Raw genomic sequence first — 72,089 nt, 5'->3', positions numbered from 1 at the left:
GGTATCTATGTAATATATACATATTAGAGTGGAGCACACTGAAAAGCTATCTGATGCTCTACAAGAATAGTTAGGGTTTTTTAACTGGGTTACAATGTGTAGGGTGATTTGCCTTGACTGATTCATAGGGAATTCTCCATGTCAGTGTTCCCTGCCCCCCGCCCCCTGCTAGCTCATTGTGCTGATCAAATTCCCCAGAAAGAGTCTTCTCCCTAGAGGATTTAAGCCTGGCTGCCAGGTGTAGTGGAGAAACAGGGTGTGAGTTTCATCATTCAGTTTCATCATTCACATAATGTCCTTCTTTTATATATAGAACCCCTGATCTTATCTGTATCTATTGTCCCCTAGTCATACTTTCTCCAGACTATAAACCTTCCATTATCTGCTCTAGTGGGGGAGAGATAGGTTTCTTGGTACTTGAAGGAAAGAGACTTAAGTGCGTCTTTAGTGCTTTATTAATTGATGTTCCACCAATTCTGTTTTCACTTTTTTCCCCCAACAGAAAATTTTGAGGGCTCCTGAGCCTTTGAGGACTTATTTGGTGCATATCGGGTTGCTTCTTAGCTTTCTTTTCCACTGTCAATGTAGGATTCAACCTTTCATGGCAGAAATTAACACCTATCCACCTGCTTCCTGCTTATAAAGTTTTATGGCTATTGCCTCCGACCCTATTATCTTCATTCTTATCAGTTTTTGCATCTTTGGAACGTTTCTTTTCTGTTATTTTAGCAGGATTTCTGGAAGGAGTGGGAGTAAATACCTATGTCCAAACTGTCACCTTAAACTAGAAATCAAAATAACCTGTTAACCTGTCTTCACACACATAGTCTTGCCACCCTCTAATCCATTCTCCATATAACAGCTGGAGTAATCTTTTGAAATGCAAGTATGTCACCTGTCTGCTTAAAATAGTTCACTGTTTTTCCAGTGGAGAGCTCAAAGTCTTTAACATGAACTGTAACCCCCAGCAGGATTTGCCTTCTTCCTACAGCCTCTCACTGTCCTGTGTGGTATTGTGCATTCCACCCACACTGGTCTTTCAGTTCTCTGAATGCTTCTAAGCCTGTGCACTTCTCTGCCTGCTCCCCACCCACTTCCTAGCAGTTTTCCTTTACGTTGTAAACTGTTTTCCTTTTAGCTCATATCACTTATTTAGGAAACTCCTCCTGCTTTTTGTAACCAGTCCAGGCCCTCCTGGAAATACATGAAATACTCTCACAGCACCACGTATGTCCCTTTTATAGATCTTATCCCTGCTATAAATTTACATTTAGTTGAATCGTTCTTTCATTAGTTTTATTTTCTCTCCTGGACCTCAAGCTTCATCAGGTCAAGGACCATACAATTTTTGTTCAGAATTGTCGCCTTAGCACCTGGAATTGTGTATAATACATTGTAAGCATTTAATACACATTTGTTGCAATGGAAAAGAATAAATCAAACTTGCTTCATTTCCTCATTCTCTAATTTATTGTCAACTTCCAAACTCTAAACTGCTGAGGGTGTTATGGCGCAAACGATTCTAAGACCCACGGAGCCAATTGAGAATAATTATAAGCCTTTATTAGCCGGCCGGCGACTGACTCTCTACCACGCAGTGTTAGAGGAGATCAGCCCTAAGATTCCAGAAGAGGCAGCTTATAAAGCCTCCAACTACATCCTTGAATAAGCAGATTACAAGAAGCAGAAGTTAGCCTTTAATGTTTTGTACAAAGATAAATGTATCCAGGGGAGTCTCAGATCAAACAGGGCCTAGTAGACAGTTTTATCATCTGCACCTTGGAATGTTGTGCTTCTCCTGGGGCTGGCGCCTGGGAATATCACCTCCCTGAAACTGGAGAATTTCTACTTTTACATTCCCCACTGGTTTTCGAAGAGAAATCAAATCATTGATTTTCTGACTTGGAGTGGTTGATAGTTTGTTATGAAGACCATGAATTTTACTGCCTGGACCCACTTTCTGACATAGGCAGTTATCCAATTAATTAGACAGGGGCCAAATAGCAACCCCAGAAATACCAGCATTAGGGGTCCTGTGATGGAGTAAGCAGTGTAGTTAACCAAGGGGATCCATTGAACAGGTTCTCATACCAAGACCCTGTCCGCTGACGTTGTTCTTCTCTGTCACGGAGTCTCTGTCTGACCAGGGCTAAACTATCTCTAATAATACCTGAATGATTAGCGCAGAAACAGCAGATTTCATCCAGAGCCACACAGAGACCTCTCTGTTTCAGGAAGAGGAGATCCAGTCCTCTCCTGTCCTGTAAGACTACCTCTGCTAGGGAGTTTACGGAAGTCTCTAGGTGAGAAACCGATGTCTCTAAGTCTTGTAAGTCCTTGTCCACTTGTTGATTCAGGGTCAGGTAGTTAGAATCCCCCGTTACTAAGGCTGCCGCTCCAACAGCGGTTGATCCTGCCACACGTAGGCCTACTAGTGCAGGTACTAGGATAGGCGCCCTCTTCGCAATGTGATGGTCTATGTACTGGAAATGTTCGCGGCCCCCTTCCCTGGAGTAGAAATACACTTGAGGGATAACGTGAACTAGTACATAGAAGCCATATGTCCCCTGGGACCAGTAGTTGGAGCTGATACAGGGGGTTAGACCGGTATTACACGCAAACCAGGTGCCTTGTGGGGCAACTAAGTAAAACGGAGGAGTGGTGTCCGTGGGAGTGATGCTGTCACAATTCTGGGCATAGGGTGAGGTGCTTAAGGGATAGCTAGTAGAGTGGATACAAGTGCCCTGGCCTTGTAAGTCTCCCAGAGTGAGCTTGGGGGCCCTACCACAAGGGCACGAAGTGCTGCTATTGCTTACTGAAATATTCCTAATCTGGTGAGTAGAATTTCCAAAAGCAGCAGTAGCTCCGAGCCCTACATAGTATGGTGGGGCCGGGTTCAAGCAAAACCAGCAATCACTGGTGATATTAGGGTTAGTCTGATTAACGAAACCAAAAACTGCATCTAGCATACTTAACACCGGATTGGGGAGTTGTGGTGGCCTCGGGATGGTCTGAATAGTGGGGGTGGTGGGGGCAGCACTTTCCAAGGAGTTAAGGGGCAGAGGTAGTCCCTTTGGAGGCGTGGGTTGAGGTAGAGATGGCAGGGGCAAAGGGATCAAGGGGTTTAGTAGGTGATTGGGTCCTATCAGTAGAGGTGAGAAGGCGGTTTACCTGCTGCTGTACAGTGATGAGTATACCAGGATCAACTCCCGATACATATAAGTGAAGGCCCCATGTTTTCCCTGTAGTCCAGGCCTGTGCATTCCATTGTTTTACAGTGAGAGTTGCAGGGTACAGCTTCCTAGGTTAGTACATACAGACTGAATAGGGCGGCTGAGAGATATGTAATGATCTCTCCCACCCAGTTCACTCTCCCACGGTGCGATTGTTTCGCAGCCCCAAGAGGCACAATAATATTCATTTGGCTTAGCACATGTGGGGCTTCCTTCCTGAGGACACGTATAAAGCTGTGTTCCTTGAAGGCCTTTTTCCATAGCGAGGTTTCTGCACCATATGGCGATGACCAGAGTTGGCCCCTTGCCTTATAGTGAGCTTTGCCAGGCTGCCTGAGGATGGCACATAGATCTACATTGAAAATAGGTTGGCTAGAGGTCTTCGCTATGGAAATAGGAACGCCCGTCTCGGTTCTAGTTAACTCCCGTCTATACACTTGGGGCCCGTAAGGATTGCGGGAGTGACAGTGAGTGACATGTAGGAAGATAGAGACAATTAAGGTGGTCCAGTCCAAACCTTTGAAAGTCTTATCTTTAGTGGGTCCTCTGACCGATGCAGGGTCCATTGTTCTGATGTCTGTGGTGGATGCTCAGCCTTGATCCTAGTATGGTGAATCCAATGACAGCGCCCAGCTACCTTGACTGCGGTGGGTATTGTGAAGATGACAGGGAAAGGTCCGTCCCAGCGGGGCTCAAGAGAAGCAAGCTGTACCTTCTTTACCCAGATCCAATTGCCTGGAGTGTGGTTGTGTGGCTGGACTGGATGCTGAGCGGTTGTTCTGGTGGCAGAGACCAGTTGGTGGGTTTCCTGCTGTGCGAGATAGAGGGCCTGCAAAGACTTAAGCAGTGAAAAATTATGAACTTCTGTTAGCTTTTCTTCCCCTAACTTGGGAAGGAGAGGTGGGTGTCTTCCAAACATTATTTCATAAGGCGTGATTCCCTTATAATAGAGTGTGCACCGTGCCCTTAACAGGACAAAGGGGAGGAGACTCACCCAGTTTTCGCCAGTTTCCAGCTCGAACTTAGTTAAGGTTTCTTTCAAGGTTCTGTTCATTCTTTTTACTTGTCCTGAACTCTGAGGCCTATAAATGCAATGCAATTTCCAATTGATTTCTAGCACCTTTGCTAGAGATTGGCTGGTCTGGGCGATGAATGCCGGGCCGTTGTCGGACCCCCGTGTTATGGGCAGGCCAAATCGAGGCACTATTTCTGAGACTAATTTCTTTGCTACTACTTGAGCTGTCTCCTGCTTGATGGGGAAGGCTTCAGTCCATCCTGAGAAAGTGTCAATGAATACAAGAAATACTTGAATCCGAAGGTTCCTGGGCTGACCTCAGTGAAATCCAACTCCCAATGTTCCCCCAGTGCCTGACCACGAAGTCTCGTCCCTTGTTGTATTTCCTTGGAGGGCCCTGGATTCACTTGTGCGCAGATGTGGCACCGGGCTGATACCTGCTTGGCTATTGTTGCAGCCCCAGAATGTAATAGTCTCTTTTCGTCGGTTCAACTAACTTGGTCCCTCTCAAGTGAGTGCTCTGGTGAACCTGGGTTATAAGGTCTCGGCCCAAGGCCTCAGGTACTACAATGCGGCCGTCTGGGAGCCTAACCTACCCAGTAGATTCCTCTTTGCCTCCCAGCTTGTTGCATAGTTCAACTTCCCCTGGAGTGTAGGTAGGGGTGTCCATTAGCACCCTGGCCGGTAGGGCCGGCAGAATGTCAATTGGCCCCACTGGTTTTGGGGTAGCCTCCTTTGCTGTTTGATTAGCGAAGGAGTTGCCTTGTGCTACCTCAGAGCCCGAGTTCTGCTGCCCTGGGCAGTGGATGATTGCCACTTTCTTTGGCAGCCAAATTGCCTCAAGCAGGGCTAGTATTTCTTCCTCATTCTTAATTTCTTTTCCTCCCGAGGTCAGTAGCCCCCTTTCCTTATATAACACCCCATGTACATGTGCCGTGGCAAAGGCATACCTGCTGTCCGTGTAGATGTTAACAGTCTTGTTTTCCCCCCACTGCAGAGCTTGTTCAGCCCGCTGAGATGAAGTTCCATGGCTTAGGGCTTGTGCCCAGATGACAGTTTCAGTGGTAACCACTGCAGCCCCAGCATACCTGAGTCCTTCTGAGACGAAGCTACTCCCATCCGTAAATAGAGTAGCGTCCGGATTCGGCCAACGGCTGTCTGTCAGGTCTGGTCTGGTGCAGGTGACGTTCTCTAGGACCTCAAGGCAGTCATGCAGGGGTTGGTGAGGGTCATTGTCAGGCAGTAGGGTGGCTGGGTTGAGTGCGGCAGTTTTCAGGAACCGTATGTGAGGTGAGTTGAGAAGCAGGACCTGATACTGGGTGATTCGAGCATTGGAAATCCACCGGTCCGGTGGACTGCGAAGCATTGACTCAACTGTGTGTGGGGCGATGATCTGGAGAGTCTGTCCTAGTGTCAATTTTAGGACTTCCTTAATGAGGATTGCAGTGGCAGCGATTGCCCTCAAACAGTTGGGCCATCCTGCTGCCACGTAGTCCAATCTTTTGGAGAGGTATGCAGCTGGTCGCTGCCAGGGTCCTAGGGTCTTTGTCAGGACTCCTTTAGCAATTCCCTGCACCTCGGTAACAAAGAGCTGGAATGGCTTTTCCAGGTTGGGCAGGGCTAATGCAGGGGCTGTGGTTAGGGCTGCCTTCAGGGCTTCAAATGCTTCCCTTTCTTCCTTTCCACAGGCTAGGTCCTCTCCTTTCCCTCCGGTACTGGTGTACAGAGGCTTAGGTGTTTCTGTGAACCCCGGAATCCAAAGCCTGCAGTAACCTATTTCTCCCAGGAGCTCTCGAACCTGTTGCTTGGTGCACGGCTGGGGTATCCTCAGAATAGCCTCGATCCGACTAGAGGACAGGGTCCTTTTTCCTTTCTGTAGATTGTACCCTAGGTACGCTGCTTGGGGAGTGCAAAGTTGAGCCTTCTTAGCAGACACCCGATACCCATTCTTGTCTAACTCCTGGAGTAGGTCCTCAGTAGCCTGTTTACACTCTAATTCTGTTTCAGCCGCTAGCAAAAGATCATCAACATATTGTAGAAGTACTACCTCTGGGTGCCTCTGGTGGAATTCAACTAAGTCCTGACTTAGGGCTTCATCGAATTGGGGAATTCTTGAAGCCCTGAGGCAGTTGAGTCCAAGTCAACTTTCCTAAGTAAAGTCTGTCTGGGTCTTCCCATTCAAAAGCAAAGATGGGCTGGCTAGCTTTGGCCAGCGGCAGAGTAAAGAAGGCATCCTTCAGATCTAGGACAGTAAATACTTGATGACTTGCGGGTAGTTGGCTGAGAAGAGTGTAAGGGTAGGGGACTGTCGGGTGGATGGTCTCAACTTGCTTATTAACCTCCCTGAGATCCTGGACAGGCCGGTAGTCATGGGTGCCGGGCTTCTGTACTGGGAGCAAGGGAGTGTTCCAGGGGGAGTGGTAGGGAACTAAGACTCCTGCCTCCCTCAACCTTCGAATATGGACAGCAATACCCGCTCGGGCCTTCTGACTGACAGGGTATTGACGTACCTGGGCTGGAGTAGCTGAGCTGGACAGAGTCACTATAATAGGAAAATGATGTGCTGCCAAGCCGGGGGGATTTGTTTCTGCCCAGACACCAGGAATCTTTTGTTGGAATTCAGTTAATAGGGGATTTGTAGGTAAGGCTCACGGCTAGTTTATTAGGGGCTCCTCTAGCAATAGGTATTCCCTAAACAATGGGCAGGTGAATAGAATGGTTGGTGGGCCTGACCCAACGGTCAGTTCAGTATGCCCTTTCTTGAAGGAAATTGTGGCCTGTAACTTCTGTAGCAAGTTTCTACCCAGCAGCGGGCATGGGCATTCTGGCATAACTAGAAATGAATGGGTAATTGTTCCTTTTCCCAGATCTGTTATCCTGGCTTGGGTCCAAGGGTAAGATTTCCCTTGTCCAGTGGCCCCTTGTAAAGTGTATTTTCCTTTGAGAGTGGGCCTTGGGCGCTCTGTAGGACAGAGTAGGTAGCTCCTGTGCCTACCAAGAAGTTCACAGGCTCGCCCCCGACTTGTAAAGTTACCCTGGGCTCCCAGGGGCTTATAATGTAAGAGCCCCGACCTCCTCATTCTGCGTCATCGAAGAGGACGAGGGGAGCCTTCTTCTTGGGGGGCTCGTCCTTTTTCAGGGCACTCATTCTTCCAATGTCTCTTTTTCTTGCAGTATGCGCATTGGTCCTTCTTTAGCTCGACTCTCCGAGGTCCACTGTTCACTCTGGGTGCCTGTTCCTGGCCTCTGCCTTTTCCTGTCAGTCCCTTTGGATTGGCTCCTTGCATGGTTGCAAGCAGGACTTTGGTCATCTTCTTCGTCTGTGCTATATTTACCTCATCTCTATTGTTGAATACTCGTTGGGCTCTCTCGACCAGTTCAGACAGGTTCTTTTCTTCAAACCCTTCCATCCTCTGCAGTTTCTTTCTAATATCCAGGACCGACTGACTGACAAAGGCTAAATTCACAGCCCTCCTATTATTAGAGTCCTCTGGGTCAATAGGGGTATATAACCGGTACGACTCTAAAAGTTGTTCCAGGAAAGCCGGTGATTCATCCTTAGTTTGGATGACCTCACTTACCTTAGATAAGTTAATGGGTCGTCGGGCAGCAGACTGGAGGCCCTGGAGCAGAAGCTGACAATACCGTTGGAGAGCCTCCTTACCTTAGTCAGTGTTGGGGTTCCAAGGCGGACGGGTTTTAGGGAAAACATACTGGATGCGGGCTGGATCGGTGGAAGGCTGCCCATTGGGCTCTAATACCATCCTTACACCTCCCTCGGGATTCGTTCCCGCTCCTCTGAGGTAAACAGGACCTGGAGAAGTTGCTGACAATCATCCTAAGTCGGCTGGTGGGTAAAGAAAATAGTCTCTAGGAGAGAGATTAATCTCTGAGGTTTCTCTGAGAATGAGAGGTTCTGGTGTTTCCAATTGTATAAATCGCTGGTGGAGAAAGGGACATAGACCATGAATGGCCTCTGGGTTTCTCCCCCAACCGGGGGTGCCAATTGCTGGAGCGGAGCCAGGATTGCTGCCTGGTTCGAGGAATTAGGAGCAGAGTCAGGGTCTTGTGGGGGCCGATACACATCTCCAGTGCGGGTATGGGGAGGGCTCCAGAGAGATTTTGCCTCCCGGCTGGACGGAGACAAGAATGGGTTACGAGGGGAATAAGGGGGAGGAGTAGTGATCTCCGGGTCCTCAGGGAGTTTCTGTAAGATAGGGTAAAGAGAGTTAGGTGTCTGTCCAGATGGTTTCTCCTTTTGCCCCTTCGGTGCTGAGAGAAGGATAGGTTTGGGAGTCGCCCTTGACTCTTGACCACAGCGGCAGCCCTTCAAGTACTTGGGGGCATCAGAAACAATATCGACCCACAAATCGATATATGGAGCCTGATCAGGGTGGCCAGGATCTCTGTAGATGATATCCCGCACCCGAAAGGCTGCTTGCAGGTCGAGCGACTCTTCTGATGGCCACCCTGTTCCAAATGTGGGCTACTCCAACTGGCAGAACCTTTGGAGGTTGAAGGGAGTGACATTATCTCCATAGGCTTGGGCTTGTCTCTTAGAATCCTTAAATTGGTTAAGGAGTCACTGCAGGGGGGTAGGACGATTTGAGGAGGAAGCCTGACCCATATTAGAGAAAATCCCCACAAAAGCCAAATAAGCCAGGGCTAGGATCAGCCTCTGACCTAACGTCCAGTCGGGCAGGGCCACGGAGGCCAGACCTAAGGAAAGAATCAAACTAAGTAAACTTATGAAGGCTAAAGCAATAAGAGGGTAACAGTACATTCGGCTGGTCCAGACAGACAGACACAATACAGACAGTCAAGACAAACTACAGGTGACACAAAATGCTAGCGCACCAGAAAACTGAATACCTGGAGTCAAGTCTGACATCTCAGACTTTGACCGGACTAGGGAAATATTGCTGCGTCCAGCCTTTCACTAGTTCTCTTTAGGGCCCACCGACAGACAGATCCAAGCGCAGTCTACTTATCTGTGAAGCTGCTCCAGATGGCTCGTGCCCAATTGTTACAGAATTAAACCTTTTTGTCCACCTGCCCTCCTGGGCGAGTCTGCCTGGTGTCCGGTGCTGAGGAACGTCTCTCAGCGGCCGTCCCCTGGACGGGCAGGTCCTCACCCAAGGCGGCCGGAGCCGCGGGTCTTAGGAGAGCTCCCCTCTGGAGAGATCTCGCTGGGGCCTCCAAATGTTATGGTGCAAACAATTCTAAGACCTATGGGGCCAATTGAAATTAATTATGAGCCTTTATTAGCCGGCTGGCGACTGACTCTCTACTACGCAGTGTTAGAGGAGATCAGCCCTGAGCTTCCAGAAGAGGCAGCTTATAACTACATCCTTGAATCAGCAGATTACAAGAAGCAGAAGTTAGCCGTTAACGTTTTGTACAAAGATAAATGTATCCGGGGGACTCTCAGATCAAACGGGGCCTATTTTAGACAATTTTATCAACTGCACCTTGGAATGTTGTGCTTCTCCTGGGGCTGGCACTTGGCGATACCACCTCCCTGAAACTGGAGAATTTCCACTTTTACAAGGGGCCATAGGACCGATGTGGGTTAGACCTGAACCACAAGGCCTCTGGTTGTAGTCCTAAGGAACAGAATTTTTTGTGTCCATACAACAGGTGTCAAGCAGAGTACCATGCACCAGCTGCCAATCCCAGGAGAAGACTCCAAACACTTCTGCTCATTGTAACTTGTTATTGATGCAGGACAGGGCAAATTTCCCTGAGTTGATGCGGAGAGACCAAGCCCTGCACAGAGAGAAAAGGGTCCTTTGGCAGAGAGTGAAGAAATAATTCAACACACACACCAAAGTTAGAGTCAAAAGGAAAGTTTATTGGAAAAGGAGTAACACTCCACAGAGCGTGGTCTCCTCTCAAAGGCAGAGTGAGTGAGACAATGAGAGACAGAGAAAAAGCATTGAGAGGGACCTGAGTGTTCAGGGAATTCAGTTTATATGCCATCATGAAAACCTATTCATTTTAGAGAACAGAGAGAAAACTAAGTTTCTAGAACAGCAAAACAGAAGTCCATACCCTAAACATGGTAACCACACCAAGCCATGGCCAGTCTGTGGCTCTGCCTGGGCAATTAGCCAGCCTCCCCGAGTGTATTACCACGACTAGAGCACTATCTACCTCCGGAATGATTTTGGTATCAGACAGTTTTCAGCTGCACTTCCTAGCTATTCAACATCTACAAGAACAGTTATGTATCACTTGGTCTCAGAGTTCTTCAATCTTATCAATTGCCACAACCTTCATCCCTCTTGCAGACCTTGACTTTTATTTAATTCTATTGAGCATAGACTGTGTGTTAAGCACCTTGTTTAAGGCTCATGAAAGACAAAGGTGAAGAACAGTTCTCTTTCCTCAAGAAGTTCATACCAGCAGAAGAGACAGTACCCATAATACAGGCCTCTTATGAGGACTAAGTAAAATGATGCTTGCAAAGCACTTAGCACAATCCCTAACAAACACACACAAAAAACTCCAGTATATTTTAGAAATCAAGAAATCTGGCTCAGAAATCAGAATACCATAGTTCCAAACCTAACTCTGTCACTTGGAAGTTATGCCTCTTTAGTTTCTAAACCTCTCTATGCCTCGATTTTTTTCACCTGCTGAATGAACATGACAAAAGCAGAGTTGTTGTGTAGCCAAATGATCACACACTACACACACACACACACACACACACACACACACACACACACACACACACATTAAAGGCACATAATGAAGCACCAACAAAGGCATAACATGAAATCTTAAATGTTGCTCTGATGGCCTGTATAATTCTTTCCTATTTTTCCTCTGCAGTGGTCCTCAGAGGCACATCCTGAGGTAAATGGGTGTCTCATCTTCATGGTGGAAAGGTGGAGAAGATTGAGATCCTGAACATTCTATTAATGCTATACCTTAACAAAAGAGGCATGCAGAAAGGGTACTGTATAAAATCTTTGTGTTTTACTGATAAGATGACGCTTTGGCATCCCCAAATCTTAGTGTGGAAACCATTTCTAGTAAAGAGTCAGGACCACACATGAAACAGAATGTCTCCTTCTGCGTAAATTTCTTTTCTCTGGGTTCCATCCAACCTCAGGAATATAAAACAAAAGAAAGAAGCAAGAGGAAGACCTAAAAATTTACAAAGAAATTCTAAAGAGAGAAGAGAACAAACAGAAAAGAGAGAATCCAGAAGACCTTGTTTTGGAAAAGACACTCGGGGAAGCTGGCTAATTGCCCAGGCAGGGCCACAGACTGGCCATGGCTTGGTGTGGTTACCATGTTTAGGGTATGGACTTCTGTTTTGCTGTTCTAGAAACTTAGTTTTCTCTCTGTTCTCTAAAATGAATAGGTTTTCATGATGACACACTAAAAGCTCAAGAAACTATTCAATAACCAGCATACCATGTAATTAAACCCAATTACCTTGACTGTAATTTTTTTAAAATTGTTATAGTGTGGTCATCTGAGAAGGGCAGAGACAGATTATAAAAGACATGCATGAACTATAGTGTCCTGTTTGGAGAAAATCTGTGTGAATAGAAAGGGATAATTATCCCAGAACACCGAAGGAGGCTGGCAATACCTATTTAAACTTGTCCAAGGAAGGCAGTCTAATCTAAGCACACTTCAGATGTGTCTTAAAGTAAGTGTTCATTAAATGATAGCTGTTATTTTTGTTAAGATGGATGAGAATGCTTCTAGGTACCCGTGACTGAGAAACATCTTTTGGGATTAGGTAACTTGTGTTCTATTTCCATGCTTAGCAAACAGCTCTCTGATTATTCAACTTCGTATAGAGAATGTGTATAGCCAGGAAAGTTCTGGTCAGCCTGAGTCCATCTCAGAATCACTTTACTAGTGTTTCTTCTTGTGAATCCATATTGACATTCTAGACCATTGCTTTTATGTACTTTTTAAAGGGAGTCTGCCTCAGAGGACAGAATCCTCTCCCTGCGAAATAGTGTACAGGCATACCTCATTTTATTGCACTTTGCTTTATTGTGCTTCACATATATTATTTATTTAAGAAATACATTTTATAAGGCTATAGCTGCCATACATAGTGATTCTCCTGATGGATCTGGGCAAAGTAAACTGAAAATCTTCTGGAAAGGATTCACCATTCTAGATGCCATTGAGAATATTCATGATTCATGGGAAGAGATCAAAATATCACATTAACAAGAGTTTGGAGGAAGTTAATTCCAACCTTGTGGATGATTTTGAAGGGTTCAAGACTTCAGTAGAGGAAGTAACCTGTAGACGTGCTGGAAAGAGCAACAGAACTAGAGTTGGAAATGGAGCCTGAAGATGTGACTGAATTGCTACAATTGCATGATAAAACTTCAACGAATGAGGAATTGTTTTTTTATGGGTGAGCAAAGAAAGTGGTTTATTGAGATGAAATATACTCCTTACAAAGATGCTGTGAAGATTGTTGAAATGACAACAAAAGATTTAGAATAGCACATAAACTCAGTTGATAAAGCAGTGGCGGGGTTTGAGAGGATTGACTCCAATTTTGAAAGTAGTTGTGTGCGTATGGGTTGTCAAACAGCATCACATGATACGGACAAACCATTCATGAAAGGAAAAGTCGTTCCACGCAACCAACTTCATTGTTGTCGTATTTTAAGAAATTGTCACAGGCATCTCAACCTTCAACAACCACCACCCTAATCAGTCAGCTGCTAACAACACTGAGGCAAGACCATCCATCAGCAAAAAGATTAGGACTCCCGAATGCTCAGATGATGGGCAGCATTTTTTAGCAATAAAGTATTTTTTAATTAAGGTATGTACTGTTGTTTTTAGACATAATGTTATTGCACACCTAATAGGCAATAGTATAGTATAAACTACACACAACTTTTATATGCACTGGGAAACCAAAAAATTCATGTGACTTGCTTTATTGTGGTATTTGCTTTATTACAGTGGTCTGGAACAGAACCTGCAATGTTTCTGAGATATGCCTGTAGTATCCTCTGGAAACAAATTACTGTTCAGTTCCTGGCTTGTACAATTTATATAACCTTGGGCAAGCTATGTAATCTCTTATGCTTCAATTTCTCTTATTTGTAAAATAGGAAAAATAATAGTACCTACCTCCAAACGTAGTAAGAATGAGACATTGCATAGGGCCTGGCACATAATAAACCCTCAATAAATATTAGCTTTTAAGTTCAGGTTCCTAAACTTCCAAGGCCAGGACCAAACCCTGGACTGCGGGGAATAATCAAGGTAAATGGTACTTAGTCAATGAGCCTAGCTCCACAAGGTGACATCCTCTACTTGATTATGGATTACCTTGACATTTGAAACAAGTCACTAATACTTAAAAAGGCTCAGATACTTACACGTGGAGTCATTCGACATTTCCAGCACCCCTAAGAGGTAGGTATTATCAGCTCCATTTTACAGATGAGGAAGAGGCATAGAGAGGCTAAGTTATTTGCCCAAGTGGGTATACGGCGGCTCTCACTCCAGGAACTACTTATTATCCACTCGTTAAACTGCCTCTTCATTCTCACAACCATATCATTAAATTAAAGAATGGGTATTTTGCAGTGAGAGAGGGATTGGAAATTCATTTTTGTTATCTGTAACTGTTTTAAAGGTGTGGTTTCTTCTTAGTGAGTTTGACTCCACCTATGCGTACGTAGTTATAAACGTGATGGGCGGCTTTGTTATTTGCGAATAATAAAATAAAATTAAACACAGGGTTGATCACCAGCTATTAAAGAGCAGGTATTACAAAACATGCCTGTAATTATGCTTTCCACTTCCCAATTTTCATGCTTGGCCTATCTGGTCTCCTGTTTCAAAACACCAGAAGGTAGGAATAACAAATATATAAAGGCACTTCTGCATGAAGTTATTAATGTCTATGAAATTGAATAAGCATGCATTCATTAACCCCTCTGGGGATTGGCATTTTCTCCGTGGTCTTTTAGAGTTTACAAAGATCCTTTCATAAGATGCTTACACTACATAGTAACTGTAGTGCTGTAAAGACAGAGAAAACGCCAACTTTTCCCTGCTTTTATATCTCTTCTCTCAACTCCTGGAAATGACGAACGTCTGTCCAGTATTCTAAGGCAGTTACTTATTGAAGCTTCTCAATACAGCAACCAGCATAAGCCAAATTTTGTGCAAGAATCTCTCCTTTAACAGGGGAGGCGATCAGGTTGGCGAACCTGAGCATGCGCAGAAGCTGAGCAAAGCCGGGGCGGGCTGGCGCCTCCCTTCCCCGCCGACTACGGGAAGCGGGTGAGCGTCAAGGCGCGTGCGCAAACGTGGCCGGGGCGCCTGTGGGGGTGGGTTACGCTTGGAGAGCGCATGGGCAAACTGTACGTCCGTTTGTCCGGAGCGGAGGGGAGAGTGGGCGCCATCTTCTTCTAGGCTCACTGAGGGTTCTCTCTATTTGTTCTGGGGAGGCTGCTGCGACGAGGAGTGCCCCCTGCCCCCGGTCTTGTGTGTCCGACTCTGCAGCAGTGGTGTGTGTTTATTGCCAAGTGCGAAGCAGTTACCCTTGGGGCGTCGGAGGTGGGAAGGGGGTTGGTGACGGGGACGGAAGAACAGAGAAAGGCGGGGCTGGCGGTCGCGCCGGGAGCTAGCATAGCTTCTGCCGTTAGGGCACCCTCTTTCCTTGCTAAACACCGACACTCCCGTCATCCTCCATGTGCTGTTGTGTGCGCGCTTCCCAGTTTTCTTGAGAGAAGATCTCGAAGGATTTCATAGGTATTTTCTTTTCCTTTGCTATGTCATCGTAGTCAGTGGTGGCAGGAAAGCGCTGAAGGCCCGGCTTTTTAGGCGTGAGAGGGGCCATAGTGTTTCAGTTAGATTTGGGAACAGTTCAGCCTGTAGCGAGGTAGGGTGGAATGTTTGCCCTTGGGACGGCGTAACGGAAAGGCACGGATGTTGGGCGGTCCAGGTTAATTTGAAAGCTCATTTTGGCTGAAGGTCTGGCGACAGCATCGGATCGCACGTAGCAACTTTGGCTTGGCGTGAAAAAAGGAAGCTCTGACCCCTGGGAGTCTGGACAAAGGCTTTGGGGTATTGAAGCGAAGCCTTCGGATGATCCCCGTTTGAGAATGATGGATGTTATGGGAAATCCTGTGCCGTGTGGAATCGTCTTCATTTACAGTTCCTCTTGGGGACTATGGCTCTGTGTCGTCATGCCTTTGGTTTTCATTTTGACCATCTACATTATAAGGATAAAACGCAGGCCGTCATAAAGAATAATTGTGGACTGGGGTAGATTATTTTCTGCAGGGGAAACTCACACATTTAGAATTTGAATGTGCTTCATCATAACTGAGTTTTCAGAAATAGTCGCAGTTTTCGCTCTCTCACCTTGTCTGGAAATGACTTGTTATTCGCTAGTTAAAATCAGATGGATCTGAAATAATATGTATTTAAATTTAGCCTCCTCCCAGTTTCCCTCTCAGGCTTGATTAGAATATGGACCTTTCAATATTGATTGGTGATAGTGGTGATCAAGTGGTATGAACTGGTTAAAACTTTAGCAAAATTATTTAAAACGTTTATTTCAATGACTTGCCCTTAAGTGTGCTTTTAAGGACCTAATTTCATAGGTCAGAGGTTATAACATCACTGTCTTTAAGCCGAGTCACATAATAAATTCATAAGTAGAAAATTTTAAAGTGCAGAGTACTTTAAGAGTATTTTGTGTGTTTAGCTTTTTGTATAATGTTCTAAGAATAGAATTTCTGGGGAATTTGCTTAAGGAAATAACATGGCAACCACAAGAAAGTGCTCATTTTTGAGAGCTGGGCTTTTATAGGTGGTCTCCTAAGTGTGTTATTGTATGGAGTTAAATGGTACATTACCCTACTATCTCAAGAGCAAAAAAGTTTATTAGTTATATTTAACTGTGGCAAATTAGAACAAAATTTTAATTTAGTCTGAATTGGCATTCATGAGATTTGTACTCATGGAACTTAATTACAATGTTTTTAACTTAGGATAAATTACTATAATTTGACATAAAATTATTCCTTGAAACATCCCTAACTTTTCTCGTAGATACATTCATGTTCTCAGGGTAAATTTCTTTTAAATTAAAAAAAAATTAGAAGGGAAAAATGAAGTATATCTTAAACGCTGCTTTCTAAAAAATTTTAAAAGTAAAAAAAGGAGCTAAGTCAATTTGCATAGGAAGGAGTCTTGGAACTTTAATGTGGAGTCTTGGAACTTTAATGCATTCCCGAAGGCAGTTATAGTTTTTGTTAAAGTGTTGGTGTGACTATTAGTTTGTTGAAGGAACTAGGTGTGTACTTGATTTTTTTGGTACTGTGCAGATTTTTTTTTAATAGACTATTTTTTAGAGCAGTTTTTTAGGTTCACAGCATATATTGAGCAGATGATAGAGATTTCTCATATCCCCCCTGCCCTTACATATACTGTGCAAATATTTTAAGAGTAAACCTCATTAATATTTTTAATATTAATTTGGCATTGATAATTCAGTATAGAATGTGCCAAGTAATTTCTTGATATCTTTGTTAGTTTAGCTTGTAGTTTAAAAAGTTTAATCTATGGACCACTTTTCAAAGGAAAATAAACATTGCAGACCTCAAAGAATATGTCTTCAGACCCCACCTTGTGGAAGAGTGGTACCTAAGTGTAAGTACTGAATTAAAGCAACATTTACAAATTAAAAACATAATTTTTTATTAATTTGGCAGGTCTTAATTTAGTAAGACTATTAAATATTATTGTTAGTTCAGGTATCTTTGAAAGTGTTCAATGTGAATTTCCTTAAAGAGATTTTTCAGTAGTTAATACTGATAGCCCTTGAACTTCTAAATTAATATATTTCTATTATATTTTTAAGTTTTCTACATTGTCATTGGGTTTCCTCAGTAGAACCCAGAACAGTTGTTTGAAGTGGAATAAACTTATTAGCATAAGAAGAGCCTCTTTTTAGCTGAACAGTTTTGTTTGGCTTGAGATGAATTTTAATAGTAATTGTCTTTTAATAAAGGGTTTACTGAGTAGTAGTTGAGTTTACGATAAGGAGTGATAGTTGAGATTAGGGATATATTAGTATTTGCCTGCCTTATATTGGAGTCAGGAGATTTGGTTCCATGTTTGGAAGTACGAACTGTATATTTAGAACTTAAAATTGCTTCCAAATGGTAGCCATTGTTTGGATTTTGCTTTAGAAAATGGTTTTTGAATTTGAAACATTAGTGTTCATTTGTTTTGTCATTTGAATGGTTGCCTTTATAATTTAATTTGGTCTTATATTTTGAAAGAGAGGAGACTTGTAAGAGTTGAACATGAGTTAGGTGCTTGGTCTTTCATAGGTGGAAGTTACAGAAAGTTTTTGGGAATTATTTGGTGTTTTTAAATGTCATTTTACTTGTAGAACAGTTGTCTTTTTAAGTGGATGTTAAATTTATATGCATTTAAATGCACGGATCTTAAATATAGAATTCATTTAGCCTTGAAAAATTTATACATCCATGTAACCAACACTGTAATCAAAATATATCAATCACATTTCTATCACCCCTTTCTTTGTACCATTTCCAGTCAAGTTTAGTTTATAGAAAGTTGTTTTGTTTTTAAATAATTTGCAGATGTCTGCTTGGAAGGATGATTCATTTCCCCTAGGAACAAAGAAGACCATTTTGTAATGCCCACAGTTGTGGTTCCTTATATTGCTTCACTTTTAATAGGTAATTCTGAGGTGAATATCCTAATCTGGCGTCGTTTAAGATCAATTACAGGGTCCGAGGATTAATTATATTTCATTTTCTTTCCACAGTTAAGTTGCTTTTACAGAATTAACAGGTCTCCAAGAAATAATAAAAGGTAAGATATCCAGAGCTTAAGGCTTTTCATAGAGGCTTGACAAAAAAAAAAATGTGAAGTAGAATAGTACATCTTAGGTACACATGGCTTATGTACTTTATGACTGGCCAGTGATGCTTTAGTGGTAAGCAATTTATTATGAGCAAAAATTATAGAGATGGCTTTTATAACTATGTAAAATTCATCGTGGTAAAATCCACAAAGTTCTCTCTCATGTTTCAGTAGAAGATATGTTTCTTAGTGAGTCTGAAAATAGTTTGGTCTTGTTGTGAAGCAGTACTTGGTAGACTTACAAAGAAGATTTGATATTTCTGTTGTCCATACTGTATAGGATAGGTGATATGAAAATGTATCTTCATAGTAGTTGGTTTATTTGTATATTTAGATGGGAGAAAGTTTATTGTTTTTTTTTTGAGAATTAGATACAGTCAGTATTTTTCGAACTTGTATTTTGTTTTCATTTATAAATACTGAAGAAGGTAGGAACCAAGTAATTATTAAGCTTACTTCAAAAATAAGACTTGCTATTATGTGTACCTTTTTGTCTGCAGGTCATTATTGCTGTGGTTTGAGCTCAGCATGGCTGTAGTCATCCGTTTACTGGGGCTTCCTTTTATTGCGGGGCCTGTGGATATTCGTCACTTCTTCACGGGATTGACTATTCCTGATGGAGGAGTGCATATAATTGGAGGGGATGTTGGGGAGGCTTTTATTATTTTTGCAACAGATGAAGATGCAAGACGTGCCATAAGTCGTTCAGGAGGGTTTATCAAGGATTCATCTGTAGAGCTCTTTCTTAGCAGTAAGGCAGAAATGCAGAAGACTATAGAAATGAAAAGAACTGATCGCATAGGAAGAGAGCGACCAGGATCTGGGGCATCTGGGGTTGGCTGCTTATCTAATTTCGTTGAGGGTATTAAAGCAGCAAGTAATTCTGGATATGGCTCTCCGATTAATCAAGATTCTGGGTTTCATACTAATGGTACAGGACATGGTGATTTGAGGCCAAGAAAGACACGGCCACTAAAGGCAGAGAATCCTTACTTGTTTCTACGTGGTTTGCCTTACTTAGTGAATGAAAATGATGTACGTGTCTTTTTCTCTGGTTTGTGTGTGGATGGAGTAATTTTCTTAAAACATCACGATGGCCGAAATAATGGTGATGCCATAGTAAAGTTTGCTTCATGTATTGATGCTTCGGGAGGTCTTAAATGTCATAGAAGTTTTATGGGTTCAAGATTTATAGAAGTAATGCAAGGCTCAGAACAACAGTGGATTGAGTTTGGTGGTAGTGCAATTAAGGAGGGTGATATTCCTTTGAGAACTGAAGAACATTCTCCACTAAGAGGAGTAAATGATAGACATTTTCGGAAACGATCTCATTCAAAATCTCCCAGAAGAACACGTTCTCGTTCCCCTCTTGGATTTTATGTTCACTTAAAAAATCTGTCCCTAAGTATTAACAAGAGAGACTTAAAAAACTTCTTTAAAGATACTGATCTGACTAATGAACAGATTAGGTTTTTATATAAGGATGAAAGAAGAACAAGATATGCCTTTGTGATGTTTAAAACTCTGAAAGACTACAACACTGCTCTGGGTTTACATAAGACTGTTTTACAATATCGTCCAGTTCTTGTTGATCCAGTTTCTAGAAAACAGATGCTGAAGTTCATTGAATGTTATGAAAAGAAAAGACCAGCGTCAATAGAGAAAGAGAGGCTTGGACATGTTTCACAAAAATACTCTCAAGGCTACTCTGGCCAAAAACTGTGCATATATATAAGAAATTTTCCATTTGATGTTACAAAAGTTGAAGTTCAGAAGTTCTTTGCAGACTTTTCTCTTGAGGAGGATGACATTTACTTGCTTTATGATGACAAAGGAGTTGGTTTGGGTGAAGCATTGGTGAAATTCAAATCAGAAGAACAGGCCATGAAGGCAGAACGTTTAAACCGTCGAAGATTCTTGGGGACAGAAGTATTGTTAAGACTTATATCTGAGGCACAAATGCAAGAATTTGGTGTAAACTTACTGCCCACCAAGAGAATGCAAGACCATTCACAGTCGTGTGATAGAGATGACCATTCCCATTCATTTGACTCAAATGATCTACCAGTGTTCACAGTGGGCCTTTCTGAAAACTTTAAACATCAGCAAGAGGACTTGAGGCAACTGGACAACTTCAGGCATACCCAGGGGGATTTCCGACAGCCTGATAGGCGCCCTCCGGAAAACTTTAGACATTCCCCAGAGGACTTCAGGCACCCTTGGGAGGAACATTTCCGGAGGCCTCCTGAAGAGGACTTCAGATGCCCCTGGGAGGAGGACTTCAGGCACCCTAGAGAGGAGGACTGGAGGCGGCCACCTGAGGAGGATTTCAGGCGGCCTCCCAAGGAAGACTTCAGGCGACCCCCTGAAGAAGACTGGCGGTGGCCCCCGGAGAAGGACTGGAGGCGGCCGCCTGAGGAAGATTGGAGACGGCCCCATGAGGATGACTTCAGGCGGCTTCCCCAGGCAGAATGGAGGCGACCACCAAAGGAGGACTTCAGGCGACTTTCAGAGGAAGACTTAAGGAAACCTCCCGAGGACTATAGGCATTCTCCTGAGGATTTCAGGTGCTCTCCTGAGGAGGACTTAAGGCGGCTGCCTCCTGAGCACTTCCGGAGGCCGCCCCACGAGCATTTCCGGCGGCCGCCCCAGGAGCATTTCCGGCGGCCGCCTCAGGACCATTTCAGGCGCCCCCTAGAGGAAGATTTCAGGCACCCACCGGATGAAGATTTCAGAGGTCCTCCAGGTGAAGACTTTAGGCACCCTCCTGATAAGGACTTCAGGAGCCCTCAGGAGGAAGATTTTAGATCGCCTTCTGATGAGGACTTTAGGCGGCTCCCGGAGGAAGACCTCAGAGAACCTCTGGAGGAGGACCCTAGACTTCCTGAAGATTTTAGACCTCCTGGTGAGGAGTTTAGGAGCCCACCTGATTTTAGAAGTCATCGCCCTTTTGTGAATTTTGGTCGCCCAGAAGGTGGCAAGTTTGATTTTGGAAAGCGTAATATGGGAAGTTTTCCTGAGGGGAGATTTATGCCCGATCCAAAATTAAATTGTAGTTCAGGTAGAGTAACACCTATTAAGATAATGAATCTTCCATTTAAAGCTAATGTTAATGAAATTCTAGACTTTTTCCATGGTTATAGAATCATACCTGATTCAGTTTCGATACAGTATAATGAGCAAGGATTACCTACAGGAGAAGCCATTGTTGCCATGATAAACTATAATGAAGCTATGGCTGCTATTAAAGATTTAAATGATAGACCAGTTGGCCCGCGCAAAGTGAAGTTAATTTTGCTTTAGAGGGCTTCTAAATTCAGAGTTACTTACCCACAGTATTGGTGCAGTAAAATGCATTTATGTTTTTATAAAAGTGTTTATTTTTAATTATCTATGAAAAGAAACATTTAAAATTTGACCTGTGAATAGAACAAATGTAAATAGTAGAATGTGAGTCTAGTTTTCTTTTGCTTGCAAATTGCCATTTACTTTTTCTAATTTAAAATTATATGTGCTTTCTTTTTGACCGTGGGGGAGAGGACTAATTCCCTGAGTGCATTAATTTTTGTTGATGTCATGGGTAAACCTCAAGACCTGTATAAAGTAGAGCTGTATTTGGGAAAGATAAATTTTATATTCACTTTTGTTTGCATTCTGTAGTCTACATCTTTTACTCAAAATGTATATGGAAATGGTCAGTAACTGATTGTTCAGGTTTAGCATTTTCATTGCTAATTGCCTGCAGAATTAATGCCCTCTTCCTTGTCTGAGATATTACTGTGTTAAGCCTCTCATTAATAATAGTTCAAAATGAACTGACTGTGAACTTGAAATTTACTTATGTAAAAGGCTTAGGAGATTCTTAGTTTCTATGTTCATAATTTGCTAAGTTTTATAAAAATAAAAAAATTGCAACTGAATAGACCAACTAATTAACTTGTATTTGTATAAAAAAAATAATTAATTACAGCTTTTGTGAAGTTTTTCAATAGCTACGTTAAACAATACTTTTTACATACAGGAGGGACCAAACATTCTATAAGAGTAGAGTGCTATGTATAGTTCAATGGTTTCTCTTCACTATCTCATCAACCAAGATTAACACAAAATACTTAAAAGACCAAAAATAATTTAGGTGCAGAGAGACTTTCATGCTTACGCTGGGAACACCTCATAAATGGATGGATATAGTTTGTGTTTCTAGGAAGAATTTATGGCAATTTTTTATTAGGTTCTCATTTATAATTTCAAAACTTTGTATCAAAAGACTCAGCAACTAAGTACAAAATTTTCGTGAGACTGAATTTGATTTGATATTCAACATTTAGTGTAGACATTTTGCAAATAATTGGATTTGATTTTCTGTATTCATAATGTCTAACAAATATTGGGCTCTTACTATGTGCTATGAAGTATAAGCACTTTACATGCATGATCTCGATATTTTCTAAGAACCATAAAGTATTATTTACCTCTATTTCACAAATGAGATAATGTTTAGAGAGGTTAAATAACTTGCCTAAAGTCATAGCTAGTATATCATGGAGCCAATTTCAACCCCAACTAACCACTGACTTTAGTTCATGCTCTTAACACTTTGCCTACTTTGTTAAATGGTATTTTAATTTTAGTAAGACCAGGCTAAAAATATTTTAAAGAATGAGCTATATTGTCTTCCATTGTTTTAAAAATAGCATTAAAAATAAGATTCATATTTTCAATCATTGTTAAAAGTAACTTAAAAAATTTTTATATCCAAGGTTTGTCTTGGATACTAACATTATATATTGGGTTCTAATTTAAAGTTGTTCATTTTCTCAAACATGATTTGACTTTGGCTTTTTATAGTTGTATAAAACAAAGTCAATTTTTTTCAATTCTGTGATCCAGAGATTTCCCACATTGAGCAAATAACTATAAAATTTGAATTTATATACAGTAGTTGTCAGTTAATAGGATATTGCAGAACTAGAATACTTTGTAAGCCAATTAGTATTTTGGATTAATACTAATAAGTATTTTGGATTAATCTTTAGTGATTTAAAGAAATCTAAGAGAAGCCAAGTTTCTGTGCTTGTTTTTAATAATAGCGAATATCCAGCTTGCTAGTAGAATGAGTAAACTGATAAATTTGGTTCAAAAACTCATCAGTAAGGCTCTTTATAAACTTATAAATAGAATGATAAATATCCAAACTAAGCACAATGAACAAAATAGGAAGAAATGTTTTTAAATGCTCAAAGGTTATATAGATGATTCATTTTGATCAGCGTTCTTGAGGAATGTATGGAAGACAACACTTCTCAAATATAAATAAAAGCTAAGATGAAACGTAAAGAGAAATATTAACGTAGAACTGTGGTGTAGTAGATAAGAGGCTAACAATAGTAAAAACAAACTTTTAATTGTATAATTACTGAATTGATATGAATAGTTAATTTTATTCTGTAATTAGTTTGATATATTTTTAAACAACTTTTTTAAATAAAAAGTTTATTATACAAAGCTGGCTTCTACTGGTTGGGAGCCATTTTTTCATCTCTCTTCCCAACTCTGCCTTGAGTGATATGTTGATAACCGAAATTGGCCACGGTGGAGTATTACACCATGGAAATTGGCAAATACAACAAATCAGGGTGTTTTCTACCCCCGAGAGCCAGCTTATGAGCACACCACCAATTTCAAACACATTAAAGAGAGAAGGGTACTAAATCCTCCTATATCCATTATCCAGCTTCAATAATTATAGTCACTTGTTCCCTTTCTCCTACTCCCAGATGTGTCAGGTACACTAGGGACATACTGGTTCAATTTAATACCCAGTGCCATTTTAATAAAACATTTTTGTCTAGAGGGTATGTGAAAAATGCAGATCATGTCTTAATCTTATAACCAAGAATAGGTAAGGATCATATTAAGAGTGCACTTTTATCACTAAGAAAACTCAAGAGTAGTGGTTCTTGGTCTGTGCATCACCAATAGGTAGTGACCTTGTCACCTGTTTTTGTTTTCAGTGTCAGCTGTTATTTATTGAGCTGTGTTACTATGTATGATCTGTAATTATATATGAGTTAACTATCATTTAATCCCAATAACTAAAATAACTTTAAACCTATTTTAGAGATAAGAAATGGAGGCCTTATAGGCTAAGTAACCAGTCAAGGTTTTTTTGTTTGTTTGTTTTTTAAATAAGCTGTTTTTACATTTTTAAAGGTAGTTACATTTTAAATGGTTATTTAAATACCTATGTAATACCCTTCATTTTGTCTCTGCCCACTTATTGTAAAAATATTTACTGCCTAGCCTTTTAAAAAGTTTGCCAACCTATGTCTGGTCTGAAAAACAATTTTGATGAAAGTATTATCATGTATCGTATTCCTTTTGTCCTCAGAATATTTCTTTGAGGAAGGCAGAGCATACATTTTATATCAGAATTATTTGCTGATTGCTTTACATCAGATATGCTTTGACTGAACAGATAACAGCAACAGATGCTCAAGAGAAGTGAGTTGTTATAAACAGCAAAAGAAATACTATAACTCTTTTTTCTCCCAAATTTAATGTGAAATTTAACTACCGAGAAAATAAGTATGCAATGCTATCCTGTTTCTTAAGAATATCAATTTATTTAGGATTTTAAAATGTTTTGAATATTTTACTTAAAAAGTACTGAAGTAATTGCATCAGTCAGGAAACAGTGTTTTGTTAAGAACAGAACCATGAATAACAAAGTCAAAAAGCTTTCTAGAAAGTTTTTATTTTTCTGTTATGAATGATTGCTTTTTTGTTATTTTCCCAAATGATTTTATAAATTTCCTAATTTTTACATGCCTGACTGGAATCCATGAAATAAAGTACAGTTCCCCATCCAAAGAAAAGCATGAGACATACTGAAAAGCTCTGATTAAATTCTTTTACATTTTTCAGGCATAAGAGTGACTATACATTTATTAGGTGGTAATTTGGTAAAACTTTTACAGATTTTTATATATGGTTTCCATGATGTTTTCTTAGCTATAATTCCACCAAATTATAGCTTTCCAAAAGTTGTACTATGTATAGCTTTAGCATGATAGCAGTTTTGTTTTAAAACCAGAAACAGGCTGAATGTGGCTTTCTTTTTAAAGCTAAAATTTACACTTACAGTTATAAAACACTGATGACCTAGGTTCCCATTACTTTTAATCGAGTGATTATACTCTTGTCGAAAAGTAAATTGAGGTATTAAATGATGAAACTTAAGGTTGTAAAAGTGAAAAAAGGAAAAAAAGACTTGTCTTTTTGATTAAGGCTTATGGAATAGAATTTATATTTAATCAGAATGACTATTCTAGGACCCTTTTCTGGTAACGAAAGCATGGCATCTTAACCTAAAATAAGCAAGTTAAATTATTAAATGTTTTTTTTGTCATCTACTTTTGCAACCTCAACCAGGTATGGTACACTAATTAATATGAAATACTTTTGAAATACATAATTTTTTTTAAAAAAATGGAACCTATACAAACATCACATACTGCTAGACAGGATGTTTAAATGACTGGTGTGTAATATTTCTTAAAGCCTTCATTTTTGTCAACATAAATTTCCTTTAATTATTTCCCATTTCCAATAGGATTTCATTTTGAAGTTTAATATATCAACCAGTATAAAGTTTCACAATTTAGTAATTCTGGATTTCAAATAATTTAAATTAAAAATGGAAATGTGAAGTTTACTTAAGAAAATTAATTTTCTTCTTCTGTTACATCTAAGTCTTCATCCTCTTCATCATCATCTTCTGGTTGTTGATCCTTTCTTAATCGACAAGTGGATACCTGTTAAACACATTTTAAAATATCCTAACTTAAAAATATTTTTACATGTTTGGTATCTTTTTAGTATGCCCTTACAGAGAAGGGCACACAGAACAACTATTCCAGAAAAATGTCCATAAGTATTAATTTTTAGTAGTGAAAATTCCCTATGAATTATTGTATTTTAAGGTAGAAAAGAGTCATAGGTTTTCCACTCATTTATCATGTTATTTTTGAGTAAAAATGTGAAATTAACCATTTGATTCCAGTTGGATACCAGCACTTCTATAACATACTTTCAGAGAAAAGTATAGTCTCAATATATTATAAATGCCAAAATATTTTAGATTAAACAATTCTTGGGTCACAAAAACATGTTTGAATGAGTGATCAAAGGGATGGCAAAAACAAGACTATTTCAACTAGGCTTTGAAAATAGTGTGATTTAAATGGAATGAGTTTAGAATCTGAATTCACCACTGACTTACCAGTGGGTCACCTTGTTTCAAACCTTTCTGAGGGTGATTATACCTCCCAGGGAACATGTGGCAATGTCTGGAGACATTTCTAATTGTCACGATGGGAGTTGGGGGTGTGTGTGTGTTTGTGTGTTTGTGTGACTGGCATCTTGTCAGTAGTGAAGCTGCTCAACATCTTTACAATGCACAAGACAGTATTCTCTTCTCTCCCACCAAATCATCTGGCCCAAAGTCAATAGTGTGAGGTGGAGAAACCCTGGGATAATGTATTCTATACTTCGGTAACATCATTAGCTCTAAATAGTCAAACAAAACTTTGTAGAGATGCATAAAGCAATAAATACATGCTTAGAGGAGAGTCAAAAGAAAATAGTACGTGCTGGGCCAAATTTAACATTATATTTTGAAAATATTTTGCTCTATTTTAAATTTCTGAAGGCAAGTTATGTAAAAGGGCATAAGCTTTTTAGGTGAAGAGTTGGCAAGTTATGGCTCAGTTTGCTTTTTTTTTTAAGTTTTATTATAACACAGCCGTAATGGTTTTTTAATTTATTTATGGCTGCTTTTTTGGGACAGACCATATAGCCTGTAAAATCTGATACTTTTCTCTGTGGTTCCTTAGAGAAAAAGGTTGTTGATCCTTCTCTGTTCTAAGTACCAGGTAACTGAGGCTTTCTAGGTATAGAAGAAATGAGAAAATTGGCTTTTTACCTAAAGATCTGTGCTTTTGGATCTATGATAATGTTCAGGAAAAGCCCTTTTTAGGTATAATTTCCAACAAGTTGTGGCAGTGGGACTTTAAGCAGTTTGACTTCAGAATCTATGCTCTTTATATTATACCAGAGAACAAATCTAGAATAGCATTTGCCTGTCCTTTCCACCTTTGTTCTTAAGTGTTCTGCTATAGAGAGTAATATTATAGAATAAGAAATATATTAACAGCCACACCTAGTGCAGTCTAATATTTTACCTAAGATCATAAGAGAGGGTAAGTTATATGAAGTCATATGACTCAAGGGAAACATTTTTAGTACTAAACAATTCCAAAGGCACCAGCTCAAAATCCTTTAAATTATGGTTTCTAGCTCACCTGTCCTGTTCCAGATACACACTTAGCTGACAGTGATCTCTGGAGAGGCGACTTTGAATTTGCTCTTACAATATCTAAACGAGATGAATAATCTGGTGGATACAGAGAATTTCGGAAAACCTGTTGCAATGACAAAACAACATTATAGATACTAAACAATGGAAATCTAGAAAGCCATATTAAATTCCTTAGTTAAGAGTTTTTAAAGCACTTCCTATCCCCAGACAAAATTTCAATTTTTTATTGTAAATTTAAAACAAAAAAAATACAAAAATATTTAAGTTGTAAAGAGGAAAGCTAAAAAAATTTGAACCATGTAAAACACTGATGGGTCCTGAAACAACCACTTGCGAGTTTGTCCTGGGGAAATGTGAAAGTTCCTACCCTTGAATATGCAGGTTAGCAGGGAGGCTGCAGGTCACATCTTTGATTCTGTTCTGCCTATCCACAGCTTCACTGCAGTACTTTTTATAGTACATCACATAAGAGTAAATAGGAGCCACTATATAGATTCCAATCTCACTAGGATCTGGACTGTCATTACTTTTCAGTTCTTTTTCCTTAAAGCAAGCAGTAGTTCCAGACCTTACCACTTTAAACCTCCCTGGTTTCTCTGTCCATTCTCTTACATAGAGACTAATAGGTAAGGTTATCAGACGTGAATTTCCTCAGCTTCTCCCTTTTTTCCCTCAACTATAAATGCCATCTTTTCTTTTTCTTATTTTTTTTAAAGTTAATATCATTTTGATTCTTTCCAAGGTGCATTTTTCCTTTTTCCAAAACTTCAAACCGACAAAAGCTTGCTTTCTCTACAGGTTCCCTCCCCCAGCAAATAAACTCAGGATACTTATTTTTTATTTCAAGGTATAAATTTACTTAGAAAACTTCTCAAATATCCTACTTCATCTCCATTAATTTGTCAATAAACTACAGTTAGGCTTTCACCTTCCACTGAAATTACTCTTGCCAAAAATCACCAGTCTTTTTGTCTTCATCTTGTCCTGAAACAGTTCCATGCATGCCATCGCTAAACTCTTTTCATGTGCTAGCTGCCCTATTTCTTCGCATCTCCGTTTTTACTGCTTACAGTGTAAATATTTTTAAAAGGTTTCCCTTAGGCCACTTTTCCTTTTTTGACACCTTTCTCTGAAAGATCTTATCTACACAGTTTAATGGCTACCTTTCAATCAATTCTCTATAGACTCTCTTCTAATAGCCGCGTTTATGCTCCCAACTACCTTCTGTTCTAGATCAGCACTGTCTAACAGAACTTTTCTGAGATGACAAAAATCCTTGCTGTTCTGTCCAAAAAGGCCACATGAGGCTTCTGAGCCCTTGAAATGTGGTTTCTGTGACTGAGGAACTAAACTTTGTTTCAGTTTAACCTTAAATACCTACATATGCCTAATGGTTACTATACTGGACAGTTTAGCTCTAGATTTCACCTTTGTAATGAAAGACATTACCATATATTTAGTAGACTGAGCTAGAAGCCTGAGCATTCTCCCTAAATTTCTCACCTTAGGTACTTCTATTTTAATTTTTGACGCTGTACATTTTTCTTTATAGCTTACTTGGAATTATCTTACTAAAGACCAAAATATAATTCCTATACCAAAAAACTTTGTGGTTCCTAATTACCCAGATGCCTTGGGTGACACCTAAGAGGCTTAAGATAACCAAACCTACCCATCACTCTTCACTTCTAGCCTATAGACCTATATGAACATGTTATACTCTAGAGCAAGGTGCCCAGTTTTATCTTTGCAACTTTTCTTAGCTTAAGATAAATCAATGGTAAATGAATGATGTGAACATGAACTTAATCCGTATGTTTTTGGGGAAAAAAGGAGACCTAGACTTAAGGATGCCTCTACACATTTCTTTAAATCTCAGAAAACTATGGGACACAAAGTAATAAAGGGATGAAATTTAACAAGAGGCAAGACTTATGTTTTAGGGCAATTTGGGCATGCTGGTTAGGTTATTTAGCAAGTTACTAAGGACCCAACTATATTTTGGTGCCAGACGAGAAACACTGGCATGCTAGTATGATAAAAACCTGCATGACTTATTAATCAACTGGTATTTGGAAAGGATATGTTTTTGTTAAAACAGCATTCTTTTTTTAACTTTTCTAGCAAAAAAAGTAGGAAGTAGAAGACAACATACAGCCCTTGAGATAAAAGTTTAAACCCGTTAAAATTAGTCTTACCAAAAAAACCAGATTTACAGGAATATTAATGTATTGGCAATAATGCATTTTCCAATATGGTCCAAGATCTCTTCTAGGAGCGAGTCTCAAGACTTGAATATGCTCCAAAGTTACTACTGCACAGAGAAAATGGGCCTGACTATACTGGACAGTATACTGTAATTTTTTTTTTTTTTTTTTGTGAAGAACAAATAAGATGGTTTGTGATATAGCTAGATGCCTACCTGTAGAGAATTAGGTGCTGCCACAATGTCTCGGGAGTTCTCATAAAGCATGGACTACTTAAGAAGAATAGCAAGTTATTTCTTTGTCCCTCTCTGCATACTTTCTTTACTTGTTTCCAAGAAACCTTATATTTAAAGGATTCTTTCTCTTCTTGGTATCTGTTTGATATAATTTTACTTCCCCTGGTCCTACAAATCTCCCCAGATTATTCTCTCTTCTCCACAATTTCTGTATGGCAAAACAGTAATAGTTTATGCCTATAATTCATTATGCCTCAGACCTCTATATATCTATATGCTCTTAACTGAAAGCTGTTGCCAGGTATCCTTCAAGCTTCTAATTAAGAAATCATCCTTTGATTCTTTAGACTCTTTAGAATCTTCCATTCACATTACACTCACAGTACACTGTATTTTTTTCTCTGTGGGACTGGTCACATTATAAAACTTTAACAGTTATACATTTTTTTTAATGTCTGAATTCCCGGTAGACTTCAGTTTCTGCTTTGACAAGTTGGACCATATCCAACTTATAATGCTAAATCCTCAGCACTTAGAATGGTGCCTGGCACATGACAGGTACTCAATAAACAATTGTTGAATGAACATTTTATAAGGTAAGTACTATAAGTATCTCCATGTTAGAGATGAGGATGCTAAAGTATGAGGAAGTTAACTTGCTCAATATTTTCCAGCTAGAAAGTGGGGAAGTTGATACTCAAAAACACGTCTACCATATAGCGCTGAGATCTTTAGTTTTTTTTATGATTCTCCTCCCACAAGCTACCTATCCAGCTGATTAAAAATAGTGGTAAGAAAAGTTGGAAGTGGTGTGACAAAAAAGATATCTAGGACTTCTGGAATAAGAAACAAAATTTTGGGGTTCAAAGTGTTTGCAGGAGCTTTAGTGTCAGTTAAATGGCATGTCAAGGGTATTAGAAAAAAGAATGAAAATACTTGTAAAGGAGACTCTAGTCATATAGGAAAAGTGGGAGATCAGTTTTTAACATGGTAATCAATGCACTTATTGTTTCTGCAGGAAATGGTTTAGGACACTCATCAAGAACCACACTTCTGGCAGTAGAGTGTAGAGAGGATAAAAACAGTGTCTTTAGTAAGTCTTCTGGGTTTGGCTCCCAGCTATGTTACTTACTAGCTATGAGAACCTCTGGGAAGTTTCTTAACTTGTCTGTGCCTGTTTTCTCACCCAAAGAAACAAAATAAGTATTTTTTTTACCAAAGTTGATGGGAGGATTAAAATAATATAATCAAAGTGCATAGATCAGTAGCTGGTCCAAAGTAAATGCTATACAAACATTTGCTATTTTATTTTACAAATGACAGATAATAGCTAAATCTATTTGTTAAACAATAGGACATGAAAAGGAGTGAAAAACAGTTTTATTTGGAAGGGATGAACACTTAGGAAGCTATCTATTGAGAAACAGTAAATAGAAATATGATCATGTAGGCATAACTGATATAAAACTGTGAGACAGATTTTGGCACTGGAAAACATAATAAAACATGTACCTTCATTTTACTCAAGCTGGTTTTACTATATTAATTTTCCCAGAACCAGTTGAGTAGTGGGAAGAGAAGACCTAAGGGATCTCTGTGGATAGTGAAAAACAAACAAACAAACAAAAAAATTGGGGGAGATCTTTGAAATTGCCAAATGGAAGGTGCTCCCAAATTCTCTCACTTGTTAATAGAGAATCATGGTTATATCTTGAGAACACATGGCTTTTTTCACTTTATGAATTATCTCTTGAATTTTTATCTATTTCAGCAAAAATATACTTTTGTTGCCCCCCCTTCCCACCCGCTTTTGAAGTAAGGGGGTAGGATATGTACCCTTCAGATATGTTTACTGGAGCCAGGCTTTGATATTTAATTGCTCTAATGTTAGTTGGCCAATCAGATTTATTTGCATTTAACTACCAGTACAGAGCAAGCCTTTTATATAAAACTTCATTTATTTCATAGTTTATTGATTAAGTCACACAAAACTGGTTAGATTCTAATTCTGCTATTTACTAGCTAAGTGACCATGGGCAAGTTATTTAAAGACTTTAAACCTGTTTCTGTAGTTGTCAAAATTAAAAGAATAACAGCACCTACCTCACAGGATTGTGCGAGGAGTGAGAAATTGCACATAAAGCTTTGGGTATGGTGCATGGCATAAACACTCAAATGTTAGCTCAAATTGATGAATGTTATTTTTAGCACACTTAAGTGACATCATGTCAAAATGATACATTTGGCTTTATTCAGATTGTATTTTACTGGCTATTAATAAATTAACTCTTAGAACTTTACTGTGGTTAATTTGAACAGTTAAAAAATAAATAGAAAATCATGAAGTTCAGCTATTTGGGACTGCACACAATAACAAATAACCATTGTAATGTTCTAATTTAAGATATTTTTAACCAAACAAATGCTATGTTTTAAGTATCTACATATTAATAGAAGAACTGAGTTTAGATAGACAGTCCTACCTCTAAATCTTCTTCTTCATCAATCTTTTGTATATTTTGGTAGGCAGCAGTGTAGACCTCTAAAGCTTTGCCGTGAAATAACATTTCAATAGTGATAAATTCTGAAAATATAGTCTAAAAAACAAATATTGGAATTTAAACAATCATAAAAATTGTCTGGCGAATGTTATAAAGATATTCTTTATTTTAATCTTGCCATTTTATGAAATGCAAAGGTATCTGTTTTTCTGCAAGGCAAATGAAGTTTAGAAGATAATGAATAAAAATAATTGCAAAGACCTTCTGCAGCTAAACCTTCAAATTATACAAAATATTTCCTATCTCACCATTTACTTATTTTTTTAGTCAGTTTTATTTATACCTTACAATTGACATCTGTGATAAAAAAAAAAGATCTGAATAAAATATGTGCCATTATGTACTCTGTTTACCCTGTGCCTATAAGTATTAATAAAACAGTTTAGTTCTGAAGCTGGTATTTTAGCAATTCCAACTGATTTTAAACAATAGAATGTTTTTTAGACAGGAATTATATCCCATCATATTTCTGGCTATATGTTACTTATATTCTCAAACCACAAAGAAATTACTTGATGATAATTATATTCCTATCACTGATAACAGCAGCATACATTCGCATAGAGATTTTTAGCTTATAAATATATGATTTGACTATCGTTGCTCAGCTAGAATGTTCAAGCTTGGATCTGATTCTTCATAAGTTATAGCTCTTGCTCATACTGTGCTGTTCTTGCTGGAAACAATTGTCTTCACAAATAAACTGTGCAGGTAATCTCTAAGCATGATGACAACTTACGACAAGGAAGATCATGAACAAAGAGAATGAATGAAGATGTGCATGTTGATCTAGCAGAAGATAATCAGTAGGTAGGGAAAGGATAAAAACCAGACAAGTTTTTAATTAAATAGGATCTTACCCTTTTGTTATTTTGTCTCTTATCAAATGAAAAGAGCATTAATGTAGAAGTGGGCAAATATGAACAAGGTAGAAAACAATCAAGCATTGTATTTAAGCAAGATAGAAGAGATAGGTTAGGCTAGAAGGCAAGAGTCAAATACATATTTCTGTTCATTCTTGCTCTTCTGTGTTAACCAGCCAGACAGGAGTGATCCTTCATTTTGGAAGAGAGACATACAGATATCTCTCAGTGTCCTGTAATTTTTTTCTCCATCTCCATTCTATCTTAAAGGTTAGAAAAATATTTAAGGGAGTCCTAACAGACTTCTGATCACTACTCAATGGAAACATCTGTAGTTGAAAGTAACCCTCCTGGGGTAAAAGCACATATGTCAGTTTGACTGCAAAGACTGCGTTCTAGGTTAAGAGATTATAACTATATGACTAACAATTACCCTTTCTGTCACTTCATATAGGTCACAGAGGGCTCTGGTATCCTGGTCTAGTAACTTGACAATAAATACCATTATGCCAAGATACAATTTTGGATTTCACACCAAGAATCTCCAGATACCCAGGAATACCTTAGAGGTGAAATGGCTTTTGACTAGGGTTGAGACTGTCTCTTAGTTGTCAGTCTTCTAAGATAGTTGGCTAGCTAGAAAGGGGTCAGTTGGCCTTTAGGAGCATGGAAACTCCTAGAAGAAAACAGAACTGGGAGTCAATGACAAGCTCAAACACTAAGGACCCCTACTTGCTTCTTGGTCTGCTGCTTATTTTAGGTAATAGGAGCAATCAAGCACAGGCTTACATCTTTCCTGTGAATCTTAAATTTAAGATTCTCTACCTTTAATAAACAAACTATATAAATATAATATAGACATAGTTTGATTTTATTTTTATTCAAGGCTGTAACAGAAATTTTTGTTTTTCAATTACTTAGGATTAAAGTAGAGTCTAAGGCCATGCTACCCTGAACAAGCCAGATCCTGTCTGATCTCAGAAGCTAAGGGTGGGGCCTGGTTAGTACTTGGATGGGAGACCACCTAGGAAGACCAGGTACTGTAGGTGTAAAAAATAAGGGATTGTAAACTGACAAGGTCCTTGCAATCTGTGAGGTCAACCAAGGGTTGCCTCACCGAAATAAATAAACAAACAAACAAATAAGAAAGAATTGTAGAATAAGACCTTAGACTTGTTTAAGGTGAGTACCCAGGGAACTGGTGAACATACATTTAGAATGTCAAACAATCAACTCTTTTTTTAATTTTTCTTTCTTAGATAGAGGATTTAGAGACCATCTGTTTACTTATGTGGATTTCTTTACAGGCATACCTCGTGTTATTGCACTTTGCTTTATTGTGCCTCACAGACAGTGCATTTTTTCTTTATATAAATTGAAGGTAAGACCCTCTTCCAGCAAAAAGATTACGACTCACTGAAGGCTCAGATGATGGTTAGCATTTTTTAGCAATAAAGTATTTTTTAATTAAGGTATGTTTTTAGACATAATGTTATTGCACTTATTGGAATACAGCATAGTGTAAACATTAATATGTGCTGAGAAACCAAAAATTCATGTGACTTGCTTTATTGCAATAGTCACTTTATTGCAGTGGCCTGGAAACAAACCCATAACATCTGAGGTATGCCTGTACTTAGGGGAGAGAAAAGAGGTATTTTGTCTTTATAAAATCACCTGAGAAATAAAAAAAGCCTCATATAAGGGATTAAGTTTAAATGAAATAAGTTGAGTATTATCTCCTATTTTTAAATATTTCTACAAATGGAAATTCTAAATCTTTAACAGACCATCACACTATTTAATAACTAGTGAGATCCAAACAGTTACAACTTTATTACACCTAAATTTGTTTGTTTACACTTAATTCAAATCTATTCCACTTTGATAACTTTGTGGAATATGCAAAAATTTCAAAACAAAAATTTTCAAATATTTGAATAGTTATTAAATTCCTGATGGTCAAAATCTCTGATGAATGTGATGTCATCTCTAACAATTTTTTAATACTAGCATCTTGGTGTTATATTCCCCCAAGCTGATAAGCCCTGAAAAATATGTAGATGTGTCTGTCACTAAAGAAATAAACATTGTGTATTTACATTCTCATTTTAAAAGACAGTGACCAACTTTGAGTTTGTTAGCATTTTCCAACCTCAAAATTTAATTTCAGTTTGTGATAAAAAAGCAATTTAAACAGTATCTTTAATCATGAAATGGCTATTATTTACTACTTGCAAGGTGGGGGGATATCAAGTTTTTTGATACTTTGGTTTAGTCCTTTATGGTCTGACCTTTTATTTCTTAACAAAACTTGTATTATACACCTCTATAAGACTGGAATGGCTGTGCTAATTTTTTATACTGTCTATTTTTCTGTGAAGAACAGTGATGGGGAATCTGTGGCACTACTAAGCTAGAATCCTAGATTTGGAATTTTTGACCCAAGAGCCATGAAGCCTTAAGATTATCACAGAGAAGAATTATATCTCTGAGGATTGTCAGGAGGGAAAACTGCCAATTATACTCTTTTATTTCTAACCAGAATTTCATAAAACCAAAAACAGGTATAAAGGAGAATAATTTCAAAGAACAATAATGCTAGGTGACGACTGGTATAAATAAGAGAGAACATGGAAAACATTATGTTTCTGTAATAAAATAATTTCAATGAGTCACTAGAAAGGTGGTAGAACTTTCTAGGGCCCTATCATATTTAGTAATAATTTTCTATAAATATAGCTAACTTTCAATGACCTCATATAATCTGTTTATTTGGAATTGGTCAGTATGGTCAGGGACAGAGGCATTTTGAGTTACTTTTTTCCTTCCCTTTTCATTTTTATTTTGTGTTACTAGAAGACACATACTTTTTATTGGTGGGGGTGGGGCAGGAGCTAATCTGAAATTCTTTACCCATCTGTAAGTATTCTGTAAAGCAGGATGGTTAAGAATATGGGCTCTGGATTAAGATAAACCTTGGTTCAAATTATGACTGAAACATACCAGCTATGTAATATTAAACAGTTTATCTGCTCTTTCCTTCATTTTCCTCATCTATAAAATGAGAGAACAATAGTATCAACCTCATAAGTTTTGCCTTAAGAATTAAATGAGTTAATCTAAGCAAAAGTATTGTATGGTAACTGGCTTAGAGTAAGTGTCCAACACAAGTTAGATATTTTTATTGCTTAAGAAGTAAACCAGCTAAATTTGAAAAAGTTCATTATCCTAATATTAAAGCCTCTATCTGCTTTAATTAGCAAGTGAGATATTTAACAAAAAAGTTCTAAATGGTCTTGTTTAAAGTTTGGCAAACAAAGGGGAAATGACAGCTGTCCAGAGTAGAGGCTATTCAATAAATGATGTCAGAAGAACTTCCTATCCGTAATAAAGTTAGATATCTACCTCATATCATATGCAAAACACAACTGCCAGATAAAATATTTAAATATTTAAAAAGTCATATAAATAGTAGAAGAAAATATAAGCAAATATTTATATAATCTTGAGGATGAAAACCACCTTTCTAAACATGACACCAAGGCAGAAACCAAAAAGACCAATAGATCTAGCAACAAAAATAAAACTTTAAAGTTGACAACGCACAATAAGCAACAAAATGCAAAAATACATTTGCAACATATCTTCTCTTTAATATAAGGGGTTAATTGTCTAAAGAATTTCTACAACTTAATAAGAAAAACGCCAACACTAAAAAATATAGGCTAAGGATAAGTGTGAGTAATTAAGAAAGAAATAAAATGTATCATTAAATATATGAAAAGGCACTCTGCTTCAACATTAGTACCAATGCAAATTTAGACACTGATATTTTTAATCTATCAGATTGGCTATTGAAACTACTACTCATCATTGTTATATTAGGGTGCTCATGCAAGGTTTTGTAGGCATGTAAACTTTGTGGACAGAAGCTTCAAAATAGGTATTAAAATTGAAAGTGTGTTCTTTGAATCAGAAGTACTACTTTTGGTAATTTATCCCCCCAAAATAAATGGACCAGCAAAAACCTGATGTTTAATGATGCAGTGAGATCTATAATTGCAAAAATAATCTAGATGTCCCCCAGTGAGGACTGGTTAAATAAACTAATATGTCCATATAGCAAAATACTATGAGGATACCAAAAAGGATGATATGACCTATGTTTCTTAGCACAAATATGTCCATGATATATTAAATTTTAAAAAGAGATGCTACATGTGGTCTGGTCCTATTTAAATATAACTGCATAGGAATAATAATATTACCTTCCTTAAGGATGTTTTGAGGGATAAATGAGGTTTATCTTCATAAAATGCTTAAAATGTGTGACATAACAATGCCTAAGAAATGTGTGTTGTTATTATTACCAACCATATCTCTTATGTATATGTGTATAGATAAAAAGTCTGAAAGGGTATAAGTCAAAACACTATTTCTGATTAGTGGGATTATTATGTTTTTCTCAATTTTAAAAAATGTATGGTGATTTTATATTTATAAGAAAAATAAAGCTATTAAAAATTAAATTTAGAAGATGTTTCTTGCTCCTGTTAGCTACTTTACCACATACTGAATTTCTACTCTTATCTATTCAAGAGTGACCCCTGGTCAAGATCCTTTTTGTAGGTCTGAGATTCTCTAGATACTCACCATATAGTTGATGACTTTTCTTATTACATGGGAAACAAATGGGACTGTGATTTTTCTTCCATATTTTGTATACTAAGTTCCATACCAACTTTTCTCAGAAAGACAAATTCTTTGTAAGGTTCCTATGAAAAGTCTTGGTCTAAAAACTATGCTACCTCTCTGATTATTGCTGCTACCAAAATTTAGATGGACTTGTTGATTAAACCCCACATCAAACACGGTAATACAGTTATAAACAGTGAAGGACCTACAGAACAGTTTCAGAACCCTAATAGACTCTGATACTGATTTCTGGAACTCATTTCTGGAATTTTGCTAAGAGTTGTGTGGGGTCAGCATTAAAAGCGTACGTTGCAGATGACATGATCTGGTATGTAGAAAATCCTAAAGAATCTACTAAAAAACTATCAGAGCTAAGAGATGTGTTCTGCAGGGTTGCAGGGTATAATAAGATCAGTGTACAAAAGTCAATTGTATTTCTGTGCATTTACAACGAAAAATCTGAAAATGAAATTAAGGAAACAAATTCATTTATAATAGCATCAAGAATTATAAAATACTTAGGAAAAAGTTTAAGAAAAGCACAAAACTTTTATATTCTGAAAAATATAAACACTGTTAAAATAAATTAAATAGGGACAACATCCCATTTTCAAGGATTGGAAGAATTAATCTTAAAATGGCAGTACTCCCCAAACTAATCTACAGATTTAATGCAATCCCTATCAGAGCCCAGCTGACTTTATAGAAATGGACAGGCTAATGGCAAAATTCATACTAAATTGCGATAGATTCAGAGTAGCCAAAACAATCTTAAAAAAGAACAAAGAGGAAAAACACACCCTGATTTTAAAATTCACTACAAAGCATTACTAATTAATCAAGATAGTGTGGTAATGGCATAAGGACAGACATAGATAAATGAAAGAAGATGCGAATCCAGAGACAAAACCATGTCAACTTTTTAAAAATATTTTAAATATTTAAAAATCAACAAGGGTGCCAAAACTAGTCAATGGAAAAGAACAGTCTCCATTCAACAAATAGTGGTGGGACAATTGGATAGTCACATGCAAAAACTGAAGTTTAACTTTCAGCTCATACCATATAAAAATATTAAATGGGTAAAAGACCTATATGAAACAAAAAGTATAAAACTGTTTAGAAAAAACAGAGATAAATCTTTATAATCTCAAATTTGGCAATGAACCAAAAGGATGAACAACAACAATGAAAAAATAGATACACTGGACTTCATCAAAATTAAAACTTATGCTTCAAGGAACACCATTGGAGTAAAAAGAAGCCACAGAATGGGAGAAAATAATGCAAATCATACATCTGATAAAGGACTTGTATCCGAATATATTAAGAACACTTACAATTCAATAATAAAAAGAAAACCCAACTAAAATGTAGGCAAAGAATCTGAATAGCCATTTACTTCTTCAAGGAAGATATACAAACGGCCAAGAAGCATAGGAGGTAAATGTAAACCAAACCCACAATGAGATACTACTTCACGCTCACTAGGATGACTATAATGAAAAAGTCTGATTAATAGCAAATACTGGTGAGGATATAGATAAACTGGAACCCTCATATACTACTGGTGCAGCCATTTTGGAAAAACAGTGTGGCACTTTCTCAAATGATTAAAGAGTTACCATATGATCCAGCAATTAACTAGGTATATACCCAAGAGAAATGAAAATATGTGTCCATATAAATACTTGCATGTGAATGCTTATATCATTAATCACAACAGCCAAAAGGTAGAAACCACCAAAATGTCCATCAGCTGATGAATGGATAAATGAAATGTGGCAATTGGCCACACAATGGAATATTATGAAGCTATAAAAAAGAATTAACTGATACATGTTACATTATGGGTGAACTCTGATAACATTATGCAAAGTGAAGGACACCAGTCACAAAAACAACGTATTTTAGGATTCCACTCATATGAAATGTCCAGAACAGCCAAATTCACAGAGACTGAGATCAGAGGTAGTTGCTTAGGGCTGAGGTGGGAGTATGGGGGTAGCAGGGAGGTAAAAGCTAAAATCTATTATATCTCGCTTTGAGGTGATAAAAGTGTTCTAAAATTAAGTGGTGACAGTTGCACATATCTGAACATTAAAAACCACTGAACTGTACATTTTAAGTGGGTGAACTGTATCAATTTTTTAAAAAGTGGGTTTCTTCCTGTCTTTTTTTTGTGTGTGTGACTTTCCTCTTCCAGGGGCATGATACAGCAGGCAAAGAGAAAAACTTGGAAGGCTAAGGCTTTCTCTTTGTGCACCCTCCACTGTGCAGTCCCTCACTCCATGTCCTACTGTTTCAGGAAATCCCAGGTAGTAGTAATTGTAGCTGGGAATTCTGCACTCATTCACTCTGCCCCAGTTTTGTAATTGATGGTGCTCAGAGAATTAAAAACACCTGTAGAGGTAGCAAGCATGGAGGCTGAATAATGAAATGAACTAAAGAGAAGCCTTTAGGTGGTAGTAGAATCAGGCATACCTCACAAGTCTCCATTCTCATTTTTCAGGTTAAAGTCAATTATTTTAATAACTTTTCTTTCTCCCTCAATTTAAGAGGCTGTCAGTGATTTTAAAACATTAATCCAGTTTATACTCTCCCACGTCAGTAAAGAGGTTTGTCTCAGGGCAGCTTTCTGAGATGCTCGTAGTACACAGCAATCTACTATTAGACAGCAGAGTGCAGACTGAATTGAGAAGTTTAAAACTTTTTTTCGTCTTCAGGACCAAACTGGAGACACTTCTGAAATCCTTTGAAATTGTGATAGGGAATTAAAAAAAGTACAAATCAGTGTTTCATGAATTAAGTGGCAGATAATACTTAGTGATAAGAACATAACTTTTGAAAACACAATGTTTTTTTTTGTTTACAGTTGTAAAATGACAAAAATATTTTTCTTTAAAGCGTGTTCCAGGAAAATTTTCAGTGAGCCAAAAAGCATCTTTAGATGACTTGTTTTAAAGGACATACTATAGTTAAAAACGATCCTCGAAATCTTCGAGATGCTTATGAAAAAGTCATTGAAGACCTAAAGGCCATGATCCTGAAAGTTTCATATCTCCTGATGTGTTACAATAAAGCAATTCTTGTGACACCATATCATGGTGAATGCACGTTTACATGGTTGGCTACTCTTACCCAATTTATTTGATAATATGTAGTTATTAGAAAACTTAATGCTATAAAAATAACAGTGTATTATATAGAATATGGATAATACCACCTCATTCTCATGGAGTTGCTGTAAAGATTATGTAAAGTGCCTGGAACAGCACCTGATACAAAAAAAATAATAAATGTTAGTTCCCTTTGATTAAATAGTACTTGTGATAAAAAGCTGTATATTTGGCCTCTGTTTGGGAATGTAGCCCCTTGATATATCATTGTTTCCATAAGGAAATAAAATTTGATACATTTTTATTTATATCTTTTCACACAGACTATGGGCTAAAAATAGCAGTAATTTAAATTTTCCATAAATTTAAATAAAACAAAAAGGTTAGAAAACATGTTATGAACCTTAACTGTTATTTTATTACCTTTATATCCTTTATTTTCTGCTTTTCAAAATTGTCAATGGTTTCCTCCAGATGACGAGTTGTTCGGGTAGCATCCATTGTAGCTCTCTGTAATTCAGTTTCTGCCTACAAAAGATGAAAAAAATTAAGTCAGAGTCATGCATTTGAGTCTATTAGTAAATGCTACCATTGCAGTATTAGCTTTTTGGCATTACAATGTAAATGTTCAATAATATATTTTGCCACATAAAATAAAATGATCCATATAATAAGCACATGCAGAATAAAAAACTTTATTAAGTGATGTGATTCATGATCTCAAACAAAAACAAAACTCCTCCCTTTCTTTTTACAAACCCATTTTTTCCCTATATTACCCTTGGATAATTTACTATAAAACAATTTGTATTTTCTCCTGCTTTCGCCTTTTTCACTGGGCTATCTAATGTAGTCTTTTTCTCCTCACTCTCTCTCTCCCTTTTGTCTCCTCACCAAAAGAAAGGTCTTGTGATTTAAGTATTTTCAATTTTCTAGTTCTCCAGATGTATTAACTGTTTCTAATTCTGTAATGTTCTAATCAGGTAGAGCAGAATATTCACTACAAATATTTATTTCAGCTTGGAATTTCTATTTGTATATTCTTATTAGCTACCAGTATTATACTGTTACTAGTTAATTCTTATATAAAAAATATATATACACATACATGCATATATATATGTACACACACACACACACACACCAGCAGCTAATAAATTAGATGACAAGTCTAATGTTTTACTTAATATATTCTAAGTAATATACAAGTACTCATACTATCTAGATTTGTGTTGTATGATCTTGTTGTACCATACTTGGTGGTACTAGCCACATGTAGCTATTTATACTTAAAATTAAATTAAAATTTAAAATCTGGTTTCTCAGTTCTCTAGTCACATTTCAAGAGCTCAACAGCCATATATAGCTAGTGGCTACAGTACTGTAAAGTACAGAACATTTCCAATCTAACCATGTATTTCTCTTTAAAAAGCATCTCTTCCTTTAGGACAATAGCTGCCCAAAAATATTTAAGATTTTTTTGTTAAACAGTAACATAGAGATTTTAAAAGACAGCCCAATTTTCTGATTAAATTCTTTCTAATAAAGTTTTGTTTCCTATGCTAGTATTATATTTGCTCAAAAGTATCACATATCATCATTTAACAGTTAATTCATGAGAAAATTTGCATTTGTCATCAATGTTCTGTGACACATTCTGACATTTAGCCCTTGCTTTTTCAAGAAAATGTATAAATTGAAATAAGTAAAAGGGTTTACTATAAGGATCCATCTTGACACACCATTTTATTACCCACCTGTGACTGAAATTTTTCATAAAGGAAAAAATACATTTCAAATAGAACAATTTTTTCAATAAATTAAAATCATGTACTCTTATAGAATTATATACTCTTGCAATTATACAGTATAACTTTATATTGGTTATATATACTTACAATAAGGTTAATTCAAACATAATTTCAAGATACTGTGCATTTAACAATATATTCATTTATACCTCTGTGCGTGTATGCTTGCCACATAAAATGTCATTTTTTTTAAAACCACACAAATGTTAATCATAACCAGTAATCAAAAGCAATTTTCTATATTACTGGGCTTGGGATTTTAAAAAATATAACTTCAACACAGAATATTCAAAAGTAAACGAACTCCTTTGAAGATTTATCAGTTTGAGAAAATTTTTAAGTTAGAAACCTTTAACTTTTACTAATGAGAATATTCACGAAGACTAATTTCTTAATGCTATTTATTACATGTGACTCATGCAATTCTTTACTTGTGAGTTCTTCCTTTTTATTTATGTCTTTTTCTTCCCCAATTATTGATAGTTTCATTTAAAAATTTGGAAAGGTAGGGAAATTTGGCTAACCTAGGAAAGAATGGGGAAGCAGAAGCCATAGCTGGGACATCTGAATCTTAATCTACCATCCTCCAGCAATTACTACTCATTTCCTAAAGTCTCAAGTCCCTTTACTCCAGCATAGTAATGTGCCCAAAATTACACAAAGGTGTTTTTAACAAAGAGGATAAGGATTTCTATTTCTACCTTTTGTTGAAAATTCTTCAAAATTCTATCATGTACCAATATGAGTAGGAAATGGTTTTGATTAAAATACGACTCTATGAATGTCAGTATATTTAATAAAAGTACTCACGAGTGCAAAATGGCTTATAAAAGGGTGAGCCAGATTGGTGTTTTTCAAATTGTGTTATAGGCATCTTGTTCAGAAGCCACTGAGGACCTTGGGGGTGAGCAGGCAGAACCGTGGGATCCTTCACCCCATCCTCTTGTACCACAGCTACTCCATTTTATTTTACATATTGAACTTTAACATGCTCCTTTTGAACAGTCCAATGAATTTCAAGGGTCTCTCCTGGTATTTTATGATGGTATGACTGAATATTTTTATATTTATATCAAACATATTTATATGTAGATTGTCCTTTATTTTCTTATCTCCAGCTGACAAAATCCACTGGATTCATAGATCTTTCTCAGTGAGCATAGCAATTCACTTGTAGCAGTAATAATCTATTTAGTTGTTGCATGTTTTCCCCCAGGTGAACCTGCATACCTGCTTCATCTACAGTATAAGACGACTCCCTCCACAGCAGTGTTTACAGAAGAGCATCTATGTTGGAAACATTTTTGTTTTAAGAAGAGATTCATTTTTGTGTTGACTGTCTATACTAAAACCCTCGATTCAAACTGGACAGCTGCTCAGAATTCCAGATGTGACATTTTTTCTGCCTTTATGTACTCTCCTTCACACAAAACAATAAAATTTTGACCTCTGGCTAAATTCTTAAAAGCTAGTGACACCCCCTGACTTCTGCCTCAGTCCCTATTTGTCAGTCATAAATTTTCCAGCATTCTCTGGTTTGTCTGACTTGCTTAAAACCCAGATTCTATAATCTCCAGTTTGTAGATCTTAAGCCTCAACTGTCTAGATGTTCCTATCTCAGCCTCCAATGGGTAGTCCCAGCCCTGTGGCTGCCCATTTTTGTTTATTACAAGGTTGGGCATATGTACCTTTGGTCCAAAGGAAGGAGGACCAGGCAACTGGCGTAGCCCCAAATCACTGCTCAAGGGATTCCCCTCAGGAATGGAGGTGTTCTGGAACCTCAAATGCCCCCAAGGAGCCACTCCTCATGTGGTTTCTGGCTGAGCTGGGCAGTAAAAACCTTAAGGAAGTAGGAAGGAAACATAAAAAGGAATGGGAAAAAGAGGCAGTGGGATAAATTAGTACTTCTATACAATTGCACCTATCCCAGTTGCTGGCAATTAGGCACTATTTTCTATTTTGTTTAGTCACAAACAAGGCACATTCTAGTTTAAGCAACAGTCATTCTTAACAGAAGAACCTTGTTACAGTAGACACTCCTATCTAGATCCCTTGGTGCCCAGCCATGGACATCAACTATACTCCTGAACTCCTGAAGGTCTTGGTAGAAGTCATAATTGTGATTTTAAAGATGAAGGGAATTACATTGGGAAAAAAGATTTTCCTTCCTTTTCTCAAAAGCAGGGCATATAATATTGATATGATTAATGATAGATCTTTAAGTTACTTTTTATATTAATATTTAGTCATTATCATATGAAAAAAATCTCAAGGTTGAATTTACTCTTTATAAAAACATCTACTTTTATGAGTGTTTTATTTTTTGAATATCTAATGTGGAAAATAATGTAAAAGGGACTGAATTAGGTGGTATATTCTCTTTAAAATTATCTGATTTCTATAGTGAGAATTCATAAGTGCATGTGTTTCTTTTTAACCTTTATATTCAAATTCTTTGCATATTTAAAAGTAGAAATTAATCATTTCCACATATATTTACTTCTGTACTGCATACCTTACAAAACATTTTTTTAAGACCAAATTCAAAGGATACAATAACATGTCGATCAGATGGGTTTCGCTGACGTGTTCTTTCTAACTGAGTTAACTGCTTAGCTTCTCGATTCCTTGCTGTTAATGTTGCTTTGAGGTCATCCTGTAAATAGGCATTTTTTTGTTAATAAAAATCTGTGATTTAAGAAATAAAATGCACTCTGATTTAAGAATGGGAGAAATGGTCCTTGTTTGATCCAGGCATCGTTACCAAAAGAATTATTACTACTGCATAATTAGTGTGTATCTTTGTGTGTGAGAGTGTGCACATGTGTGGTTCTTTAGTATCCCCTCAAAATAATGACACAGACAAGATAATTTCAATGTAAAACTATAACCACATAAATATAAATATGTATGTAAAATTTTGATTGTGGTAGTAGTTACATATATATATACACATTTGCCAAAACTCAATGAATACTTAAAATGGGAGAATTTTATTACATGTAAATTATACCTCGGTAAAGTTGATTTAAAAAACAGAACTGTGGGGATGTAATGTATAGCACGGTGATTGATTAATAGTACTATATTGCATATTTGAAAGTTGCTAAGAGAGTAGATCTTAAAATCTCTCATCACAAAAAATATTTTTGTAACTATGGATGGTGAAGGATATTAACTAGACTTATTTTGGAGATCATTTCGCAATATATACAAATATTGAATCATTATGTTGTATACTTGAAACTAATTTGTCAATTATACCTCAATAAGAAAATAAAACTTCGTCACATTCATTTTTAGTCCACATGTTATTGGCTGCTTTGAAACAAAAGTATAAACTTATATTTAGTAAAATAATTTCTATTCGTATATTTTTAAAGACTATAAATATTAAATATTTTAAAGTTTCCATAATAAAAAATGCTACATGTTGCTACAGTAGTATATTTAGTAAGCTCACTAAAAATATTTCATTATTCTCAAAGTTCTAAGAAATGACACTTCAGAGTGTGTAAAAAGTGACTAAATACTACTTTGTACTTTTTATTAAAAGGACAACTATTGGAAGCCTTATCCTCTTCACCAGAATAGTAAAAAAATAATGAATTTACTTACCCGTTTCATTTTTACAATGGTTCCATAAGCTTTCAATGGTTCAACTACTTTGGCTTCAAGTCTTTCAACCTATTGAAAATTATTATAAAATATAACTGAAAAGAAACAGACATATCGAAATTTTAATTCTGAACTAAAACCTGTGCTTTTTAACCTGAACATAATTACTACACAGATTAATTTAAAAAATTTTAAATTAAAGTGTTATAGTTCAATTTATCTTCATAAAGAATAATAACCCGAAATTGAAAAGACTCAGAATCCAACCTCAAACACATTCAAAACCGTTAAGCTGTATATTAAATATAAAAGCAGAAAAGCACCTGGTGTGCAATATGACAAGAAAACGTCTCAGGTTTCCAAGGAGCTCATCCTTGTCACACCATCATGTTTCTACCTCAAAGTAGTAGCTTTTGGGTAAGCTTTAAGACATCTCAAATTTCAGTACAGCTACCACTTTCAGTGTGTTTAGCACGGTGTTGGATACTTTACATACATCACCTCCAAAATGTAATAATAGCCCAGCTTTCCAGATAGGAACATCAAAGCTGAAAGATTCAGCATATTAGAAATATTTAAAGTAACACAATCCTCGAAAGCAGGAAAGCTTAATACCATTGATTAGCTGTAATTTTTTTTTCTGAGAAGCCATTCATTAATTAGAAAATGATAAATGGTTTCAAGTGTTGCTTTGCTGTCAAGCTGTATGACTGATCTCTATTGAGAATTAACCAGATTTAAAAAACATTTTATCACATTTTAGGCAATTTTTTTACTAATAGAACTAGTAAAAGGCACTGAGGAAACGAATTTTTTTAAAGGCAAGTATATAGCAAAAGAAAAATAATTCTTGGACATTAAAATTTTCTTTTTCAAAATAGGTAATACAAGATGACACATATTTAACTGTTTAAAATGAACATATATTATTTTTGGAGCAGGAAAAAGCTTGATGATACATGTTTCTGAGAACATTTGATGATACAATCAGTGAATGCATTTCATATTGATTTTTCTTTAGCTTTTATAAGTAAAATGCATATCAATGTTTCATTTTAAAAGATTTTAGAAAAACAAAGAAAATCAACTTCTCACTGAGCATTTAAATATAAGGAACCCTAAAATCAAAACCATGAATATTCAGGATAGGTTAGTTGATATCATGTCAAATAATCCATACACTGATTCTTCAGTGTATGGATTACTCGAGTCTCATTTCTGTTCTCCTTTTTGTTGCCTACCTTTTGTTCATTGTTCATTAGCATCTCCACCATTTGGTAAGCAAGGGAAATAAAAAGGAGAATAAATCTAAATCAATTTACTTTGCTATTTGATAAATAGCATAAAGGTTTTCTAGAAAGGGGGACTGAAATTATTAGCTAACATGGGATTTTAGGGTTATCTGTGAATATAAATTATTTTTGAAATAGTAAGTACCCAGTTATGTATAACTGTTATTACAGAAAAAATATGTCAACATTTTCCCCAAAACTACCCCCCAAATGTAAATGAATAACAATTATAGGTTCAAAGATCATTATACCCTTTTTTTTTTTTTTTTTTGATAATTGAAATTTCTGTATTAGGCTTTAAAAAACCACTGAAAGCACTGATAAGTGCCAAAGAAGCGATGCAGCTCTAATTGGGCAACTTCTGACACATTAACCTGTACCTTGAAACCTAAAATTAACATAACTGAAAGTGTTTATGAGGTACTACAGGAAAAAGTAGGCTTTTAGAAAGAAAACAATTACAACCCCAGCTTCTCACCTTCCCCCGACCCAGCAGAAATCTCCCCAGTCTCACTACTGGTTTGCATCTATGATATAAATCAGTGCTTTTTTTTCCCCCAGTGAAACTTTCCAGAGCATGGAAGCAGCGAAGATTTCTTGTCCATTCATTATTTATTCACTCATATTACCATTCCCAACATCTTCCATTTCCAGACATACTTTAAAATATACTTACATGCACATAAAACACATGCTCCTTTTCTTCCCCGTGGGCACTTTGTTTACACCCACTGTAAATAGCCACTCCTTGGCCCAAAAGTGGCAAATGAAATGGGGAAATTTAGGATTTCAAGATACCTTAAAATTTAGTTTGAAAACGGTAAAATCACAAGAAGCTTCAAAAAATCTGGTAAAATCACAGACTCACACAATGTTACAGACATAAGGGAGGCTTATCATCAAGTGTGTGTTTACCACTGCAGATTAAAAGTGAGTCTTCAGGGTTTCTCCATCCACTACTTCAGGACTCATTCATAACAATGACGCTGTGACCTCACTCCATACCTCTGCTTGTCGATAGTCCTGAAGTTTGGCAAACTCATCAGCAAAGTTTTTCAGGCCCTGCTTTAAATTTGGGGTCTCCGTAGAGGCATACACGTTGATTTCATTCACCAGGAGGTCCGCTTTGTCTCGCAGTCTGGCAGTTTTCCGCACATAAGCAGCAAAGATTTGGCACAGTTCTCCAAAATGCTTCTCCACATTTGTGACAGCATCTTGCAGTTGTCTGGTTTGAGCGTCCCTAGAGAAAAAAGTGACGCAGAAAATAACTCATTCTCATTAGGGACGAAATGGCTTCATCTTCATGTTAATTTGACATGCACACACTCTCGGGGCACTTGGCGGCTTCTCATGAGGCAGAGTCCCCTCTAGTTTCCCATTCTGGGCCTGGCCTTAATATCCCAACAGTGTAGGCGCTGGAAGAGGCCCGGCTCCCGCCGCCACAGAGCGGCGGGGTGGCGGCTACTAGGGCTGCTCAGCCTGGGCACCCGGCTGCTTCCCGGGCGTCTACAGCGCCCGGGACAGTGCGGGGACTGAGTACAACTGGCCCGGCCCCGGCTTCCGGGGCTTGGTGCAGCACGGCGAAGCAGGCCCCAGAGCGCGGCGGGGAGGGCCGGGCCGCCGGCTAGGGATCGGAACCCGGCGCAGAGGCCTCACGGAGAGAGGCGCCGCTTCCCCCCACCGTGCCCTCGCGTGTGCGGCACCTCGGGCAGCTGGGACCCCGGGGCTGTTACCGGTTTTCCAAGCTTCGCCTCAACATCTTAGTTCGCGCACCGCCGGGCCCCTCGACTGGGGTCCAACGACGGGCTCCGATGCGCCCGCGCTTGCGCTGGGGCGCGCGCAGACGCCGCCGGATCCCGAGAGCCCGCGCCGCGCGCCGCCGCGCCTTCCCGTCATTTCTACGGCAAAGCGGCGCGCGTCCCCGCGGCCAATACCCGAGTCAGCGACCCCGGGGCGACAGGAGGGACCAGCGGCTAGGCCCAGCCGGGTGCCGCGGCGCCTTCCCGCCCGCGCTCTAGCCCGCTTCGTGTATCTGCACTTCGCGGACGCGGATGCCTACTGCTGGGCCTTTCATCCTCCTGCAGAGTCCCGCCGACCCAGCGCCGGTCTCCGGTCCGTCGGGCTGGACTGTGAACAAAGGAGGAAAATTTCAAGCCAATCCGCCAGTCACTAGGAGGGAAACGCAAAACTAAAGGCCAACGGGGTCCTTATACTGCTTATGCGACGTTTGGTCTTAGAGTTTATGCTCAACTTGTCTGATTACCCGTGTTGAATCTGAAAATATGGGTTCTTGGAAGCTTTGGAAGGAGAAGTGCTTACCGCCTCATCTTTAACTTTTCATTTATTTGACAAATATTTATTGATTTCCTATTTTGTGGAAAAGATTGTGTTGGACACTGGGAATAATTCAAAGATAAGAAGAAGGCACCACCACCCAGAAGGGCCTGAGGATTTGACGAGGAAACGGACACTTAAGCTGTAACAGTACCCTGAGATAAACAGACTTCTCTTTACCTTTGGATACTCATGTCCTTTCTGCCCTCTGGGCCTTCATTTATGCTGCTCTTCCAAGTAAACACTTTTAGGACTAAATTCAAGCTCTTTCTCTCTCAAGAAACCTCCCGCGACAACTCTCACACTTCCCTCTTCCAGAGAGTGATAGGGCCCCTTTCTCTGCGGTATATTGTTGATTTTGTACTGTCTCCTGTAGTAGACTAGACTTTGAACTCTTGGAGGCAGAGGAAATTTAATTTCGGTCTTGTATTCCTCAACACCTTGTACTGACAGAACTTTGTTTTGGACAAATGTGTATGTCTCTAGTCCTTTGTTACCTCTCTTATAGAAGGCCTCTTAATCTCTCATGTTACAATGTACACCTCTCTTCTCCGCTTTCATTCATTTAGCAAGTTATCTATTGAAGGCCTGCTGTAGTCCAGATATGCCAGGCTCTGAGCATAGAGTGGTAATTTAACATGAGAAGAGTCTTCGCCCTTAATAGAGCTCACAGTCTCTTGGAGGAATAGACACTAATCAAACAACCACATGCAAAATTGCAATTTAGGAATGTGCTACTGCATCAGCTTTTGCTGTGTAGCAGACCACCACAAAATCTTGTGATTTACAACAATTTCCTAATTCAGGATTCTACGTATGGGCTTAGGTGGCTCTACTTTGGGTCAGCTCAGCTGGGTTCTTTTTTATCTTTCTGGTCAGCTGGGTGGTCTGCTGGTCGCTGGATGAGCTGGGACGGCCTCACTCACAGAGGCTACAGAGGCAACGTATTTTGCAACATATCGGGTACTGAAGAAAGGCACATGTCACCAAGAGAAGGCACATGTGCTTAATACAGAAGTTTGGTTTGAACTGTGTAATCGGAGAAATGTCACGTTCTTAAAATGTCACTTTCCTTAAGAAAGTGACATTTGAGGCTGAGATCCAAAGATTGGGAAGAGGTTAACTGCGTGAACAGAGAGGGAAAAACAGTCCAGAGAGAGGGACAATGTAGGCAAATTGCCCTCCCCCACAGCCCCATTCTTAGTTCTACCCAACTTTCATGCCTTAGAAAATGGTATCACCCTCCAGCTGATTGTTCAAAAACCTAGGAGTTATTTTTTCTTTTCCGCAGGTACACTGGCAATTCCTGTTTGTTGTGCCTCCAAAACTTATCCTTAATCATTCTTTATTTCTTCTACATTACTGTAATCCAAGCTACTATCATCATTCACCTTTATTACAAACCTTATTGATCTATGTCCATAGTTACATACTGCAACGCCATATCAAAAATGTAGATCAGATCATGCCACCTCTCAAAGCCTCTGTTGATTGGTCTTTGAAATGGAATCCTAAACATTAAGATATTTGGAGGTAGGGCCTTTGGAAGGTACTTAGGTCACGAGAATGGAACCATCATGGATAGAATTAATGTTCTTATAAAAAGAGACCCTAGAGAGCTCCCTTGCCATGTTACAATAAGAATATAACCATCAATGAGGAAGAGGCTCTTACCAAACACCAAATTTGCCAGCGTCATAATCTTGGACTTCACAGCCTCCAGAACTTTGAGAAATAACTTTCTGTTTTCCATAAGCCACCCAGTTTATGGTGTTTTTGTTAATAGCAACACAAATGAATTACGACAGACCCCCAGTATACTTAAATAAAAATTTAAATCCTTACTCTGGCTGTGAAGGCTCTGTCTCATTCTTTCCTACCCGTCTACTTCTCTCATTGCTACACTGTGCTATAGCTACAATATCTTTCTGTTCCTAGCATATATCAATCTCATTTTGGAGTTAGTTTTGTGTTTACTATTTTCTTTGCCTAGAATATGTCTTCTTCAGATTGTCATATGGCTAATTCTTTCTTATTACATAGAGTTCTGCTTAAAAGGCTGTATGTCAGAGTGAGACTTTCTCCAATTACCTACTTATTACCATATCATACTGTTTTGTTTCCTCTGAAGCACATGTCAGTCACACTCTGAAATTAAACTGTTTATAAGCTATTTCTGTCTCCCATGACTAGAATATATTCTCCATGAAACCCGATATTTGCTATCTTGTTCCCATTATATTCCTCATACCACCATAGTCTTTGACTCACAATAGGAACTCAGTAAGTAGTTGAGTTTATCAGTGAATAAATGGGAGTGAGTGAGCAAAAATCCCGTGACAGAGGAAGCATGGCATATGTGAAGAAATAGAAAAAACCAATGAGGCTCGAGTGGAGGAGGTAGGCATCATGATATGTGATTGTGTGATACAGTTTGAGGGGTAGATAGGGGCCAGGTTATGTAGGGCATTTTAGCCATGCTAAGGAGTTTGGTCCTTGTTATTAGATAAGCAGAATGAATAGAAACAAAATTATATATATATATAGTATGTGCTTAATATATATTATATATTATATGTGTACAGTTTTATTATAAAAATCGGTTCATGTGATTATAGAGGCTAAGTCTCAATATATGCAGTCAATAAGCTAGAGACCCAGGAAAGCTGATGGAATGAATTCCGATCCAAGAGCTGACAGGTTCAAGACTCAAGAAGAACTGATATTTCTGGCTGATTCTGAAGGCTGGAAAGAAAAAAAAGGAAAAAGAAAAAAAGAAAAAAAATCACAGCTTACACAATAGGGCAGGAGGAGTTCCCTCTTCCTCAGCCTTTTTGTTCTGGTCAGCTCTTCAGCTGACTGTATGAGGCCCTACCACTTTAGGGAGGGCAATCTGTTTAACTCAGTCTACCAATTCAAATAATAATCTCATCTGGAAACACCTCACAAACACACTCAGAATAATGTTTGACCAAATGTCTGGGCATCCAGTGGTCCAGTCAAGTGACACAAATTAAACATCATAGCCCTTATCTTAGTATCAATGTGAAAGTATTGATGTATTAGAGCAAGAACTACATTATTCATCATGTAACTTAAATCTTTAGCAAATGTCTCAAGTATAGACTAGTAATTGTTGAACAAATATTAATCGAATTGAACTCTTTCAATCTCAACCCAATATATGGAATGGACGTGTTCTAGGAACCCTTCTCCTGAGATCTGGGCTCTTTGATCTTACAACAGATATTTCATAACGTGCATGAGCACAGCCGTTCTTGTCTTTACTGCTTGGAGGCACTTTCTTTTTTATAGGGTATGCTTTCTCCTGGTCACATCATTTCAAAGAAGAGGAGCTGGGCATGGGGAAGCCAAGTGCGTTGGCCAAGGTCACATAATGAGATAGTAGCAGAGCTGGAACTAAATCCTTTGTCTTCCCTCTCCAATGCTCTTCCCACTGCATAAGGATCAACATCTCTCTCTCTCTCTCTCATACACACACACGCACACACACACACACACTCTCTCTCTCTCTCTCTCACTCTTATTATGATTTTTTGCAAAGTTCTTAAATATAAACATAAATAAATTATTTTAAGTAGTGGATGAGTGCCATTCCTTATTTGGAATAAGGAGAGTATGTGTCCATGATTGGTCAGTCATTGGGTGTAGTATTCCAAAATCTCGGGAATTATTGTTCCAGGTTATAAGATGTATAACCTGATTTTTCAGTGACTTTTCTTAAATACTGCTTTTTTAACTGACTTTTCTTAAACTACTATATGATATATATATATTTATTGTAAAATAGTACAAACTTATTTTTGCATCACATTAAATGAATTCCAATTTATTTAGGGTGGTTTAAGAGAGGTTCAGTAGAAGCAAAGAGTTACATTAACTTTACTCACTCATTTATTCAGCACTACTTACTGAGAAATTGTCAAGTACTAGGTGTTGGGTTCACCATTCTTTAACCCGAGTGCTTTGAGTAGTGTGGAAACAAATATACAAGTGAATCATTTTCTGAAAAAATTTTCCGGTCTTATTTGGAACTTTAGAGGTAATGATGTAATTTAAGTCAGATTATTTTATTTAAATTATGTCATTATTTTGTCAATTGTAGCTTCCTCCTCCCGTCTCCCTTTGTCTCATTTTGGAAATGAAAGTTGTTAAGTGAACAACCATAATGTATTTATTTACTATTGATTATGCCTAAACAATGTAACTTCAAATGCAGCTGTTCTAGGTTAAGAAGCTTAAGTAAATTATTTTAATGCTGATAATAGAAATAAAACCTCCCTCCAGCTAAAGATTTAGTTTTTTGCTTGGTTTTGTTTAGATTTTTTCTCTTTATAGATTCAGAATTTGAAGGAATGTAGGGACTCCCTCTAGTAGTGAATTTAGTAGGTAAAATTTGGTTAAGCACTAGAAGCCAAGGGGAGAGAATGAAACTGCCCCAAACTCCTATATTTATGACTAGTTTTTAAGTAGAAATCGTGTATAAACTGGTTTTCTTCTTATTGTATCAAGGAGGCAATATCATTAGGTGATAAAGCATATGGCTTTGGTGGGCTCTGAGATCTCATATTTGAATTTAAAATCTGGCTCCATCATTCTCACAAAGGGTAGCATGCATCAGAATCACCTGAAGGGCATGTTAAAACACAGCTCTCTAGGCCCCAGCCTCAGAGTTTCTGATTCAGGAAGTCTAGAGTGAGAACTAAGAATACGCATTTATAATTGTCAGATGATACTAATGCTATAATTGTCAGATGATACTAATTGTCCAGGGACCACACTTTGAGAAGCACTGTCCTTGACTCCTAGAGTGATGAAACTAAGCCTTATATTCTTCAGTTTAGCCATAGGGTTGTTGTGAGGATTAAATGAAACAGTGGATGTTACATGCTTAGCATGGTATCTAACATAGTAAGTGCTCCACAAAAGTTAGCTCCTATTAATATCATATATCTTACACAGAAGCATAGTCAGCGTTTTCTAATTTGAAAAATTCAAAAAATAAAGTAGAACTTTTTATTAATATTGTTGTTAATATTGTTAGCTAAGTTATATCAGATATTTTATTTATGATCAGATCTTTGTGCTTGACATTGTTCTAAGCACTATTAATATATCTATTAGCATTATTAATACATTAATCTTTTTGCATATTGCTTTGAAAGATTGATACAAACCAAACCAAAACAAAAGACCCACACACACACTGAGGCAGGGATGTCAAAGGGAGACAGGGGCCAATTAAAAGAGCTCCCAATGTCCAAAGTTGGGACAATTTGAGCAACAAAATAAAGTAGTAATGGATTATAACCCAAAGTAAAAATAAATATCCCTATGTTCCTGCTCAGATCAATAAACAAATGAGTAAATAAATAAATAAATAAGAAAAATCTATGCAGAAAACTCCAAATAATTTATGTACATACTCTGCCCTCGAAGAGGTGGAACATAGCTACTTACTCCTTAAGCGTGGGCAGCACATAGGGACTTCCTTCCAAAGAAAAGGAAAAAAAGAATAACTTTATAGTGGAGAAACATGACAAACATCACCTCAGCCAGGTGATTAAGGTCAGTATTAACATTTATAAGTCATGTTACTACTATGTACCCTTTATGTGATATAATTAAAATGGTACCTTACATTCTTCGGAATCCATAACCCCAGTGTAACAATGAGAAACACATCAGATAAATCCTAGTACAGGGACATTTTACAAAATACCTCACCAGTACTCCTTAGAACTATCAAGGTCATCAAAAATAAGGAAAATCCAAGGGGAGCTTAAGGAAACATGACAACTAAGTGACATGGTATTCTGAATGGAGTCCTGGAACATGAAATGGACACTAGGTAAAAACTAAAGAAATCTGAATAAAAAAAGGAAAAAAGTAAAGCAAAGCTCTTTGACTTTTAGAAAAAAAATTGATACATATTCATTATTAAAAATTTCATCAAAACTTGAAAGGCATAATGATAAAAAAAAGCCAATATATTATAAATATACTTATGTTTGTATATAAATACATATGTTTGTATGTAAGAACACATATTTATAGTACTTATAGTAGGCACGAATACATATTTATAAAAATATGATTTTTGTGTGTGTTTTAAAATTAAAATTTTATTTTGGACATTATTTAATTGTTTTACATTATGAAATATATCGAACATACAGAAACTAACACACTGACCCCCACATATTCACTGAGAAGATTTTCCCACATCTGTTTCAGATTTTTTTTGATAAGCAAAAATCCCATATAAGTTAAAGCCGTACCCCTTCATCTTGTTCCCTCTCTCTTTTTTTTCTCGTGATGATCACTGTCCTCAAAGTGGTTGTTTGTATACCATTTTATATGTATGTAATCATTAATGATGTAGTATTTTTTTAATGTTTTTAAACTTTATATAACTGGTATAATATTTTACATTCCTTTTTAAAATTTACTCTTTAACACAATATATTATATTTAGTGCTGTATAAATTTCTATTGTATGAATAAATCACAGTGTTTGCATTCTTTGGCAAATATTGGTTGTTTTCCAATTTTCCTATTACAACATATACTGCAAAGTATATGTACTTAATTTTCTCAAGAATATCAATATAGAAATGGCTTGTCTTTTCATGTTGTTTGCAATAACTTTTGCAGAACAGAAGTTATTAATATTAGGTCTTTAGTTGGAATTTATTTGTGTATATATTATGAAGTTAGGATCTAATTTTATCTTCTTTCATATTGATAACCACTTGTGAAAAATTAATTTTTTTGAATTATTCATTCTCCTCTCTATTCCAACTGATTTTTATTACTACTTCTATCATACACAAAGTTCCCATACTTAGGTTGGCCTGTTTCTAGGCACTCTATTTCATTGACCTATTTGTTTATAACTGGGCCAATCCTAAAGCCTTTAATTACAGATATTCTGAATGGATCAAATTGCTAGAAACCAAGAGAAACTTATTTGTAGATTTGTCAGATAAATTAAGTTGGCCTTAACATGAAAAAATTTTTAATGGATGTAACTGTAGTTTTCTTACTCCATTTTTTGACAGCTTTATTGAGATATAATTTATACACCATAAAATTCACCTTTTTAAATTCAATGCAATTTCGATCATTTATAGTATATTCGCAGAGTTGTGGAACCATCACTACAATCAATTTTAGATCATTCAGCACCCCCAAAGAAACTTCATACATATTAGCAGTTATTTTCCATTTCTCTATCAGTACATTATTCTTTTCATTGCTCGGTAATATTTCATTGTATGAATATACCAATTTGATTTATCTATTCATTAGTTGATAGATGCTTGGGTTATTTCCACTTTTTGGCTATTATGAATAATGCTTCTATGAACAATTGTGCACAAGTTTTTTTGTAGACATATGTTTGCATGTCTCGGGTATATATCTATGAATGGAATTGCTTAATCACACAGTAACACTATGTTTAGTGTTTTCAGGAACTTTCAGACTGTTTTACAAAGCAGCTACACCATTTTACATTCCCACTAGCAGTGTTAGAGGGCTCCAATTTCTCTACATCCTTGCCAACACTAGGTATTTTCTGACTTTGTTGATTCTAGTCATCCTAGTGGAGGTGAAGTGGTATCTTGTAGTGATTTTGATTTCCATTTTCCTGATAGCTAATAATGTTGAGCATCTTTTCCTGTTCTTATTGTCCTCTATATATCTTCTTTGGAGAAATATCCATTTAGATCCTTTACTCATTTTTAAATGGGCTATTTGTTTTTTCATTACTGAGCTATTAGAGTTTTTTTTAATATGTTCTATATACAAATCACTTATCAGATGTATTACTAACAAATTGTATTTCACATTTTATCTGAATAGTTTTTTTCATATGCATTTTTCTTATTGTTTTTCAGTGTTGGTATGAGTTTTTCTGAGTCTTCATATATGTTTTTATTGAGCAGTTGGATTTTTACTTAGTCAATGCATTACAAGTGATTGCAGCCATTGTTCTTTTTGATGTTCAATTATGCAAGAGCTGGCCAGTGAGAGCCCTTCCAGATGGCTCCTGTGTTGGCATATTCCCATTTTTCTTAATATGTCCTAGGTCTGACACAAGATGTACCAGGTTCACCTTGTACGTTTTCTTTTCGACTTGGAATTAGCTATTTCTCCAAGTAACAGCTAGAATCGCTTTAAACTAAAAACTCTAAACTCCTTATTGAAACATTCTCTTGAGATTGTTTTGGAAATTAAACGATACAATATCACAGTCAAAAAGCTGAGTTAGGTAATAGCTCGTTGTGCTCTTATACTTTCTATCTAAAGGAGTGAAAATTCTATAATAGTCTATTTGAGATAATGTGTTGTATTTGTACCAGAGACACTTTAATGCAGTTTAACATATGCTCGGGCTTAACCTAATGAAAAGGAAGAGTAATATTTCTTCAGATCACCAGTTTTTGGAATTACTTTTTATTCTGATAGCAGAATCTAATAAATACAGTGTTCATATAACAAATACTATGGAGTGAAAAATTCAGTCATTTATCAGAATTGTCCAGATCTATATTCTGGATATAACCGAAGCATTTAAATAATTCTCAGAGACATTTACATTTTATCAAATGATGTTATAATATAAAAATTAAATATATATCTTCATTATTAAAAAGTGTACCTCAGACTTTTATTTTCTTTAAAAATTTTCACATATTTATTGCTTTGTTATTACTATAAAAATTATAACAATTTTTTTTAGTTAGCCTGGAATATACAGACCCATTGTTAATCACTCTCTGTCTGATACTTTCTACTTCTCCTTTGTAGCATTAATCACATTGTAAGTAAATACCTGATTGGGTGATGAGTACAGTTGTGCGTCTGTCCTGCTAGCAGGTAGACTGCATGCGCGCAGATATCATGCTGCATCATTTACCATTGCACACCCAGGAGCTAGAACATCGTCTTATATGTAATACATGGCCAACACATTTTTGCTGAACAAATCATATTTGCTAACATTCTTATCTCAAATTTGTAATTTGCCTCTAAAGTTTATGTTTTTAAAATAACAGATAATGACATTTATGTGGTCCATTTTAAATAATTACATATTATGATCCAAATTACCATAATTTGCTTTTATATTTTGAAAGCCCTTTTCAGCTTGAGATCAACTAAATAATCACCTTTTCTCCCCCATAGCTTGTATAAGATTTTATTCTATGTAATTAACTTTTTAATTCTTCTAAAATGTATTTCACTTTAAGTTGTGGGGAAATTGTTATATGGCCAGTATGGCTAATATGGCTAATTAGTCATTTTCTCCAAAACCATTGATTTTATAACATATGCCTTTCTTGACAATTTGGGGCCCCGTGTATTTCTTTTCTCTTATTTGTCTCAAGAAAGGTTCTCTAAAATATGTGCCTAGAAATGGAACCAGAATCCTAAATGGCAAAAGTGTTCTTGATCATATCTTCACCTTTACGTATCGTGCTCCAAAAACATTGAATTTGCCCTGAACAGTGGGAAGAATCACTGAGCTTTTGGCCAAATTCAAACACCCAGCTAGCTCTGTGTTGCCAAGTCAGTCCTAAGGAAACAGTTTCAATTCTTTTTTAAAAAATAATATTTTTATTTTTCAGTTACAGTTGACATACAATATTGTATTAGTGTCAGATGTACAACACAGTGATGAGACATTTATACAACTTAAGAAGTGATCACTCTGATAAATCTACTATCCATCTGACACCATATATAGTTATTATAATGCTACTGACTATATTACCTGTGCTATACTTTACATCTCCATGAATATTCTGTAACTACCAATTTGTACCTCTTAATCCCTTTTTTATCTTCACCCATCACCCCAATCCCCTTCTCATCTGGCAACCATCAAAATGCTCTCTGCATCTATGAATTTGTTTCTGTTTCATTTGTTTGTTTATTTTGTTCTTTAGATTCCACATATAAGTGTCTGACTTATTTCACTCAGTATAACACCCTCTAGGTCCATTCATGTTGTTGCAGGTGAGAAGATTTCATTTTTTTTATGGCTGAGTAATGATTCATTGTTTATGTGTACCATATCTTCTTTATCTATTTATCTATTGATAAATCTATTTTGTCTATCTATTGGACACTTAGGTTGCTTCTATATCTTGGCTATTGTAAATAATGCAGCAATGAACATAGAGAAGCATTTGTCTTTTTGAATTAGTGTTTTGGGTTTCCTCAAATAAATACTCCAGAAGTGGAATTACTGGTTCCTTCTTTCTCTCTTGTTTTAAAATCTATTTTGTCTTGTATAAGTATTGCTACCATGGCTTATTTTTGTTTCCATTTTTTCTTTTTTTTAATTTTAGAACTGCCATCTTTAATGAATATTAGATATATACATTTAACCAATATATGGCTGCAGAGGACAAATGACAAATTGTGCAAATATAATGTTTTTAAAGGATATTTTCTATTCATTATAAAGCTTCATATTGAACACTATGACAATTTTTAAAAAATATGTGATGACAGAAAGAAATCTAACTATGGGAGGTGAACACGCAATGTAAATATATATATATATATGCCTTACTGTTAAAGTGTACAGCTGAAATGTATTGGATTTCGTTAACAAATGTCACCATAAAAAAAAATTAATTAATTAAAAAAATTTTTAGAACCATGAAACAAATGTGCTGTCTTCTTAAAATTAATAACCGACTAGTTATTTTTGAAGCTAGATTTGGGGGAAGATGGTGAGGGCGTCTCCATTTCTTCTTTGAACTTTATCTACACTTTTATAATATTTGGATATTTATAATGAGAAACTATTGCTTTTTTAATTTAAAAAATAATAACAGTAAATAGTCAAAAAACATGGATAGCTAGGACTGTCTGAACCTTTTATCTTTTTTAAGTGAGTATGTTTGTGAACTTACTCATATGAAGGTATCACTGTGGCAACTTCAGCGTCACAGCAAACTTCAGAGTGAAAGTTCTGAGATTCCAGTTTATATCAAAATTGGCTACACAAATTAATACATCAAGTCAAATAAAAGCATAGATACTTAAACCTCATCTCATTTACCCATTTCCCTCTTCTATTCCTGAGGGGAATCATAGGTGAATATCACCACATCTAAGAATTACGTGCAATTTTTATTACATGAAAAATACAATGAGAAAAGTATTGGCCTTAGAGCCAAAAGTTTTAGCCTGCATCTTAACCTGTAAAATAAAGATAACAATACTTACTCTTGCTACCTCACTGACCTATACAAAGTAAATTATTATTATTCAAATAAAATTGTAAAGATAGCAATGACAGTGAACCTATACATTAAAGAAATATATTGGTCTGGATTCAATGTCTGAAGTTCAAAGTTGCACATTAATTTCTTTTTATTAATTTTAAAAAATTTATTTAAAAAATTTTTATGCTAACATTGGTTAACAAAATCCAATAAGTTTCAGCTGTACATTTAACAGTAAGACATATATCTATATCTATCTATCTATCTATCTATCTATCTATCTATCTATCTATCTATCTATCTATACACACACACATTGTATGTTCACCTCCAATAGTTAGATTTCTTTCTGTCACCATATATTTGACTTTTATTATCCCATCTATCTCCCTCCTGCCCTCTGGTAACCACTAGTCTATTGTTCATGTCCATGAGGCTCTGTTTGTTTGTCCTGTTCATTTGTTGCCTTTAGGTTTATATCTCACATATAAATGATATCATGTGATTTTCAACTTTTTCTGTCTGGTTATTTCACTTAGCATGATTATCTCAAGGTCCATCCATGTTGTCGCAAATGGCAGTACTTCATCTCTTCTTATGGTTGAGTGATATTCCATTGTATAGATGTGCCACACCTTCTTTAGCCAATCATCTATCATAGGTCACTTTGGTTGCTTCCATGTCCTGGCCACTGAGAAAAATGCTGCTATGAACATCGGTGTGCAAACATCTTTTTGGATATGGGTTTTCAAGTCTTTTGGAGTAAATATCCAGTAGAGGGATTGCTGGATCATATAGTAGATGAATTCTTAGTTTGTTGAGGAAACTCCATACTGTTTTCCATAGTGGCTGTCCAATTTGCAGTCCCACCAGCAGCGTAGGAGGGTTTCTTTTTCGCCGCATCCTCTTCAGCATTTGTTATTACTTGTTCTGTTGATTATAGCTATTCTAACAGGTGTGAGATGGTATCTCATTGTGGTTTTAATTGGCATTTTCCTAATAGCTAGCAATGTTCAGCATCTTTTCATGTATTTGTTTGCCATTTATATGTCCTCTAGGGAGAAGTGTCTGTTCAGGTCCTCTGTCCATTTTTTGACTGGATTGTATTTTATTTTGTTGTTATGGAGTTGTACGAGTTCTTTGTATATTTTAGATATTAGGCCTTTATCGGAGGCGTTGCTTGCAAATATATTTTCCCATTCAGATGGTTGTCTCTTTCCCTTGTTGACGGTTCCTTTTGCTGAGCAGAAGCTTTTTAGTTTGATGTAGTCTCATCATTTATTTTTGCTTTTACTTTCCTTGCTTTTGAGGTCAAATTCAAAAAATCCTCTTTAAGTCCAAGGTCCTTAAGTTTAGTGCCTATGTTTTCTTCTATGCATTTTATTATTTCAGATCTTATATTCAGGTCTTTAATCCACTTCGAGTTAATTTTGGTGTGTGGCGATAGACAACAGTCTAGTTTTATCTTTTGCAGGTGGCCTTCTAATTTTCCCAGCACCATTTATTGAACAGGCTTTCCTTTCTCCACTGTATGTTTTTGGCTTTTTTTGTGAAAAATTATTTACCTGTATAAATATGGGTTTACTTCTGGACTCTCAATTCTGTTGCACTAGTCCGTGTGTTTGTTTTTCTGCCAATACTATGCTGTTTTGGTTACTGTCACTTTGTAGTATAATTTGAAGTGGGGCAGAGTGATGCCTCCAGCCTCATTCTTTTTTCTCAGAATAGCTTTGGTGATTTGGGGGTCTTTTGTGCTTCCATATAAATGTGATGATTTTTTTGTTCTATTTCTTTAAAAAATGCTGATGGGATTTTGATGGGGATTGTATTAAATCTATATAATGCTTTAGGTAATATGCTCATTTTGACTACATTGATTCTTCCAATCCAAGAACATGGAATATTTTTCTATTTCTTTGTATCTTCTTTGATTTCTTTTAATAGGATCTTGTAGTTTTTATTATATAGGTCCTTCACATATTTTGTTAGATTTATTTCTAGGTATTTTATTTTTGTTGCAATTCCAAAAGAAATTATTTTTTTCCATTTCTTTTTCTGACACTTTGTTATTGATGTATAGGAACGCTATGGAATTTTGAATGTTGGTTTTGTATCCAGAGACTTTACTGTATTTGCTTATTGTTCCTAGTAGTGTTCTTGTGGGGTCTTTAGGGTTTTCTATGTAGAGAATCATGGCATCCACAAATAGTGGGTTTGGCATTTTTATTCCCTATTTGGATGCCTTTTATATCTTTCTCTTGCCTGACTACATTCACTAGGATCTCCAATGTTATATTGAATAACAGCGACAATAGTGGACAGTCTTGCCTTGTTCCTGATCTTAGAGGGAAGGAAGGTTTTTAGTTTTTCACCATTAAGTATAATGTTGCTTGTGGGTTTGTCATACATGGCCTTTATTATGTTAAGCTACTTTCCTTCTATATTGATTTTGTGAAGTGTTTTGATCATAAATGGATGCTGTATCTTGTCAAAGACTTTTTCTGCATCTATTGATATGATCATATGATTCTTATTTTTAAATTTGTTTATGTGGCGTATCACATTAATCGATTTGCGTATGTTGAACCATCTCTGTGTCCCTGGGATGAAGCCCACTTGATCGTGGTGTATAATCTTTTTAATATGTTGCTGTATTTGGTTCATTAGTATCCTATTTAGAATTTTTGCATCTGTGTTCATGAGAGATATTGGTCTGTAGTGTGTGTGTGTGTGTGTGTGTGTGTGTGTGTGTGTGTGTGTGATCTTTACCAGGTTTTGGTATCAAGGTAATATTGGCCTCATAAAATGAGTTGGGAAGCATTGCCTCCTCTTTGATTTTTTTGGAAGAGTTTGCTTGTTTTGGCTATCTCTGTGTCCCCATATGTGGTCAGTTCTTGAGAATATTGCATGTGCACTAGAGAAGAATGTATAAGCAGCTGTTTTGGGATGAAAGGCTCTGTAAATGTCAATTATGTCCCCTTGTTCTAATGTGTCATTTAAGGATATTATTTCCTTATTGCTTTTCTCTTTAGATGATCTGTCTATATCCGACAGTGGGGTATTTAGGTCTCCTACTACGATAGTGTTTTGGTCTATTTCTCCCTTCAGTTCTGTTAGTAATTGCTTTATATATTTTGGGGTTCCCTGATGGGGAGCATAGATATTAATAAGTGTTATGTCTTCTTGGTGCATTATTTCAATTATCATTATGAAGTGTCCCTCAGTATCTTTCTTTACCTTTTTTGTTTTGAAGTCTATTTCGTCGATATTAGTACCACTATTCCCGCTTTTCTCTGAATGCCATTTGTTTGAAATATCATTTTCCACCCTTTCACTTTGAGTCTATGTGTGTCTTTGGAACTGAGATGTGTCTCCTGGAAGCAGCGTATAATTGGGTTCTGTTTTTTAATCCATTTTGCAACTCTGTGCCTTTTTATTGGTGAGTTCAGTCCATTTACATTTAGGGTGATTATTGAAATATGAGGTCTTCTTATAGCCATTTTATCTTTTGCTTTCTGGTAGCTTGGTGTTTCCATTGCTTCCTTGTCCTTGTATTTCTGTTTTCTTTACTTTGGTTGACTTTTGTGGGTTTTCCTTCTTGTTTTATGTTATATACTTCAGTTCTGAATCTTTGGTGTGTAGTTACAATTACAAACATCTAAAAGATAGTTACATATATACTGTCGTCCATTTTCTTCTGTGTGTGCCTTATCTCCATTCCTCTTTGCAAATTTGGATCTTCAAGTCTTCCCCTTTTCAGTCCTTGTTTTCTCGATTTGTCCCTATGCATGCTGAACATTCATTACTATCTTGCTATAGCAAATCTCTTATTGTTTAAGCTTATAATGCCCTGTGTAAGGGTTGCACTCCTCTGCTTCTATCTGCCTGCTAGTCACCTTACTCCTAATTATATGTATTTTTGTCATTTTGTTTCAGGTGAGCTGACCCCTTTCAGTATTTCCTGGAATGCAGGCCTCGTAGTGGAGAATTCCCTCAAATTTTGTATGTCTGGAAAGGTCTTAATTTCTCCTTCATATCTAAAGGAGAGCTTAGCTGGATACATTATTCTTGGTTGGTAATTCCTTCCATTTAATAGTTTGAATATTTGATTCTACTCCTATCTGTCTTGTAAGGTTTGTGCTGAGAAGTCCGACGATAATCTAATGGGTTTTCCTTAATAGGCCAATGTCTTCTTTTCCCTGACTGTAATGAGAATTCTTTCATTGTCATTGATTTTTGATAATTTTAATACAATGTGTCTTGGTGAAGGCCTTTTTGGGTTGAGATAATTGGGTGTTCTGTTGACTTCTTGAATTCCAAGCTCAGCTCATTCCTTAGATTTGGGAAATTCTCTTGTCTGAAAATGCTTTCTAATCCCTGCTCCTTTTACTCCCCTTTGATAATTCCCATTATTCTTATGTTTCCTCTCCTGATAATATCAGCTTTTTGTATTTCTCTTTCACTATTTTTCATTCTTTAGTTTCTCTCTTATTCCTTCTGATTTATTTCTAGATTTCTGTCTTCGATATTACTGATCCTTTCCTCTATTTGATCGACTCTATTTCCCAAACTTGCTATTTCATTTTTCTCCTCTTGCAGTGTTTCTCCATCTCCAGAAATTCTATTTGGTTCTTTTTGAGTGTTTCAATTTCCTTGCTCTTCTCATCTAGGTGTTTTTACAATTTCTGATATTGTTTATTTTTTTTAGTATTTTTTATTTTTTAAATTGTTTTAACATTTTATTTTTGAAATGACTCATTTTGGAACTCACTGAGTTTTTTCAGAAGTACCATCCTGAATGCTTTGTCATTTAAGTTGCATATTTCTATGTTTGTAAGTTTATTTTCTGGAGATTTTTCTCTTTCTTTCTGAGATGCCTTGTCACCTTGGTTGTTCATGGTGTTTAATGGACTATTTCTCTGCCTGGGCATTAATGGAAGTGTGTTCTGCCTTTTTTTTCCCCCCCAGAATGATTTATTATATAAAGGTCTTACTTTAGCCTGTTGCAAATAAAGTGGTTTTTTTTGGTTTCCAGTAGGTGGCATCTAAGCCTCTTGGATCCCTGCTTTATGTAAAGTCTTAATAATGCCTTTTTTCCCCTTATAGATATTCAATCACACTCACTACCCTCAGTTTCAGTTCCTGTCAGTGTTAGCAACAGTTTTGGTAGTGTTTGCTCAGATTCCCCTGGGACTCTGTGGTGTTCGGTCTTAGAGGATATGGGGAGAGGGGCCCCCTGGGTTGGCGGATAGAGCCTGTGGCTCAGCTTTGGTTTTGCAACCGTGGTTAGTAAAAATCAATTGTTGTTTGTCTGCCATCCTCACTTCTCTGCCATCCTCACTTGTCTGCTTTCTGCCTTGATGCCTGGGCACTGCCACAGGTCACGTGGAGCTCACAACTCTCCCAGGAAGGGCTGTTTCTTTTCCCCTCATCCTTCCTCCTACAGGGAGCTCCGGCTGTGAGAGGCAGCTTCTTTGTTTCTCTCAGTCCACCACCTGACACTTGGGGTTCTGACCTGTGGTAGCTCTTATGCACAGAACCCATGCTCAGATGCGCTGGTGTGCAGTTTGGATTTTTTTTTGAGTTTTAGGTGTTCATCTTATTGTTGTTTCAAAGGAAGAGATCTGGGGACATCTCTCACTTAGCTATGTTTGTAACATCCCCTTGTTTCCATTTTTATGGATTATTTTTTTCCATCTTTTTACTTGCAGTCTCTGTGTGTCTTTTGATCTGAAGTGAGTCTCTTGTAGGCAACATATGTAAAGGTCTTGTTTTCTTATCCATTCAGCTACCTTATCTCTTGGAGCAATTAATCCATTTATATTTAAAGTAATTGTTGATAGATATATAATTATTTCCATTTTATTATTCATATTTTTGATCTTTTTGCCCTTTCTTTTTCTTAAAGAAGTCTCTGTAACTTTTCTTGTAATATCGGTTTGGTGGTGATTAACTCATTTAGCTTATTCTGGTCCAGGAAGTGCTTTATCTGTCCTTTGAGTCTAAATGATACCTTTGCTGGGTAGCGTAATCTTGATCATAGGTCTTTTCTTTTCATCACTCCAAATATGTCATGTCAAACCCTTCTGATCTGCAAAATTTCTGTTAAGAAATCAGCTGACAGTCGTATGGGAGCTCCTTTGCAGGAAATTTTCTTACTGCTTTTAAGGTTATTTTCTTACTGCTTTTAAGATTCTTTCTTTGTCTTTAACTATTGCCATTTTAACTATGATGTGTCTTGTTGCAGGCCTCTGCAATGCTTTGGGTTTATTTTGTTTGGGACTCTCTGTGTTTCCTGGGCTTATATATCTGCTTCCTTTGTCAGGTTAGGGGATTCTTTTTGTCATTATTTCTTCAAATAGGTTTTCAATTTCTTGCTTCTTTTTTCTCCTTCTGGTACTTTATGATGCTAATGTTGGTATGCTTGATGCATGCTTAAACTATCTTTATTTATTTATTTTTTTGGATTCTTTTTTCTTGTTGCTGTTCTGATTGGGTGTTTTCTGCTACCTTGTCTTCCAAATCACTAGTTCGATCCTCTGTTTTATCTAATCTACTGTTGTTCCCTCTAATGTATTCTTCATTTCAGTTGTTTTATTATTCACTTCTGACTGATTCTTTTTTATGTTTTCTATCTCTTTGTTGAAGTTCTTACCGATATCATTAAGCATCCTTATAACCAGTGTTTCGTACTCTGCATCTGGTAGATTGCTTGTCTCCATTTTGTTTAGTTCTTTTTCTGGACCTTTTTTCTATTCTTTCATTTGGTATATGTTTTTTTGTCTTCCCATTTTGGCTGCCTCCCTGTGTTTGTTTCTGTGTATTAGGTAGAGCTGCTGTCTCCCAATCTTTGTAGAGTGGTCTTTTGTAGTAGGTGTCCTGTGGGGCCCAGTGGCACAGCCTCCCTTGTCACCTGAGCTGGGTGCTGCAGGTATGTCCCTTGTGTAGATTGTGTGTGCCTTCCTGGTGTTGTTGAGCCTTGATTGCTGTTTGCACATCAATGAGAGAGACTGACCCTTGGACTGATTGGTTGTGAGAATTGGCCATGACTATAGTGGAGGAGTTGTGCAGGGGCTGACCCTACAGAGCAGTATTCACTATAATGAGGCTCTGGTGCCTGCTGAGTCTGCCTTTTGGGTGTGTCATTTGTGGAGGTGGTTAGGTAGTGGTCTGGTGTGGTCTGAAGCTGGCCACTGTGTGTTGGTTCTAAGGCTTGTTGGAGTCGGGGCTCTAGTGCAGGCCAAGTTCAGCCACTGCCTGTGCCCTGCCCAAGGCCACTTGGTATGAGCTACAAAGTGATCTGTAGATGGTTGCCACTTGTGCTGGGTTTAGAGGTGCCTGGGAGAGGCTAAGGTGTGTACTGAGGCTGGCTGCCTCTAGTGCTAGGCTTGTGGCTGCTAAGCAAGAGGTATGGGGCATGTTGAGGCCAGATACTGCTTGTTTGTGAACCTTTAAGAGAATTTAGGAAAGTCGCGGCATGAGTAAAGAGAGGCTATTTGTATGGAAAAATCACTGGAAGCAGCTTGGGTGGGCCACAATTTGGGAGAGTGGGGAAGGGTTTCAGGGAATCACCAAGGTGGGGCAAATAGTGTTAGCCAAGTTGATGGAGACACAAATGTGGCGCCTGCCTGAGACTGCAAGCTGGATGGTAAGAGGACTCAATAAAGGAACGATGACTTCTGTCGGCACTTCTGTCTCTCCCTGAAGCCAGACAATTCAGTTCTTCCTCATATGTCCCTGGTGCGTTTTGAGCTGCCATCTGGTGTTGGAGCTCTGATCAAGTGAATCCGTCAGTAAGTTCTTGCATGGGCCCTTTAAGAGGATGCCTGGGACTCTAGCAACCCTTTATCTTACTCAGCCACAATCTCTGCTGGTTTTCACAGTCAGAAAATTCTAGAGATTTATCTTCCAGCATTGGAACCCTGGGTTGTAGAGCCTGGTGTGGGTCTGGGACCTCTTGCTCCTCAGGAAGCACCTCTACAGCCAAGATATCCATCCGAATTTATCTATTTCTTTCTATCTATCTATCTATCTATCTATCTATCTATCTATCTATCTATCTATCTATTTATTTATTTATGCCTACAGCACCTGGTATTCCTAGGTGGTCTCTCATCCAAGTACTAACGAGGCCCGACCCTGCTTAGCCTCCGAGATCAGATGAGATCGGGCAAGTTCAGGGTGGTGTGGCTGTAGACTCCATCCTAATTTTTAACTGCCACATATGAGCATGAGTCCAACCCATTTCGTGTCCCCACTTTTCTTACCAGTTTTGAGGTGGCTTCTCCTATATGTCCTTAGTTTTAGCTAGACTTCAGTTGATTCTCAATGATGATGGTGCTATAGTTTAGTTATAATTTTGAGGTGATCATGGGGAAGGTGAGCACAGCATTTACCAATACCGCCATCTTGACTAGAAACTCTTCATTCTATTTAATAGATAATATTCTGGTGTTCTGCTTTGAGAATTACATCAAGCAGCAGGCAACAGCAGGGAAAGTGGCTTAGACAAGATAGAAATTTATTTATTTTTCACATAAAAGATGTACCAAGTTAAGCTGTCCATGGCTTGTACAGAGGCTCCACAAAGTTCTCTGGAATGTAGACTTCTTTCTTTGCGACAATATAGTAGTCTAGCCATCGCATACAGATTTTTGGCTTCCAACAGTTTTGGAAAGGCTCAAGGTCAAAAAAACCTTTCCTAAAGGTCCATCTTCCTTTTAGGGGCTTTAAAAAAAGTCCCAAACAAAAACTTTGGTTTATATATCATTGGCCGAAGGTCAGCACTAGGACTACACTTACCTGAAGGGAAGCTCGGAAATGTGGTTGTTTAGCAGGGAACATGGCTTACTTGAATAACATTGGGATTCTGTTCATAAAGAAGAAAAGAATGAGTCTGTCACGGACCATAGCAGTTTCTGTCATGCCTACTCAGTGGACAGGCTCCTTCTTTATGGACTGCTCTATTGTGCAGGGGTTTTGCATTTACATAGAATTCTTTCCCAAAAGTATCAGAAAGGTGTTCGTACAGATCCTTTTCAATGGTTCCTATGACTTTGATCTCTCTCCTCCATCCAAGGTAAGGTAAGCTCATGGGAACATTATTGGCTAAGTTCAGGCCATTGAACTGTTGGTACAGAATTAAGCCTCTGGCTTAACCCTGAACAGGTCAACTGGAACAGTTTTACACAGGCATGGATAGTTAACTCTTCTAAACTGATATTTCTCTTGACTCACTTTCTAGTCTTCTTATTGCTGTCTTCAATGAGGTGACCCAATGTCAAGCATGTTCCTGTCAATAATTGCTATTTAATCTGTATTTGCAGAATGAATAATGTTTTTCCTTCCTAGTCCATTATGTTTTTTACAATTCACACTGAAGTTTTAGGAATCCCTATGATCACAATTTTTATTTTTATTCGTGGTCTCCAAGAGGCACAGCTAATTCTTCAAGTCCTACTCTGAAATTATAAGTTTTGCCGGCATGAACTAACACTACATATAATAATAGATATATAATCCATGTTTATAATTACAAATGTTGTAGTAGCTACATAAAAAAAGTAAAAAGAAGAGTGAAGTTGATTTTCATAATATATATTATTTAATGAATATATCCAAAGTTTTAGCATTTCAATGTATAAACAATGTAAAAATTATTGAAATATTTTACATTTTTCTCATAATTTCTTAGAAATCTACTGTGTACTTTATAGTCTATCTCATTTTGAGTATTTATATTTCAAAGTGTTCAAAAGTCACATGGCTTGTGGCTGCCATATAGTACAATACTCACAATGTGGTGTGTGTGTTGGACAATGCAGATCTAGAATAACCCTTGGTAATCTATCTTTATGCTTTGCGCTGCTCAGTGCCAGCTGTCAAAGGACAAATGTCCCAATGAAGGGTTTCTTCTCCTACCAGATCTTACTTTGACATAACCTCAAGGTTGTGAGTGCAGCTCTTTATATAGTTCTTTCATAAAATTGAAGAATTTTTAAGAGGAATTAGAAGTATAGTAGTACTTGAAAAAAATATACACACACAACCACTTGCTTCTCATGTTTATATATCAACTAGTCGTGATGTTTTCATAATTAGATCATGAATAATGTCTTTATCTAAATTGATCTCCATGTTCCTTTTTATAGATTGATACATCACAGCATCAGGATAAAATTGTTTACTCCTAGCTTTGAGAGCAGGAAGAGAAGGTAACTTTGATGAAAATGGCATTCAGATTTTAAATTTTTTTATTTCATATCTTGATAGGGAACATGTTTCTTGGCTGCTATAAAAGGCAGAAGGCTTTATTAAGATAACACTTCAAATTAGTGGGTAAAGGTAATGTACTTAATAAATCATCTTGGAACAACAAAACACACATCTGTAGAATTGTAAAATGATGAAATTGAATTCCAACTTTACTTCGATACCAATATAATGCCTTGGGAACTAGTATACTTTATCTCATATGTTGTTGGTGGAGTATAAAATTGGAGGACAATTTGGCAATCT

The 72,089-nt window shown here is 37.2% G+C and overlaps 2 protein-coding genes and 1 pseudogene across 13 annotated transcripts; 1 reads left to right on the top strand and 2 right to left on the bottom strand.

Moving 5' to 3' along the window:
- Positions 1-14,620: 14,620 nt before the first annotated feature.
- On the top strand, positions 14,621-22,140 carry RBM12B (RNA binding motif protein 12B). Of its 8 annotated transcripts, none has more exons than XM_039877118.1 (4): positions 14,622-14,777; positions 17,892-17,990; positions 18,080-18,126; positions 18,678-22,140. In XM_039877118.1, exon 4 carries the CDS (start codon positions 18,706-18,708, stop codon positions 21,478-21,480), a length of 2,775 nt encoding a protein of 924 aa, XP_039733052.1. In that variant the 5' UTR covers positions 14,622-14,777; positions 17,892-17,990; positions 18,080-18,126; positions 18,678-18,705; the 3' UTR covers positions 21,481-22,140. The 8 variants fall into 8 exon arrangements, with proteins under 8 accessions (XP_039733045.1, XP_039733052.1, XP_039733048.1 ...); XM_039877117.1 differs by lacking the exon at positions 17,892-17,990 and adding an exon at positions 16,860-16,929 and having other exon boundaries at positions 14,625-14,777; XM_039877116.1 differs by lacking the exons at positions 14,622-14,777; positions 17,892-17,990 and adding exons at positions 14,833-15,021; positions 16,860-16,929.
- Positions 22,141-24,914: 2,774 nt separating this feature from the next.
- On the bottom strand, positions 24,915-49,978 carry CIBAR1 (CBY1 interacting BAR domain containing 1). Of its 5 annotated transcripts, XM_039877120.1 has the most exons (9): positions 49,698-49,946; positions 48,970-49,204; positions 46,673-46,741; positions 45,609-45,710; positions 43,001-43,006; positions 41,667-41,771; positions 32,486-32,599; positions 27,543-27,662; positions 24,915-25,994 (listed from the first exon to the last, which is right to left on the bottom strand). In XM_039877120.1, exons 1-9 carry the CDS (start codon positions 49,721-49,723, stop codon positions 25,905-25,907), a joined length of 867 nt encoding a protein of 288 aa, XP_039733054.1. In that variant the 5' UTR covers positions 49,724-49,946; the 3' UTR covers positions 24,915-25,904. The 5 variants fall into 5 exon arrangements, with proteins under 5 accessions (XP_039733054.1, XP_039733053.1, XP_039733055.1 ...); XM_039877119.1 differs by lacking the exon at positions 43,001-43,006 and having other exon boundaries at positions 45,570-45,710; positions 49,698-49,955; XM_039877121.1 differs by lacking the exons at positions 43,001-43,006; positions 45,609-45,710 and having other exon boundaries at positions 49,698-49,959.
- Positions 49,979-69,650: 19,672 nt separating this feature from the next.
- LOC120614351 (uncharacterized) lies at positions 69,651-69,769 on the bottom strand (annotated as a pseudogene).
- Between the last annotated feature and the right edge of the window lie 2,320 nt (positions 69,770-72,089).

Source organism: Pteropus medius, unplaced genomic scaffold, assembly GCF_902729225.1.
Source record: "Pteropus medius unplaced genomic scaffold, Ma_sr-lr_union100, whole genome shotgun sequence".
NCBI lineage: Eukaryota > Metazoa > Chordata > Mammalia > Chiroptera > Pteropodidae > Pteropus > Pteropus medius.
Note: the sequence above shows the minus strand (reverse complement) of the source record. Positions and strands in the feature narration are given on the sequence as shown.

Bases quoted from the DNA above. Each gene is read 5' to 3' on its own strand.
- RBM12B (XM_039877111.1), top strand. From the start codon at position 18,706: ATGGCTGTAGTCATCCGTTTACTGGGGCTTCCTTTTATTGCGGGGCCT.
- CIBAR1 (XM_039877119.1), bottom strand. From the start codon at position 49,723: ATGTTGAGGCGAAGCTTGGAAAACCG. The intron at 41,772-45,569 runs GTATGCAGTACA...CATCTTTTGTAG, and splicing joins TTAAAAAAATGTTTTGTAAG to GCAGAAACTGAATTACAGAG. The intron at 32,600-41,666 runs GTAATAAAATAA...TTTGTTTTTTAG, and splicing joins AGAAAATAAAGGATATAAAG to ACTATATTTTCAGAATTTAT.